The sequence below is a fragment of the Camellia sinensis genome, chromosome 6 (genome assembly GCF_055761805.1).
Source record: "Camellia sinensis isolate YWXY chromosome 6, ASM5576180v1, whole genome shotgun sequence".
In the NCBI taxonomy this organism is placed as follows: domain Eukaryota; kingdom Viridiplantae; phylum Streptophyta; class Magnoliopsida; order Ericales; family Theaceae; genus Camellia; species Camellia sinensis.
The window spans coordinates 72,224,658-72,296,746 of record NC_138966.1 but is presented as its reverse complement, the minus strand read 5'-3'; the positions used below and the strand labels follow the sequence as shown (position 1 = coordinate 72,296,746).

General features: G+C 38.8%; 1 protein-coding gene, 1 long non-coding RNA gene and 1 pseudogene across 5 annotated transcripts in view; 1 reads left to right on the top strand and 2 right to left on the bottom strand.

The window, feature by feature from the left end:
• Positions 1-961, bottom strand: part of LOC145792692 (subtilisin-like protease SBT1.7 pseudogene) — a 2,895-nt pseudogene extending 1,934 nt beyond the window's left edge. The window contains exon 1 of the transcript XR_014332440.1: positions 1-961. This exon is cut by the window's left edge and continues 1,934 nt beyond it. The product of XR_014332440.1 is annotated as a subtilisin-like protease SBT1.7 pseudogene (transcript).
• A 2,755-nt stretch (positions 962-3,716) lies between these two features.
• Positions 3,717-4,875, top strand: LOC114260310 (uncharacterized). The gene is made up of 2 exons (XR_014332439.1): positions 3,717-4,330; positions 4,484-4,875. It is a non-coding gene; the product is annotated as an uncharacterized LOC114260310 (long non-coding RNA).
• Positions 4,876-52,512: 47,637 nt separating this feature from the next.
• Positions 52,513-67,185, bottom strand: LOC114260311 (uncharacterized). 3 transcript variants are annotated; one of them, XM_028200397.2, is made up of 8 exons: positions 66,775-67,185; positions 66,547-66,580; positions 58,387-58,613; positions 58,184-58,279; positions 57,539-58,105; positions 57,158-57,424; positions 53,997-54,092; positions 52,513-53,912 (listed from the first exon to the last, which is right to left on the bottom strand). In XM_028200397.2, exons 1-8 carry the CDS (start codon positions 66,796-66,798, stop codon positions 52,728-52,730), a joined length of 2,496 nt encoding a protein of 831 aa, XP_028056198.2. In that variant the 5' UTR covers positions 66,799-67,185; the 3' UTR covers positions 52,513-52,727. The 3 variants fall into 3 exon arrangements, with proteins under 3 accessions (XP_028056198.2, XP_028056199.2, XP_028056196.2); XM_028200398.2 differs by adding an exon at positions 58,716-58,797 and having other exon boundaries at positions 57,158-58,105; positions 66,775-67,184; XM_028200395.2 differs by having other exon boundaries at positions 57,158-58,105; positions 66,775-67,184.
• Between the last annotated feature and the right edge of the window lie 4,904 nt (positions 67,186-72,089).

Below are 72,089 nucleotides of genomic sequence, written 5' to 3'. Positions count from 1 at the left end.
GGACCTTGCACCAATTAGTTTCCGGTTACAACTTGATGAGTTGAAGTTGTTGCCTACCTCACACACCCCTTTCCAGCTTCTAGGCACCGGGCTGAGTCCGGCATCATCGAAGCTTTTTATCTCGGGCCACACACCTGTGTCTAACACCCCAACAACTACGTCGCTCACTGCACTAGAATCTGGGAGGAGTGCTTCACTTGTACCGAGTCCAAGGAACTGTGGTGTACGAGTTGTATGAAGCTCATATTTCACTTCTTCTAGGACAGAAAGAATCCCAGTTTGGCCTTCAAGTGACTTGGCTTCCTCAGCTGTTAGCCTCGCAGAGAAGCCGTGGATTATGTCGTTGTAGGCATAAAGCATGTCCGCAGAAGCCGAGACTGATTTTAAAGACGAGCCATACCATTGGAAGTGATCAATGAAACTCAATGGCATAGATGACTTGTCCATGTGAACGATGTAAGTCTTCTTTACTTCGAGGTGGTTCTTTTCTGCAACCACACATGCATGATGGGTAATTGTAATAAGAAGTGTCAGTATTAACAGTGGGATGAACCTCAAAAAATTCATGTTTACACTAGCTGTGTCTCCGCTCAACCGCTAGAATATATTCAGGACCTCTAAATTTCACATAGGGCTGTATCTCACAGATTTTCTTGGTTCTTTGCTAGTTCATCTCTATGAATTCTGATTTAAGTAGTCGTTAGTGAGGTCAGTAGCATGGGCAATACAGTCCGCATTAGGCGTCCTGTCTGTCAAGATTGCGAAATGAATAGGAGCCACTGAAGTGACAATAAAATGAACATAGTAGATTTGTGATTTCAGCATTTGATTGGAGTCCAATTATGTGGACAGAAAAGAATCCTTTTGCATCTTTCAAAAATTAACTATTCAAGATGAGCTAATTTGTCTGGTAGTCATCTGAGATAAGTGTTGTTCCTTTCTTTTTTTCATATTTTGTTTTAACATAGTATCGAACAACAGCATGTGGATGAGCGGATGATATGTAGGCCATCAACGAGTTAAAAGCAGTGGAAAATTATTCACCCAAAAAAAAAAAAAAAAGCAGTGGAAAACAATAATTAATGACTATACTATGGAGCTTAACTCAGGTAATGTTTCAATGGGTGATTATTCACTATTCCGAAGTATGAATACGTGGTGCTCCATAAGGTTTTGATTGGTAGAAAGTGATAAGGCTCCACGATTTATGTTGAGGATGGGGAACAACATGAGCTAAATAATTAGTGATTGGTTTAGAATATGGCCACGTGATATTCCTGAATTATTGAATAACTTCCCTGATTGAATACTCTTATTTGCTTTGGGAGATTTGTGCTGCATTATTCTTCATTAAAATTTGTTAGACAAGTTGAGAATTCTAAGAACCCAGTTGTATATTTGGTCTTATCACTTGAAACAAGAAATACAGTTTTATAAAAAATTTCATAGAAGAGAACCTAAACATTTTCTTCCCCTCTTTTTCTTCAGTGCCGGAGGCAAATCATATACTCCTGAGCCTAGTGGAAATTTTTTGGAGAGCTTATGAATGGAGAGTTCAATCTTATCTAGAAATAGAAACATGTATCATATAACTATTGATTGATTAGGGGATTGTGTTCCCAATATAAATTTTAGTCCCCAAAGTATGCTATTTTTGGTTCCTAATGATTAAATTGTATCAATTTAGTTATTCATGTATAAAATGTATTTCAATTTGGGGCCCTAATTTAACTCCATCATTAGACACCGTTTAAGGTAAGAATAAATATAGATATTCACTTAAAAAATTACACTTTTAGTATGAAAATACGAAATGTGTCATTATTGTGTCTAAAAAATTACAGTTTTAAATATGTGATGCGGCATTTTGGTATAAAATTACACATTTTTCCCTTTCTTTAAAGGTGTTAATTGATGGAGTTTGGTTTAGTGACCAAATTGAAACACTCTTCATATGTTGAGAATTAAATTGACGTAATTTAAATATTAAAATGCAAAATTGCATAAATTTCTTAGTTTGGGGACTTAAAATGTAATTAACCCTAAAATTGTAGGATGAACTTGCCTATTACTGCTATAATTTCTAGAGAAATGATAAAAAATAACAATTTTAAACCTATAAATTCACTAAACAATATGACAAGAAAATTGAGTCTTATATAATTAAATGTGACAAATTAAAATTAAATATTTATCATGAAACATCATTATACACTACAACATATAAGAGTTTTAGAGACTAAATTTTGTAGTCTCTAAAAGTGAAAATTTTGTTGCAAAAGACATTTAGAGATCAATTTCTAGTGTGGTGAGGATAATCGCTAAAAGGTCTTCTCGAAAAGTAAAAAACAAGGCTTTTAGCGACAAAATTTTGAAAATGTCATTAATAAATAGACTTTTAGGGACAAAATAATTTACTTTTTGAGACAAAAAATTTGGTTCTAAAAAGATAATAATTCATCACTAATGTTCAATTTTCAGTTCTAAAAATATAATAACATTTTATAACAAAAATATTTGATCCCCAAAAACTAATTTTATTTCTAAATTTTTTGCAGTGATATGCCAAATTAGAGAAACTTTTTTTAGATTACTTTTTTTTAGTAGAATCAAACATGTTCTTCCTAATTTTTATGGGTTTTTCTTGTATATGGACAAAGTGATAATGTCCTTTTATGAGACAGCCCACTTAATCATGCATTAATTAGCGATAGTGGGGGAGGACCACCATGTGTCTAAGTCAAATAGGAAGCAGAAAAGGATTTGGGGTTTGGTCCCTCTCTGCTGCTACTTTTAGCTAATCATTCATTCATATTATTGTAGTGATGACATGGATTGAAATTCGGTAAACTCATGTTACATTGTAACCACTGAAAGAAAAGTGAAGTTAATGTTCATGAAGAATAGACTCTTTGATTAGATATAATCATATATGATACATAGTAATAATTGTAATATATTTAGCGACATGGGATTATCGATTTGTTTGTTTCTCCCATTTTATCATCTTCTTGTGGCAATTATCATCTTCTTGGATTTGTTTGAAGTTTAAAACAAGTAGGTGTATCTAGTTAGTTTACACTTTTTATGTTCTATATGGTTCATTGGAACGAGACAAAACAAAATGATCATTCTGTTATAATATTTATTCACGTTTGATTCATTAAAAATATTAAAAAATATATTATAAATGAAATTATTATTCACTATTATAATGAAATCGTCTGTTTGTAAAGAGGCTGAGAAAGGACCATTCCATTTCATTCTATAAATTAAAACACTGCATTAGTCTATTATGCTTTTGTGTGTACGTGTGTATAGGCATATTTGTGGAAACAGTGATGCTACTGACTTTCTCCTAAAAAATAAAAAATAAAAATTGTCTAGAATACTGTAGTGTAAAACTGCATCATTTTGAATGCAACATGCCAAACTGCATTCAAAACACTTTGGTATGGTATGTTTCTAAAATAGATGGATTTTAAAACTGGTATTATTTTTTAAGTTTGAACTCTAGTAAGAGAAACTCTAATCGGAAGGTTAAAAGACTTGCTAAAATTATTTTTAAAGGTAGACATCTTAAAAAGTTGCTAGAAGATCTTCTCCAATATTGAGTAGTTGAATGTCTTGTCAAAAATTATTAAAATTAATTGTTGCTTCAAATTTGACTTGAAGTTTTGTAAAGCAATTTTTGTCACATTAACAAAATTAAATCATGATCACAAGAAAGTATTTGAGTAGATCCAATGGTAAAAAACTGATGTAAGAATTTGTTATGTCAAAATAGCATGTGAACTGTTAGAATGATATAGTCAAAAAAATATTTTATTTGTACTATAAGTGTAATTTTGTGTTTGGATTATGAATTTGTGTAGGAATGAGAAATAAAAAGAAAAAATATGAGTGAAATATAAATAAAATATAGTTACATTTTGTCTATATTTCACTTACTAGTTTTTTTTTTTTTCCTTTCAAAATCCATACACAAATCTATAATCTAAACATAGCTTAATGGAAAAGTTATAAGGCTTGCCAAAGTTATTTTTTAGCTAGATATCTCAAAAATCCTTCTTCAATAGTGAGCCAAATGTCTTGCCAAAAAATGGCAAACCAAATCTTGTGTAAATTTTGGCTTGAAGTTTGTTAAAGTCATTTTTGTCACATCATCAAAACTAAATCATGATCACAATAAATTTGTTGAGGTGTAGATGTGATGGTCAAAAATTTATGAGAATCGGTTGTATTAAAATAGCATAAGTAATCTTATTTAGAGACCTAACAAACGCGTTGGAGAGCCTTTCTCTCTAGGAGATTTTTGGCATCTTTCCAAGTGAGTTCTAAAAACACTTCTATAGTGTGGATTTGGATTTTTTATGTCTAAGAAGAGGAGTTTGAGAGCTTCTTTTCCATTCCTGCATAGATTTTTTAATTTTTAATACTCACAATAGTCCCCTCTTCTTTCACTTCTCCCTTACTATTGTAGGTGTTTTTCTTCTTCAACTCTTGGCTTTAGGTGGTGTCGAAAGTTAAAGAAGGTAGCCAACACAGCAATGGAGATGCGCAGAGACGGCAGGGACGATAGCAACACCAACAATGTGTTTGGGCTTTATTTTGATACAGAGTACCGCAACTAATTTTTTTTGACGATTTTGTAATTTGTTATTTATAATTTGTATAAAATTTCTTATTTGGCCATTTGTAATCTCTGAGAAGTTGTTCTAACAAGTCAAAAGACACTTTAACAGTCATTTTAACTTTTACTATTATAACGTGGGAAATTCTATAATAGAGATTCAGGGGTTATTTGGGATGATCTAAATAAGTGTACTTTTTGACTTTTTATGAAATATGGATTGAGTTTGGATTGGGTTTGAAGTGATGTATTAGAGAAGTGATGTGACTTAAATAAGATGACGCGACTTAAATAGGATAGTGACTTTTTGAGTTTTTGAATTTTTAAGAATTGTCAAACTTAGCTTCAATTTTCAATCATGTATCATATACCCACTTATGATGTCGGTGGTATTTGGTTACGAACTATTATGTTATTAGTTATGATTCATTGTTTTTTAAGTTTTGACTAATTGTGATATTAGTTGTGATTTATTCTAATTATTATTTTGATTGTGATCGGAAATATATGGAAAAAAAAAAAAATAGGTTTCGTTTGTTTCGCGTGAAGTATTCATGAAAAAAAATATATATTTTAATCATTTTTCATTATTTGATTGGATATAAAGTAAGTAAAATATTTTTGTTAAAACAATCTTTTTCATGAAGAGTCCAAAAATAAATTTGATTTTAAAATTCCTTAAGTTGTTTTCTGTTAAGTTGTTCGACTCCTCTCGATAATTGAGGAGTGCCGACACGAATGATTGGTTCTCTTAGTATCAATTCAATGTCCACAACTAATTGCAAGTTAGAGAAAGTGCAATATGAATATTTGGAAAAATATTTTACAAATATCAGCCAAACACTGAAAAATAGGAAGAAAATTTATTTTTTTGCATAAAATTATTTTACATGAAAAATATTTTTTGATGTAAAATATTTTACGTTAAAATAAATGGAACCTTTAGTGTCTATACTAACAGCTAAAATCATACGTGAATACTATTGAAAAATAACCAAGTTTTGCACTTGAAATCTAAAAGAATTTGAAGATCATTTTTATTTCCATAATATTCCAATCAGTACAACTGTGTCTCTTATACAATCACTGTAACTGCCTAACTCAATACATCAACTAACTAACCATGGTTATGTTTATATAACTTCCTAACAGATTCTTGTAACCAACACAAGTGGATTGTAACCTCCTCAACTTCATACACATGCCCATCCCATGAGCATTAGCCACAGATGGCTTGACCAACTCCTTGAGCTGGAGCTGGGGCTTGGTCTACAACTAGTGTAGCTCTATTCATGACTGAGGTTGAGACTTTGCTTGTGACTCTGTCTTGGAAAAGGGGTTTTGTAAAAATATCAGCCAATTGATCAGAAGTCGAAATGTGACTAATTTGGAGCTGTTTAGTTGCTACTCTCTCGCGAAGATAATGGTAATCAACTTCTGTGTGTTTTGTTCGGGCATGGAAGATAGGATTAGAGAAAAAAGAGATAGCAGATGTATTATCACACCAAAGAGTAGGTGCAGGAACTGAAATGTGAAGATCAGATAAGAGCATGGTAAGCCAACTAAGCTCTGCTGCTGTTTGAGCTAAGGCTTGATATTCGACCTCAATAGAAGAGCTGGCCACAGAGGGCTGCTTTTTAGCAAACCAAGAGATCAAATTAGAGCGAAGGAAAATACAATAGTCGGCAGTTGATCTTTTATCATAAGAGTTGCCAACCCAATCAGAGTCAGAGTAAGCTTGAAGACTGAAAGGACCAGGACTAAATTGAAGCCCAAGGTCGAGAGTACCTTTAAGATATCTCAGAAGGTGTTTAACATGAGCAAGAGGCAAATGCATAAACTGGCAAGCATTGTCATGACCCGAACCCGCCCCTATAGATTAAGGTCATAACCGGCCAATAATCAAGAAATTACTTGCGGCCTCAAACCTGATTAAACATATATCAGTAGAAATAAGGGGCAAAACGGAAGCAAATTTAAAAAAAAAAAAATTTGTCCAATGAGCTGTACTTATATGGCATAGCAGAATTATTCCAAAAGCATTCCATAATAACTCACACATATAAATAGAATTAACATCTTGTATATCAAGGAACTTCAAACATGTAGTCAGCCAAGCAAAAGTTTATGTACATAGATGATCCAATGTATTCACCAAGATAGCAAAAGGAAGTAAACAAAAGTACAAAAAAACAAAGTGTCTTGCGTGAGACATTCGGGCTAACTCCATAAAACTGACTTCCTCTCTTATTCTTCATTGGGGCTGGGTTTGGACATCTTTTTGCTCACCTACATGCATATAAATGAGAGTGAGCGAAAGCCTAGTGAATAATATCAAATAAAGAAGTCACATGAATGAAATTCGTAACAAACATATCAAACGGCCTTAGGCCCAACATATCAAGCGGCCTCGGGCCCAATTCGTTCTTATCAAACGGCCTTTAGCCCAATCATTCATGGCAAACGACCTTTGGCCCAATCATTCGTGTCAAACGGCCTTTGGCCCAATCGTTTATGTCAAACGGCCTTTGGCCCAATCGTTTATGTCAAACGACCTTTAGCCCAATCATTCATGTCAAACGGCCTTTGGTCCAATCATTCGTGTCAAACGGCCTTTGGCCCAATCATTTATATTTATGCACTTTTCATACTTGAGATCATAAGCATGTCATAATCATAATCATATTCCATCGGTCTTATTCAGTCATTGGCATAACGAATATTCGATTCAAATTAACAAATCCATAGAACTCTTACATAAGTGAGCATTTGGAAAGTAACATACTTTAACACATTCTTACTAAGATATTACTCACAGTGTTCTGCCGATGGATTGGCCTTTACGCTCGACCCTACACATTTCACAATACATTGGATCACAAGCGATTCGATCTGTTCTTAAGTTATTCATTTCTCTTAGGCCTCTTTCATATCCTGTTAGTTCATTTACAATTCTTAATGCATGCTTAAGAGTGCTTAGAAGTGAAAGAGAACGGAAAATGAAACACAAAATAACTTTTCAAATTTCTGAAATAAGGTTCTCCGCTCGAGCGGACCCCTTTGCTCTGCAAAAGTACTGGTTACCTCAATTTTGTGCTCAAGCATGACTTTAGTCGCTCGAGCCATGGATCAAATCATACGAGTGGGCGCTCGAGCGTGAATATTCTCGCTCAAGCGGACATCAATGTCTGTGGGAGCTAGTATTTTACGCTAGAGCGGCACTTTCCCTGCTCGAGCGGACACGACGAATTCTGGAATTTCCAGAACTATATTTGAAGCTCAAACTTGATGTTCAAAGGTCCAAAGCTCGTGTTTTTGGTACAAAAACATGGGAAGACATTACATAGCATGAGAATATAGACAATTAGGGACCAATTGTCCAAAACCATGATCCAATTCTCAAGTCATTTCATATTCTTCTTGACAACCTCAAAACACATGCAACCAAGCTTCATAACTACACGGATTATGCATGCATGTGTAATATAGACTCTAATACCATTTCAAATGGTAGGAATGATGATCAAAATCATGTGGCTTAACAAAACTATGCTTGCATGTATGATTTGGTACTCAATTCTTCATGTTTCATGCTCAAATGAACATAATCATGGTGAATGCAAACATGCATGTATATACAACTCCAATTTCATTACATTCAATCCAATTCTTGTTCTTGATCACCAACTCTCTTTGAGTGCACATAATTTTTAGCTTCAACTCATGAATTAAGGGTTGGTTACTCACCTAGAGGCTCCAATCCTCCCAAATATAGTTAAATCATGTGCTAATCCACTTAGTTCTCTAATTCCCTTGCAAAATCTTCAATGTTGAACCCTTTCCCTCTCTAAATTCAGTTCACTCTCTCTCTAGAGTGCTTATTTCTGATATTTGAGCTCCAAGGAAATGAGTATAAGTGTAATTAGGCTCTTATATATGATTGCCTAATCAAATTTGATTAAGGCTAAGTAATTGTATTTAATTAATTAGTTTGATCTAATCATTCTGATCCAAATCAATTTTTAATAAATTTTACCATAGGCTCTAAAAATCACACTTAATACAATGGTGCAGACAATTTCAGTTTTTGTAACCTGTACGGTCTTCAACTTCAAATTATAGTAGTAAGTTGAACAGATTTTCCTACAGTGAGCAGATAGAAATTCAAAAACACATATAATCATATAATTAGCATTCAAAATCATATCAAACTCATAATTATAAGCATAATTAGGATTAATTAGCATAACACGAGATAGGGTTATCACAAGCATAGTTCACAGCAAAGAAAAGATCAAGACGAGTTATAGTTAAGTATTAAAGAGCACCAACAATGCTTCAATAAAGAGAAGGATTAGAAAATGGGATATCAAGAGAGGAATCAATATGTTTGAGAGCCATAGGAGAGGAATAAGATTTACAGTCAAACATGCCAGCTTCGGCAAGGATCTCAGTAGCATATTTGTGCTGAGAGAGGAAATATCCTTGAGAGGAAGAAGTGATTGGAATGCCAAGAAAATAGTTGATAAACCCAAGTTCTTTCATGGCAAAAGTGGAGTGCATTTGCTTAACAAGTTAAGCAATAGAAGAAGAGTCACTACCAATTAAAAGAACTCTGACAGTTGCCTATTTGGCCATAGGACTAAATGTCTCATGAAAATCAATGCCCTTTGTTTGGTGGAAACCCTTAGCAACCAAACTGGCCTTATCTCGTACAATAGTTCCATCTGGATTTTTCTTGATTTTGTACACCCATTTAGAACCAATAGCAGATTTGCTAGAAGGTAATGCATAAAAGACCATGTGGATTGTCTTTGTAAGGCTTGAAACTCATTCAGCATTGCAGCTTGCCATTAAGAAGATTAAACTGCTTCTTTGTAAGAAGATGGTTCTTTGGAATCAGTGGATGCTAAGAAACAAGTGGACACTAACTGGGTCTTAGACTTGGTAAGCATAGGATGGTTATTTTGGAAAGGCATGCTAAGAGGCAAATCTATAGAAATAGAGGAAATAGGGATAGAAGAAGGAGAAATAGTAAAAGAAGCTGGGAAAGAGGAAACATGCACTGTAGAAATAGGAGGGACATGTGCTATAGGAATAGGAGAGACATGTGCTACAGCAGTGGTAGAAATGGGGACTACAGAAGCTACAACTATAGGTATTGCAGATGCAGGAACTGATGGAATTACAGAAAAACCTACTCTTGTAGGTACTACAAATGTAGGAACTGTAGGGACTGCAGAAAAATCAAAAGTGGCTGATGACAGAAGGTGTAAGGAAGGACTAGTTGGAGGCCAGAAGAAAGTGTGAAGTTGAAATAAAGTATGAGCTGGAACATTAGCATAGAAAGAAGAGTCCTGAAAAGGAAAAATGGTTTCATCAAATAGAACATGCCTAGAAACACAAAGTCAACCACTGGACACATCAAGACATCTATAGCCCTTTATAGAAGGCTGATACCCAAGAAAAACACAAGGAATTGATCTTTGTTGAAGTTTGTATGTGGTATAGGGTCGAAGTCAAGGAATAGCACCTGCATCCAAAAACCTTCAAAAAATTATAATCAAGAGACTGTTTAAACAATACTTCAAAGGGAGTGAGATTGTCAAGCTTAGAAGTAGGATGCCAGTTAATGAGAAAAACATAAGCAGCAAGAGCATCAAACCAAAATTGTATGGGAAGAGAAGACTGATACATAAGAGTGATAGTTGTTTCAATTAACTGTCTATACTTCCTCTCAGCCACGCCATTTTGAGCAGCGGGTATGTGGACCGGTGAGTTGATGTTCAATACCCTTAGTTTTAAGAAAATTCTGAAATTTAGTACCCAAATATTCTCCCACATTATCACTTCTCAAAATTTTATGTTTGGTGTGAAACTTTGCTTCCATAAAAGCTTTAAATTTAACAAACTTGGAGAAAACTTCACTCTTGTAAGATAAAGAAAATAACCATATAAATTTGCTAAAGTCATCAATGAAAAGGACATAGTATTTATAGTTTGAAAGAGAAGCAGCAAATGGTCCCCATACATCATAATGGATTAGAGCTAAAGGTTTATTTACAGATGAATTAGAAAGACAAAAAGACAACCTATGACTCTTAGATGCACAACAATGTGTGCACAATTTATTTGTAACAACAGTAGTAGCAATAGTAGGTAAATGATGCTAAGAAACAAGATAATGGAACTTCTTGGATAAAGGATGTCCTAATCTAAAATGCCAAAGAGAATCAATATGAGCAGTAGCAATAGTGGAAAAATGAAGACAGATTGCAGGCCAAGAATCAAATGAAGAAATATATGACGCTGGTATATGATAAAGACCATTAGAATGGCATCCTTTATAAAGAACCTTCTTGGTAACCTTGTCCTGTATAACAAAATAATCAATATCAAAAGTAATGGTGCACTTGTTGTCAGCAATCAATTGATGAACAAAAAGAAGATTTGAAGAAACAGAAGGAACATGTAACAAATTGTTAAGTATGAAGGGCATAGTTGGGGTAGGAAGAATGCCATTACAAGTATGATGAATAGGCAATGTAGAACCATCTCCCACAGTGACTTGATCAGGACCATGATAAGGTTGATAGGTACTCAAATTATTGAGATCATTAGTGAAGTGATTTGTAGCAGCAGAATCTAAGAACCAAGCAAAACTATCTTGAGAAGCAGTAGGAGAAGTATGATCAGAATTGGTTGATGAGGATGCAACATAAGCCCTGGAATAAGACCTAAACACAAGAGAAGAAGAAGGTGAAGGTGCTTGAAAAGTTGAGTCCAATCTATGCCTCCATTCCAAAGCTGAATGATTAGGCTTTCCACAAATTTGACACAACAAAGGTCCAATAGTAGAGATACTAGAGGACTGATTTTGAGAAGATGTTCTGCCTCCACCGTTGTTCTGAGAAAATATGTTGTCATTGTCATTGTTTCGACCCCTAAATGAGCCATGGCCTCAATATCCCCGTCCCTGAGATCCTCTGAAACCACTTCTATAATTTCCTCGTGTAGCAACATAAGCAAAAGAAAGGTCAAAGGCTTGTGTTTGCTTAAGAGAGGTTTCAACATGAATGGGTTCTGAGCACAGTAGAGCAGATAATAGAGATAGGATCAGATCTGGCTCGAATAGTGGTTATTAGATAAACCATTTAAAATGAGCAATAATAAATCCTCATCTTCAATTAGTGAACCAACCAAACTCAATTGATCAGAAACAGTCTTGATTTGATTCAAATAGTCTTCCATAGTAAGATTCTTCTTTGTAATATAATTGAGTTTGTTCTTTAACTGATGTATATGAGATCAAGAAAGGGATGTAAATTGAGTGGCTAGTGTAATCTATACCACTAAACTTGTACCACAATGCAAAACAGAAGTGAAGATAGATAGTGATAACGTAGCATTAATACAACTTAACAAATGTGCATCAATGGTGATCCAATGAGTATATGCAGGATTTAGAATAGGATTACCATTTGCATCACTAACTGTGGAAGGAGGACAAAGTTTTGAACCATTAACATAGCCTACAAGCTTTGTAGCTCTTAATATATTCTGAAATTGACTCTTCCAAATGATATAATTTGTTGAATCAAGCTTGGTTGGAACAAGTGAGTTTAGATTTGAAATAAGAAGAGTGAAATTGGAAGGTATCACAAAAATGTTTGAAGAAACTGTAGAAGATGATGTAGATGCGATTGTTATAGCAGCTTATTGCAGGTTTGCCGCCATTATTGTGTCTTGTTGAAGATACAATGCTCAGAGGAGCTTTCTAGGCTCTGATACCATAAAAGAATTTGAAGAAGATCATTTTTATTTCCATAATATTCCAATCAATACAACTGTGTCTCTTTATACAATCACTGTAATTGCCTAACTCAATACATCAACTAACTAACCATGTTATGTTTATATAACTTCCTAACAGATTCTTCTAATCACCACAAGTGGATTGTAACCTCCTCAACTTCATACATGTGCTCATCCTTTGAGCATTAGCCGCAGATGGCTTGACCAACTCCTTGAGCTAGAGCTGGCGCTTGTTCTACAACTGGTGTAGCTCTGTTCTTGACTGAGGTTTAGACTTTGCTTGTGACTCTGTCTTGAGCTGTGGCTTAACAAAATCTTCAACATGAAATGCTTTACTTTGGTCTGTAGTTCCCACTTAGGCCTGTGGTTAGAAGTAACCTTGATAATACTTTCTTTTTGGATAGCATTTGCTTAGAATCATCTCTCAAAAGAGCTTGAAGTTGTCTAGATACGAGGTAATTTGGGTTCAATTAGATTGGGTTCGGCTGGGTAAAAGATATCTTGGATTATTGATTTTAGAAAAAAAACACACACACACACAAGAGGCCCAAAGAACTTTCATTCATCGTGCTCTCGAAGGAACAATAATACTAGTCATGAGATAGATATAGACTTAACTTTTTCCAAGAGGGTGGGAGATATAGTTGTCGTCATCTACATTAGAAGCTCTTGAAAATTCTATCAGGTACAAATTTATCATTGTTTTGAGCAATTTTTTTATTAACTATTTCATTTTAATTTAGTATTTTAAATTCTTCAATTTTTAAAGAGGTTTTTTTTTTTTTTTTTTTTTTGAAAATAATTCACTGGGCAATGACAAAAGCTAATTTAATTGAAAAGGTTTGGCAAAGACGAAAAATCGATTAAAAAATGCTACATTTTTGAAGTAGAGCTTAAAAACTTAAATTTTACAAAATAATATACTTATTAATATCTATCATCTATTTTCAATAGATATGCTAATTTAAACTTCTCAAATCATCAATAAAGCACAATTTTATTTTGATATAAAAAAAACATATATAGATAATATATACTGATTGGTTCTATTTTAATAACAATGAAAACTAGATTAGCATGGCCTTGAGGGTTGAAAAAATACAGAAAGGGTTTTATTTTGCCAAGGATTGTTTAAAAAAAAAAAAAAAAAAAAATCTCAAAATGTGCAATATGTTAGCAGAATTAGTACTTGAGATGATGTTATCAATTTTTCCTTACAAATCCTTTAATAACAATTAGCACAAGGTGTTCAAAAACATATAAATAAATTCAAAGGTGACAATTGATAATTCAAGGAGCCTAGAGTGTTGAAAAATATATTTTAGAGGTGACAAATGGAAAATCAAAATATGCATACATTATATATATATATATATATGAAAACAAAAAAAATAAAAAAAATAAAAACTTGAGGGTGTTACCCTCACATGAATGTTGCGTTGCCTATGGTCATCCGTTCACTTTGCTCAATTTCATTAATCTGAGAACCACTTAAAATACGGTGATGTTTTATAAAACTATGGAATAAATATTGAAAAATTATTAATATATGAAAACAATGTGATACTAGGACCATATGAATGCTGTGAAGATATATATCTTTTTCATGTTGTTATGCCATCAGTTTCAATTATTATCGGCTAAAGCTGGAATAGATAGAGAGAGTTATGCTTTTTAAAGACTTTTCAATTGTGTTTAGATCATAAATTATGAATTTTTTTTATTATCATCTCAACCTATGGAGGAGAGCTGAGGCCTCCGAAACAAAAACAAAAAAACCTGGTGTGGTGGGAGGCCACCATGTTACAACTTACAATTAATTGATTGACGCTTCATGTACGTAAGAGTTGTTTACTCTTTATTTATTTATTTATTTATTTTTAGAAAGGTTGGTGTTTACCCTTTGCCCACGGCGGAATCAGGAAATTAAATTAGGAGGGACACTCATTAATTATATTTTCTTTTCATGACTAAAAATAAGAAGGTAATAATAATTTTTGAATTAATATTAAGTACAAAAAATTAAATAAATTGTTACAAAAGTATTTCACATAAAATTTTACAATTAATTTCGAGTAAAATCGAAAAGAAAGTATTGCGTGTAACTAGTGTATCATGAATTATGTAAAAAAGTCATATATTTAAGTCGTAAAATAAATTATATAATGGTAACATAAATCAATTTTTTACAAAATTTGAGAAAAAATTGCATATAATAGTGATATCACGCCATTATTAACATATGATATCACCAACTAATAGGAAAACAACATATGAAGGATCAACTCCATATGCAAATATAACTAGCACTCTAATAATTTTTACATATATATAGTGAGATTAATTATGTTCGCATATCAATAATGATAGATATTACCCCTTGGCTTTCACCTAGCATCTCTCATGGGGTCACCAAGGCCCCTAAAACTAATTGGACCCCCTCAGCACAAGTAATTAGGCAAAGAAAACAAAAGGATTTCAAAATTTGAATTAGTTGGGTTGGTTGTGAAGACAAAATATGTTCAGTTCTAGTAAATCAAGGATTTAGTGAAAAATAAATAGCACCACCTTCTTGCTTTGTAAACAACTTAGTTTGCAATGCAAACCCTAAACCCTAAACCCTAAACCAATAGCAGCACAAGCAAACTTAGTTTGCGTTGTATCTACTTGTTTTTGTTGCTTTACAAGTGATGGCGAGCATGGAAAGAAATTTGAGTCCTAGTTTTTGTACAAGAGTCTTTACCCTATATAAATATATATAATCTCAATGATTCAATAAAATTGATATTATGAGAATTTGAGATTGTGTTTGTATGAAATTGCCTAACCCTTGTGAGAGTGAAACACCTCTTTCCCTCTCTTCTTCTCCATCTTCTCTTTTTCTTCTTTGGACACATATCCAAGTTACTATTCACAGACCTCAAAAAGTGCACTTTTCTGTCCCCAAACCCTATCCAATCACCCCCAAATCAATCATAATCCCTTCTTCTACGTCTTAGCCTTCAACTTAACAGTTAAAACCCCATTACTCACTGTTTAAACCCTTAAATAGCCTTTGTTTTGAAAATCTATCAAGTTGCCTGTCGGTTGTGCTTACACTGTCCTACATCAGTTTAGAATTAGAGCTTCAAGATCCTATTGCACCAATTTGTCGTTAAGATCATTTTCTTTACTACAATTTTGACTAAAGCTAAATTGGGTTCCAAAATTTAAAGGCTTATCAAAAGATCATAAGGCTATGAAGGAAGATATCACATCATTGAGGAAGATAATATTGAGTAAAAGGATGAAACTGATGCAGTGCTTGAAGAAACTAGAAGACCAAGATGAACATGTTGCCGACATTGAGGAACACCCAAGAGTGATCACCTCCTCTCAATCACTACAACTCAATTGAAACATAGCCTGACCTTTGGCTTGCCTATGTCTCCTCTATGCACTCACTCCCCAAGTTGGGTTCACTTTGCTCATTACTATGATGGCCATCACTTGGAAGCCTAGGCTTGGGAGCAGAGCCTGCATTCGTTGGTTGGGATCATTGCAGGATTGTGGATTGAAGGTTAGGATCACTGGTTCATCAGGGTTTCTTGGTTGTCTCCCCAGGGAAGACGGCTTCTCTTTGACCAGTCTTAGAGAGGGAACGTTGACGTACTCATGCTTGTTGCATACCATGATAATACACTTCCCAAGATATCATATTTACCTTTGTAGCTCCTATGATGTAGTCTTCCCAAGGTATGAATTGTAGGACAGAACAATAAGCTTGTTAAGGGTAACTCACTACCTGCCTTAAAGTGGCTTGGTCTCCAACACTTCGGGAGATTATAAAAGGGGTGTCCATTCACATAGTTAGCAACACAACACTAGCATAGTTTAAACAAAGCAATCTCATAACTTATGTTTTCAAGATCTATCACTGCCAACCTCTTTTTCTATATGATTGCCTTGGTCTTCTCCTTTGCAGCCCCAGCGATCCTTGGCCACTGAAGTGCTAGCCATTTTCCTTGAGATCCACATTCAACCACCTCTAATACCTAAAACCTAAGCAATATGACAACACGGACACACTAACACCAATTTTCAAAAAATACAGGACACAACATGTTGGGAACACAAACGAAATATATAATTTTATATATTTATTATATGTCATATATATGAATATATCATTCAAAGATAATAAAAAAATATAACACTTGGTTTTATAATTTACATTGTTTTTCTTTTATTATTGTATCCTAAGTTATTTAATTCAAACTTATAATTAGTTTCATGCATGTATAATTGATGGACACGTGTGTGTCCTCCGAGTGTCCAAAGAGTGTTCGGGTTTAAAAAACTTTTTAAAAAATAAGAGACATTTTGATGAGTGTCGGACACACGTTGAGAAGTGTCCAACAAGTGTAACTGTCTGACGGACACGCCACCATCTTAGAAGTGCCTATGCCTCATGGCCTAAAACCTAGGTTTGAATACCTTGGGCTTGTGGGATGTGGCTTTTGTCACAATAGGTTTACTATGCTAGGATGGGATGCTTGTTTGCTTGCGTGACTTCTGTAATTATGTGACTAAATGGGTATGAGATTAAACTTCTTGGATGTGATTTGCGCCCATGGAATTCTTAGAATTCCTTTTAGAAAAGCACTTGATCAATACTCTTTCTACTTGAAGCCTTTGAACGTTTGTGGGACAAACCAATATCCTAGAGAGGGGTAATTCGAGCATTGGCAAGGCGAAATAGATCTGAAACTGTCACGATCCGAACCCACCCCTATGGATTAAGGCCATAACCAGCCAATAATCACGAGATTACCTACGGCCTCAAACCAAATAAAACAAAACTCATCAGAGTAAAGGAGCCAAACGGAAGCAAATTTAAAACTTTGTCCATAGAGCTGTGCTTATATGCACACCATAACGTTCCAAACATTTATATGTTAATAACTCACATCAAAATATGTACTAACACAGAACACTGTACATACAGGATCATACAAGTGTAAGTTAGTCGAACCCAAGACTCATATACAAAAGTAGTCCAATGCTTCGCCAACATAACAAAACTATGAACAAAGGACAAAGGCGAAGACAGTCTCGTGCGTGAGACGTTTGGGCTGACTCCTCAAAACTTTGACTGTTTCTCACAATTTCACCGAGGCTGGTTCTGGACGTTCCTTGGCTCACCTACATGTACATGAATGAGCGTGAGCGAAAGCCTAGTAAATAATATCAAATAAGGAAGATACATAAGCAATCTTTAAAACAGTTATAACAGCCGGCCTTCGGCCTAATCACTTGTATCAATCGGCCTTCGGCCCAATCATTTATGTCAATCGGCCTTCGGCCAATCATTCATGTCAATCGTCCTTCGACCCAATCATTTATGTCAATCGGCCTTCGGCCCAATCATTCATGTCAATCGGCCTTCAGCCCAATCATTTCTGTCAATCGGTGTCCACCATTCAAATTAATGAACTTACAAAACTTTCATAGAAGCAAACAATTGGACAACAACATATTTCAAATATCTTGTTAAGATATTACTCACAGTGATCGGCTTGTGGATTTGCCCTGGAGCTTGACCCTACACATCATATAGCACGTACGGGTCACAAACGATTCAATCCGTTCTTTAATTCACATATTCCTCTTTAGGCTTCATTCTTATCTCTTTAACTCAATTACAATGCTTAATGCATGCCTAAGAGTGCTTGCAAGTGAAAGAGAACGGAAAACGAAACACAGAATACACTTTCAAAATTTCAGAAAACAGGGTCCCCGCTCGAGTGTGGGATTCTCCACTTGAGCGGACCCATTAGGTCTGCAAAAGTGCTGGTTGTATCATTTTTACGCTCGAGCAGAAGTTCATCCTACATAGCTCCCCACTCGAGCAGGCACCATGCCTGCAAGAAAATACTTGGAGCTCAAAATCCCCGCTCGAGCGGCGGTTCCCCCGCTCGAGCGGACATAAAAAATTCTAGGTTTTCCAAAATAGTTCTTGAGCTCGAATTCAACACTCTAACCAGCATTTCTTGCATGCCATGGCTCAAATTTCACATATACATATACTAACATGATACCAACACCAAATTACAACACAATGAAGCCCAATTTCTTGAATTACTTACATGCATGCCTCAAATTAACCCAAACTCATCATCAACACATCAAATTCAAACATGCAAAGCTCATATCTCCATGAACTACTCTTACATGTGAGAAATATTCATTCATATCAACTTAATTGGTGAAGAGATGACGAAATACATGGATTTCAAACAAGATTCAACATAGATTATACACATTGTGTTCAAATATGGAAATTCATAGTAATTTCCTACATGCATGCATCTATTGACTTCAAATATAATGAAATCAACCCAATTTCCTTATGATCAAACTAACTCATGTTCTTGACCATTAATCAAACTTGAATTCACAATTTACAACCAAAAATCCATGAGTCAATGGTTGGTTACTCACCTAGGAGCCTTGATTCTCACAATTATGGCCAAGTCTTGCACCTAGCCTTCCCAATTCACAAATTATAAGCCAAAATACACCAAGCTGACTCCTTTTCCTCCCAAGGTCGGCTCTCTCTCTCTTTTCTAAGACACAAATTCTGATTTTTGAGCTCAAGTGAGTGAATTGGGTGTAGTGCCTTTCCTCACATAAGTCCCACTAATTCCAATTTATTAATATAAAACAATTGGACACTTAATTCGTTAATTTAATCTAATTAATTTGATCCGAATCAATTTCCAATTAAATTTCACCCTAGGTTCTAAAAATTACGCTAATCACAATGGCGTAATCAATTTCGGGTTCTGTGGCCGATAAGGCCTTCAATTTAATTTCCAAAACAGATAATCAAACAGATAGAAATTCAAAACCACATATTTTCACATAATGGCACACACAATCATATCAAACACATAATCATATTCATATTAAGGACCAATTAACATAATAAGGGAAAGGGTTATCACAGTCTTCCCCCCTTTAGGAAGTTTGGTCCCTCAAACTTATTTTACCTTCGTCGGGAAACAAATGTGGGTAGCATAGTCGCATTTCCTCCTCTTTTTCCCATGTAGCATCTGTCCCACAGTGTTCTTTCCATTCCACTTTCATCATTGGGATGGACTTACTTCTCAACTGTTTCACTTGCCGATCGACGATTCGCTCCGGCCATTCGGCGTACTTCATATTTTCATCAATAGCTACCCGGTGATAATCAATCACATGAAACGGGTCTCGGAGGTAACCCCTCAACATCGACACATGAAACACATTATAAATCTGTTCGAATCCCGGTGGCAACGCAACTCCATAGGCAACTGGGCTAAGCCTTCCCAGAATCTGAAACGGCCCAATATAACGGGGTGACAACTTGCCCTTCTTTCCAAACCTGACTTGGCCTTTCATCGGAGATACACGGATGAATACATGGTCACCAACCTCGTACTCAAGAGGTCTTCTCCGAACATCTGCATAATTCTTTTGTTGGTCCTGAGCTGTTTTGAGCCTTTGCCGAATGATCTTGATCTTTTCAGAAGTGTTTTGCACAATTTCAGGCCCAAGCAAAGCTCTATCCCCGACCTCGGTCCAACAAATTGGTGATCTACACCGCCTACCATACAAAGCCTCATACGGCACCATACCGATGCTGGAGTGGAAGCTGTTATTGTATGCAAATTCTACAAGTGGCAAATAGTCTTCCCAACTCTCCTGAAAATCTAAAGCACACATTCGAAGCATATCTTCCAAAGTCTGTATTGTTCGTTCTGATTGCCCATCTGTCTATGGGTGGAAGGCAGTACTGAACCTTAGTTCTGTCCCCGTAGCTTCCTGTAAACTTTTCCACAATCTAGATACAAATTTCGGATCTCTATCCGACACAATAGATACCGGAACTCCGTGTAAACGGACAATCTCATCAACATATATGGTAGCTAATCTATAAGCATTAAACGTAATTCTAACAGGTAGAAAATGTGCAGATTTAGTCAGTCTATCAACTACAACCCAAATAGAAGCCATACCTCGAGGAGTCCAAGGTAGGCCAACAACAAAATCCATAGTCACATGTTCCCACTTCCATTCAGGAATAGGGAGAGGTTGCAGTAGACCGCCTGGTTTCTGATGTTCAGCTTTAACTTGCTGACACTAAAGACATTTGGACACATATTCTGCAATCTCCTTCTTCATTTTAGGCCACCAATAGGTTTGTTTCAAATCCCGATACATTTTATTATTGCCCGGATGTATAGCAAACACTGACTTGTGGGCTTCATCCAAAATTCTCTTTTTCAGTTCCGGCACATCTGGGACGCACATTCGGTTTCGGAACTTTAACATTTCACTTTCATTACTAAACTCTGCCTTCGGACTTGTCTCAAATTCGTCAATCCCTTTCTTGAGGAATTCGTCCTCTTTCTGTTTCTGTTTAATTTCTTCAATGATTGCCGGTTCGGCTGTAATAGCGGCTATCAATCCGCCCTATTCACACAATACCACTTCAATTTCAGACTTCTCAAAATCTTGCAAGATCTCTTTCTGTTCAGTAAGCAAACAAGCCATACTCCCCGTTGATTTTCTGCTCAAGGCATCAGCAACTGTGTTAGCTGTCCTGGGGTGATACTGAATCTCTAAATCATAATCCTTTATCAGTTCCAGCCATCTCCTCTGTCGCATATTCAACTCCTTCTGCGTGAAGAAGTATTTCAGACTTTTGTGATCCGTGTAGACTTCACACTTTGCCCCGTACAAATAATGCCGCCAGATTTTCAAAGCAAAAACAACTGCAGCCAATTCTAAGTCATGTGTTGGGTAGTTTTTCTCGTGCAGTCTCAACTGTCAAGAGGCATAAGCTATAACCTTTTCGTTCTGCATTAGCACACAACCCAAACCTTTATAAGACGCGTCACTAAAACTTACAAAATTTTCCGTACCTGATGGTTGTGTCAAAATCGATGCAGTGGTCAATCTTGTTTTCAATTCATGAAAGGCTGATTCTCTTTCATCATTCCACTCAAAAGGTTGCCCCTTGCGTGTTAGTCGGGTAAGAGGCACAGCTATTTTCGAAAAATCTTTCACAAACCTCCTGTAGTACCCAGCTAAACCCATAAAACTGCGGACTTCTGTTACATTGGTCGGTGTAGGCCAATTCACAATCGACTCTATTTTCTGTGGGTCCACTGAAATCTCTTCCTTGTTGATCATATGCCCTAAGAAAACAACTTCATCCAACCAAAACTCACATTTCTTTAGTTTAGCAAACAATTTCCTTTCTCTAAGTATTTGCAGGGCAGTTCTCAAGTAATGTTCATGTTCAAGTCTATTCTTGGAGTATATCAAAATATCATCAATAAAAACCACAACAAATTCGTCAAAGTAGGTTTTAAAAATTCGGTTCATTAAGTCCATAAATGTTGCCGGAGCATTAGTCACTCCAAATGGCATAACAAGAAACTCAAAATGTTCATACCTCGTTTTGAATGCGGTTTTCTCAACATCCTCTACCTTAACTTTCAGCTGATAATACCCAGATCTCAAATCAATCTTAGAAAACACCTGTGATCCCTGCAACTGGTCAAATAAGTCATCAATACGGGGTAGGGGATATTTGTTCTTTATTGTTACCTTGTTCAATTCCCGATAATCGATGCACAGGCGTAGGATTCCATCCTTCTTTTTCACAAATAATACTAGTGCACCCCAAGGCAAAGTGCTAGGTCGAATAAACCCCTTGTCAAGCAGGTCTTGCAACTGTTCTTTCAATTCTTTCATTTCAGCAATAGCCATTCTGTAGGGAGTCTTGGAAATAGGCTGGGTGCCTGGCACAGTTTCAATAGTAAACTCTATCTCCCTATCTACCAATTCCCCTAGTAATTCATTTGGAAACACATCTAGAATTCTCTAATAATAGAGATACCATTTAATTCAACATTCATGGATTGTTCAGGCAACACATAGCACAAATAACCCTGGCACCCCTTCTTGATTAGTTTACATGCTTTCATTGCAGATATCAAATAAGGTGGAGGCACTACCCCATTACCCACAAACACAATTTCCTTATGTTCTGGTGGTTTAAACACAACCCGTTTTGTCACACAATCAATGGTGGCACAATATTTGGCCAACCAATCCATGCCCAAAATTACATCAAAATGCCTAAAGTTCAAGGGCAACAAATCTACATATAGGATAGCATCCTCAATACGCATGTCACAAAACCGGTATATGGATTCACACAATACAGATTCCCCAGATGGAGCAGACACACATAACAGATATGGCAGAAATTCTAGAGGTCTATTCAGTCTAGATGCAAATGCACATGTTACAAATAAGTGTGTTGATCCAGAGTCAATTAACACAAAGGCATCCTGATTACATATAGAAATGGTACCTGAGACAACTGCGTTGGCATTCCGGGTATCGCCTGGAACAAGCGCAAAAACTCTCCCTTGTCTCACGGTATCTCCGGCAGGAGTAGATCTCGTAGCATTTCCCGGTTTTGGGACTAATGCTGTCGAACTAGCAGCAAATTTTCCACTGTTCTGTTTGCAATCTCTGGCCATATGCCCCTGTTTACCACAATTAAAACAAGCCCCTGACACACGGTAACAAACCCCACGATGCCTGTTACTACAAATAGTACACAACGGGGTTGTATCTCGGGAAGAATTAGAAGTATTCGAGGAGCCCGTATTTTGCTTCTTTTGAAAAGAAGCCCTGCCTTTTACTACCCTTCCAGTCAGTTGTCGGTTTAGTTTGTCTAGCTATATTAGCTTCTGATATTATGGCCCTGTCTAGTACCTCAAAGTAGGTTTCTAGCTTCAAGACATTGACCCTCTCTAGGATGTCGCTTCGAAGCCCGCCTTCAAAATGTCTCGCATTCTTATAGTCTGTATCAATCACGTGTGGCGCAAACCTGGCCAATTCGGTGAATTTGGCCTCATACTCAGCTACAGTCATACTGTCTTGCCTCAGTTCCATGAATTCTGCCACCTTTCTATCCCGGACACACTGCGGAAAGTACTTGTCATAGAAAATTTCTAGAAATTTTACCCAATCAGCATCTTTGTAATTCTCACGCATTAACATCCACCATCTTCTTGCTTCGTCTTCTAGCATAAAAGTGGCTAGAAGCACTTTCTGTGTCTCCGAACACGGGAACACTTCAAACAGTTTTTCGATGCCGAGGACCCAAGCTTCAGCTTTCAAAGGATCTAATCCACCATGGAACTGTGGTGGTTTCATTTTCTTAAACTCTTTGGTGAGAGCTATGGTTCGGTCATCATTCTGATTATCTGGCACAGGAGGTGCCGGAGGTGGAGGTGGAGGATGTGGCTACTGCCACTGTTGTTGCCATTCCTGTTGTTGCCTCAATGTCTCTGCCATTACTTGAATCAGTCTTTCCATTCTATCCAGTCTGGCAGTAAAAGATTCCTTTATCTCATCACCTCTTGTTCTCACCATCTGATTAAACTTGCATTATACTTTATACAAAAGATACACAGGTATGCATATACTAAAGAGCATACATAATCAAATAATTTGAAATGCAAGCAGTTCACAAACTTATAACACATAGTTGTTCATATTTAACAGTTAAGCGTATTCTTGATGCTTTCAGATTCATACTTATCGCATGAATGCATCCTAGATCTTTTCTAGATGCTTATTGCTCTTTTGGGCAAGTGTGTGAGTTATTAACTCGTGCTCTGATGCCACTCTGTCACGACCCGAACCCGTCCCTATGGGTTAAGGCCATAATCAGCCAGCAATCACGAGATTACCTACGGCCTCAAACCAAATAAAACAAAACTCATCAGAGTAAATGGGCCAAACGGAAATAAATTTAAAACTTTGTCTATAGAGCTGTGCTTATATGCACACCATAACGTTCCAAACATTTATATGTTAATAACTCACATCAAAATATGTACTAACACAGAACACCGTACATACAGGATCATATAAGTTTAAGTCAGTCGAACCCAAGACTCATATACAAAAGTAGTCCAATGTTTTCGCCAACATGACAAAACTATGAACAAAGGACAAAGGCGAAGACAGTCTCGTGCATGAGACGTTTGGGCTGACTGCTCAAAACTTTGACTGTTTCTCATAATTTCACCGAGGCTGGATCTGGACGTCCCTTGGCTCACCTACATGTACATGAATGAGTGTGAACGAAAGCCCAGCGAATAATATCAAATAAGAAAGATACATAAGCAATCTTTGAAACAGTTATAGCAAACGGCCTTCGGCCCAATCACTTATATCAGTTGGCCTTCGGCCCAATCATTTATGTCAATCGGCCTTCGGCCCATTCATTCATGTCAATCGGCCTTCGGCCCAATCATTCATGTCAATCGGCCTTCGACCCAATCATTTATGTCAATCGGCCTTCGGCCCAATCATTTATGTCAATCGATGTCCACCATTCAAATTAATGAACTTACAAAACTTTCATAGAAGCAAACAATTGGACAACAATATATTTCAAATATCTTGTTAAGATATTACTCACAGTGATCGGCTTGTGGATTTGCCCTGGAGCTTGACCCTACACATCATATAGCACATATGGGTCACAAACGATTCAATCCGTTCTTTAATTCACATATTCCTCTTTAGGCTTCATTCTTATCTCTTTAACTCAATTACAATACTTAATGCACGCCTAAGAGTACTTGCAAGTGAAAGAGAACGGAAAACGAAACACAGAATACACTTTCAAAATTTCAGAAAACAGGGTCCCCGCTCGAGCGTGGGATTCCCCGCTCGAGCGGACCCATTAGGTCTGCAAAAGTGTTGGTTGTATCATTTTTATGCTCGAGCGTGAACTCGGACGCTCGAGCGGAAGTTCATCCTACATAGCTCCCCGCTCGAGCGTGAACTTCCCCGCTCGAGCGGGCACCATGCCTGCAAGAAAATACTGGGAGCTCGAAATCCCCGCTCGAGTGGCGGTTCCCCTGCTCGAGCGGACATCAAAAATTCTGGGTTTTCCAGAATGGTTCTTGAGCTCGAATTCAACACTCTAACCATCATTTCTTGCATGCCATGGCTCAAATTTCACATATACATATACTAACATGATACCAACACCAAATTACAACACAATGAAGCCCAATTTCTTGAATTACTTACATGCATGCCTCAAATTAACCCAAACTCATCACCAACACATCAAATTTAAACATGCAAAGCTCATACCTCCATGATCTACTCTTGCATGTGAGAAATATTCATTCATATCAACTTAATTGGTGAAGAGATGATCAAATACATGGATTTCAAACAAGATTCAACATAGATTATACACATTGTGTTCAAATATGAAAATTCATAGTAATTTCCTACATGCATGCATCTATTGACTTCAAATATAACGAAATCAACCCAATTTCCTTATGATCAAACTAACTCATGTTCTTGACCATTAATCAAACTTGAATTCACAATTTACAACCAAAAATCCATGAGTCAATGGTTGGTTACTCACCTAGGAGCCTTGATTCTCACAATTGTGGTCAACTCTTGCACCTAGCCTTCCCAATTCACAAATTATAAGCCAAAATACACCAAGCTGTCTCTTTTCCCTCTCAAGGTCGGCTCTCTCTCTCTCTCTTTTCTAAGACACAAATTCTGATTTTTGAGCTCAAGTGAGTGAATTGGGTGTAGTGCCTTTCCTTACATAAGTCCCACTAATTCTAATTTATTAATATAAAACAATTGGGCACTTAATCCGTTAATTTAATCTAATTAATTTGATTCAAATCAATTTCCAATTAAATTTCACCATAGGTTCTAAAAATTACGCTAATCACAATGGCGTAATCAATTTCAGGTTCTGTGGCCGATAAGGCCTTCAATTTAATTTCCAAAACAGATAATCAAACATATATTCCTACGGTGAACAGATAGAAATTCAAAATCACATATTTTCACATAATGGCACACACAATCATATCAAACACATAATCATATTCATATTAAAGATCAATTAACATAATAAGGGACAGGGTTATCACAGAAACAGTGTTGTAGATTTGCCTGGTATGAATGAAGTGCCATGCATTTGCATAGATTCTCAACTACTAAACCACATGAAGCTAATATACAATAATATGCTACAAATAATATGCTGCTCCAACTTGGAAACAAGAATGCATATCTATAAACTATATAAAAAGTGTAGAACTTTATCCTAACGCATCCCGCATTCCAACGCACTTTCTCTAAAAAATTTCCTTATGATTGTAGAGAATTTCGAAACTACTTGCAATGATCATATTGACAAAATTGCCATCATCTTTCTACTAGAACCTTCGTCCAAGGCGGTGAGGTGTGTGGCTGCTGACAGACTCCACATGACCAAATGATGAGGCAAACCAATACCTTGTCCAAAGAGTCATTTCATTTAATTCTCTAACACATTAACATAAATATATATATATATATTAAAAAAATAAAATAAATAAATAAAGAAAAAAAAACTTCTTAAAAAAATAATAAATTTCACATTCTCATTTTTGAGGTTAAAAAATAAAGATAAGTAATTTAAAATGAAGTCTAAATATTACTTATTGTTTAAAAAATTAAGATAAACATATTTAAAGTAAAAAATTATGTCTATTTCTTTTTAAGATAAACATACATAGTACATATATAAAGTAAAAGGGTCTTTTCAATGATGATGGCTTTATAACTTATCTTGTTCGGAAATTCTATTTCCACACACCACATTGTCTCTGTGTATATCTTTTCTCATTTCACTAACTTAGTAATTTGATTTTTAGGTATTTATCTTAATCCACACACCCCACATTCCAAATATACCCATTTAATAAAAAATGTTTGCACACCCTTATTTTCTTCATCTTCCAAACTCTAACCCTAACCAACAATCACCTTGCCGGCACTAATTTACGAAATTAAGTTACATGTTTCTTTCTACTTACCTTAAGCATGCCAGTAGATCACTAAAGAAAAGTTATATCTACACTGTTTTATCAAGAAACAAGGTGCTTTTCCTTCTTCTGAACTAACAAATGTCCATGTGATTTCGTCACATAGCCAACAGTCAAATGTCCATGCTCCCTTTTTATGCTTATCAATAAACAATCCTTCCATGTGATAATCCAAAACAGTGTTTGGCAGACGGTATATAGAATTACAAAGACATATTACGTTAAATATAAAACAAACCCGATAATATTTTCTTAGACTTCTAAAATGTTTCACAAATAATTGGTTCTACAACTCCATTATTTTCTTATCTTCTTTATTTTTAATTGTTGTCAATGGCTACTGGTAGTAGATAGTGGCTAGGGTTTTGATTGAGGGTTAGGGTTTTGATTAAAGGAGAAAGGGATATTTTGGTAGTTTCATTTTAGGACAAAAATGTAATAAAAAAAATCCACTAAATGTGTTGATAGAGAGTAAATGGTGTGTGGAAATAGAATTTCCCCATCTTGTTGCTTTTGCAATGACTCTTCGACCCGGGCTAAATGTTGAGAATCCAAATGTGCCCCTGCTCAAAAGATGGAATGTTGCACACATCGCTTTCCCTCATGTCGATGCCGTATGTCCTAAAATCTATTTTTGCAAGCGGCAAAATTTGTCTTCACTTCCTATTGTGCTTCTGATTAACCAATTGATGTCTGCATTTGTAGGGTGGAGACTTTTGGCTCTTATAGAAATCAGCCATCTCGTCATAGCATGGCAGTGATTTGACGACCCGACATGTATATCAATATTGCATTTATATTACTATGTGAAATTTAAATGTTTAAATACGTGTTATGTGCTTAATTTGTATGCATTTGTCTAAATTATGGAATATCTATCAGAATGTCTGGTAAAAATCACGAATTGAAAGATTAGATGAATTCAGAAACCAAAGTTGGTGACTTTAATTAGTTTCACTTAATATTTAGCGCCTTTTGGGGAGTTTAATTAAAATTTGATTCAGATTAAAAATAATTAGAAATAATCAATTAGATATAAGTGGGATTAATTAACCTAATCTAATTTGACCTATATACATGTTATTAGAAAAGGGTTTGAACTCATTTTGTATCACTTTTGCTGGAGAAGTTTATAGATAGAGAGAGAGTTCAAGTACTGGAGAGAGGAAGCCTTGTTTTTGTTGAATTGAAAGGAGTAACTCAAGATTTTGCAGAAATTCTTCTAGTTAAAGACTCTAGGTATGAAATTGAACCCTAATTCATGTCGATTATGTATTTGGCTTTTGTATTCATGAAGAAATTGAAGTTTTATGAGTTATTAGAAAGAAAATTGACAGGGAGATGATGATAGTTGAGTTATAGGTACATTGGTTGAATATGTGATGATTCATCATTTGGAACATGAATTTTATCATCTATGTTGAATTTGGGAGTTGAAGTTTACATGCTTCAAGGAATTACAAATTTTAAAGGTTTAATTTCATGTTTTGAAAGCTTTGAAAAGAATTTGAAAACAATTCTTCACATGCATGAAGTTTTTGAGATCAGTTTTGTCAAATCCATGGTGTTTTGAGTTATTGACGTCAAATTGGTTATGTATTCATGTTTTCAAAAGTGTTTTCATGTGTTTGTACCAGCCATGCAAGCTTTTGAACTTTAAACTCATGTTTTGGAACTCAAGTTCCAGTTTTGAAAACCCAAAATTCAATCTCATTGCTCGAGCGATGAAGTTACCGCTCAAGCACACTTTGAGATCATCCAGTATTTTTGCAGAGCTTTGCTCATAGCTCGAGCGACCAAGAGTCCGCTCGAGCTAACTCAATTTTTCTTTGCATTCTGCTCTAGCGATCAAGTATTAGCTTGAGCCTACATTGAGACCATCCAGTACTTTTGTAGACCATGCAGACCGCTCAAGCTAGTCGCTCGAGCGAACACTCTATTTTCAACAACTTTTGAAAGGCATACTCATGTGCATATTTTTGCTCTCATATTCTTTTGGGCATTGTTTAAGCCTATTTAGAGAAATAAGAAGCTATAAATCCATCCAAGGAATTGGATTAAGTAATAGGCATTTGTTCGATTGGTATGTTTGAATGTATTTTTTGTTATGTGTTTTGTGTAGGTTGGACACCTGAAGTCTAGCATTCGTTCAAGCCCCACTATGAGTAATATCTCTATAAAGATATATTTGAAATGTATTTTGAAACTTGCTTAATGATGTTTATGAAGTATTATTTTATATGAATGAATGAAGTTCATTTTTGTTAAATGTATTTGTGGCATCCTTTAATGAGGCCTTGCTTGGGAGATATAATACCATGGCCCTTCGATTATTGAATTTACAAGAATCTCTAATGTTAGACCCGTGTGGTCCCTTCGTTAGACTTTATAGTCCTTTTGATAGACCTTCATGGTCCCTTTGATTTAGGCCTTTTGGCCCCTTTGTTACTCTATTGGATATTACCACGTATAATGGACTTTAATATGGCAAATGTTTTGATATGAATGTGATATATGATTCGTTTTGGAAATGTAAGTTATGCTTTGGAATATGTTGGACTTGATTCATTAACATCTTTATTTTGGTATTATTCACTAGGCTTTAGCTCACTTCCTTTCCTTATATATATATATATATATATATGTACGGGAAAGAAATAAACATTCTCGTATAATCCTGTTGATCAAGTCTGCGCTCTTCCAAACGTCGTCGCTTTACTCCCTGAAAATACAAACGTGAGCTAGCCGACGGGTGTGTGCCGGAAACCCCTCCGATGCCTAAGTCAGCAAAATAGACAAAGACAAAAAGCTCTGTGTATCAAAGTTGTGTGTTACCTCTCCATAGGTGATATTTGTGAGCTTTTATAGGTTCCGTGTGGCATAGTCCTAATAGGACTTCTACTCCTCCATACAAAGTCCTCCTAGGATTCATACTCCTGAAAGATAATGCTTATCCTTTAACACCCTCCTCACTGCTTAAACCAAGTGAGATGGTTTTACCATGGTCAGACTTCTATGGGACCGAAATACCATTGCCTTACTAGATATGCAGGTATGACAGATCTAACTTTCAGTCTGGCTCTTCTTTTCCTTGCTTCTACCTCGGCTTCGCATGCCCAGACCGAGCTATCCATAGAAGTGTCGAACCGAACTAACACAGAAGTATCTTGAAGAAGGCTTATCATACTTCGGTTTAGAAGACACGGCCAGGCTAACCGTAATATGCTGCGACCAGACTAACTCTGTGGGTGGTGACCCAGTAACCGAACTGCCGCGCTCTCCCGGACCGAGATAACAATGCACTTCTGGGACCGGTCTTAACTTTAAGTCCTGCTCGGACCGGACTGGATTTGAGGCCTTTTTACTCAGCCCATCGTACTGTGGCCCATAACGGCCCATTGTCCAGCTCGGCCCAATATTCATATAAATTACCCTCTCAATTGCCCCTTAATTCCATCTGCGTAGCATGATAGGGATTACTTGTTTTACCAGCCGAGCTAAGGTTTTTAAGCCTTTCAACCGAACTGAAAACCCTTTTAGCTTTTCCAGCCAAACTAAAACCTTTTAGCCTACCCAGCCGAGCTAATTCCACACCGGGCTCTCCTTGTCTGGTCAAGACGTCTTTTCAATCATAGCAACTGAATCGCTTCTCATTTCCATGACACGTGGCATACGCTGATTGGCCCAAGGCAGCTGTCACGCCGTCTTTATACTTCGTGAATTTTGAACAGTTCCCGCCTCTGGTTTTTGCAACAAAACAAAACAAACCTATTCATTTTGAATCTCACCATACTATTCATCTTCTCTCCTCTTGTTCTCTCTCTTGCCTGCGTCTCCATTGCTTTGCATTTTGCGAAGCTTGCGTTTGTGGCTGTTTTCTACTTCCCTTTCCTTCCTCTTACTTTGGTGAGTAACACAAATCTGTTCTATTTTTCTGGCTTTCATACTTTTTTAGCCCATAATATTTGTTTTATGTGTTTTTGCAAAACATTTTTTACTTTCATTTTCTGCCTTATCTTGCATCTTCTGCAAAAACTTAGTAATAAAGCCCCTCTGATTCAAGAAATAACATGAAAAACACTAGTTTTGATCCAAAATCACAATATAACCGAACTAGGAAGTTGTTTGTAGTGGATGTCAGTCTAGCCGGACCAACCAGCCGAGCTAACTTGCTATACTTGTAGTTCTAACAGGTCAAGCCTTGAAAATCTTAACTATGCCCGAGCTGAATCTAGGGGCTAAACTAGCCTTCCAAGTTCAGACCGAACTAAGAAAGCTGCCCCTTGAGGCTTAACCGGGCTATCAAATGCCTAGCTCAAACCGAGCTAATAGACCCCTTGCTGAAACCGAGCTAACACACGTAGTTTCACATAACCGAGATAGGACTTCATTTATTTTACCTTGATTTCTTTTTAGCACGGTCCATCGATTTGTGCATAACCCCTTTCTTTTTTCACTTTTCAAACTTAGGTTGCCAGGCACTCCTTCGCACGCTCAACCGAGCTACTCAGCGTCATTTTTTAACCGAGCTATCATAGTTAAATTATACATAACTTAAGAGTAAATGGGTAAATATAGGTTTTTAGTAGAACCACCTGGTGGCTTGGCCGAATTCCGAAGGGAGTATAACATCCCTGATGACGTCCATCTCACCTTAGCCGAACAAGATATCATACCTTGGGGGAACCCTGGTTTTGTTCCCTTCACCCTCCTTTCCATTGTAGAGACCGGCCTAAGATTCCCTGTACAGCCCTTGCTTTGTGAATTCCTTAGGCAAACTAGGATATGCCCAACTCAGTTTTCCACAAACTCATACCGCATAATAAATGGTATAGCCGAGCTAAACCGTCAAGCTGGCATTAACCTCGGCTTAGCCAAACTCTTTCATCAATATTCAATAGGATCAAAAGAAGATGGCTGGGTCTATTATCTAAGAATACGCCGTCGTCGAAAGAAAATAATAACGGACACTCTGGATAAAGACTTGAACGATGATGATTTCTTCTGGGTTTCTGGGAACTTCGAAGACCATGAAGCCCAGATTCCTGGTGACCGAATAAACTGGAATAAAGGAACCACCGGTATAATTACCTCGGCTTTATTGCATGCTTCCTTTATTTCGGTCTCCTATTTCTGAACCGGACTAACACTTGCCTTCTTTATGCAGATTCAGCCCACCTTAAGTCATTATACAGTTACCCCAACCTAGGCACACTTCGCACCGCACTACAATACCCTGAAAGAAGCTGGGCCAAACTACTGAATTTTGAGCCGACATATAGATATAGCAGCCGACGAAAAGCCAGAGTAACAGATTTTTTGCTAAAGGCCTCTCCTGAACCGGACCCGACCTTGCCACAAATCAACCTAGTCCGTACTACTGCCGAAGAAGAAATGGCGAAGAGGAATAGAATAAGGGCCCTCCTAATCGAAACCAACCGAGCCGAGGTACCACCGTCCAACCAGGCTCAAGAGACCGTGGTGGCCCTTCCATCTCAACAACCGTCCTCATCTCGCCCAAGCAAGCGCGCCCGGACTACCCAAACCGAGCAACGCCTTGTTGATGAAGATGAAACCATCCTTCCACCGAGCCCTCAGTCGGAGCGTTCTGACCGGGCTAGTTCCTCTATGTGGGCTCCAAAAATGACTTTTCAAAACCGCGCTATCCGCGATACTGACTCAGTGGTGGCTGACAAAGACCATATGCTAGCCTTCAATCTGGCTAAGAGTGTATGTCTGCCCCCTGATATGGAGCATCACAACCAGTTGACCGAGCTTAAGGTTATTCGGTCAGCAACGAAATGAATGATCCTGGTAAACAGCCCCTCTGGTCTCCTTAATTTTTCCAACTTTTTTGCTTGGTCTGGTCAATAGTTTCTTTCCATTTTTTTTCAGGCCATGCAAAAGAGTCAAATTGCACACAAGCATGTGCTGGAGCTTCGTAAAACAACAAGGCAAGCCATGGCCGAAGTTGAAGCAAAAACCACCGAGCTAAAAGACTCCCAACAGAGGACAGCCGAGCTAGAGGCCGAGGTAACCCGTTTAACCGGACTAGTTACCTCGGCTAATGCTGACAAACAAAAGGCCCTGACCGTGATGAAGGACAAGTACCTGCGTGAGCTGGCCAAGCTCGAAGGAAAGAAAAATGCAGAGATCGCTGAGCTAAAAAAGAAGGTGGATGATGCGAATGCTGCAGGTTTCAAGGAGGGGGAGGCCCTTTACATGCAACAATGTGAGGCAGCTAAGGATTTGTTCTTCAAATGCTGTTGGAGGGGGGCCGTGGTGCAGCTCGGTCATGGACCTGAAGCCGAGGTATTCAATCCTCCTTCATACTTTATACCGAGCTCACTAGCGGAGTACGTTGCTACCCTTCAGCAAAAATTCCTTGAGGGTTCAGATGATGATGAAACCGAGCCTAACGGCACCTCGGTCGTCAATGATCCTGCCGATCAGTTAGCTCGGGCGGAGCCCACGGTGGAAGACCTGACTACTGAGCAACCAACTGATACCGTGCTTCCAACAGAGACCATACTTCCGATCAAAGCCGAGCTCCCGTTTGAAACCGGTCTTCGGGTTGATGTTGATGCTGATCTTGACGCCGAAATAGATGATCTTTTTAACTGATTTTGTATTTTCTTTTCTTTTCTGCTTTTAGACAATTGTAACCCGACTGAAGTAACATTCCTCTGAACTGGTTTTGAATGAACTCCTTTCTCTGTATTTTTGAATTTTAAATGAAGAGCCTTTCAACTTTCAGTTTGGTCTGCTGCCATGCTTGCATTTATTTTGTATTCAGACTAATATTTTCTTACCGAGATACTTTATATTGGTCTTTAACATTTGCAAACATTTGCAAACATTTGCAACTATACCTGCCAATCACTCTTTAGCCGATGTCCTTACTTCGGCTGAAGAGTACCAAGAGTTGGTTTAGTCCAGCCAACCACTCTTTAGCCGATGTCCTTACTTCGGCTGAAGAGTATCAACTGTTGGTTTAATCCAGCCAATCACTCTTTAGCCGATGTCCTTACTTCGGCTGAAGAGTATCAAGTGTTGGTTTAATCCAGCCAACCACTTTTTAGCCGATGTTTTTACTTCGGCTAAAGAGTACCAAGAGTTGGTTTAATCCAGCCAACCACTTTTTAGCCGATGTTTTTACTTCGGCTAAAGAGTACCAAGAGTTGGTTTAATCCAGCCAACCACTCTTTAGCCGATGTCTTTACTTCGGCGAAAGAGTACCAAGAGTTGGTTTAATCCAGCCAACCACTCTTTAGCCGATGTTTTTACTTCGGCGAAAGAGTACCAAGAGTTGGTTTAATCCAGCCAACCACTCTTTAGCCGATATCCTTTCTTCGGCTAAAGAGTACCAAGAGTTGGTTTAATCCAGCCAACTACTCTTTAGCCGATTTCCTTTCTTCGGCTAAAGAGTACCAACAGTTGGTTTAATCCAGCCAACCACTCTTTAGCCGATATCCTTTCTTTGGCTAAAGAGTACCAAGAGTTGGTTTAGTCCAGCCAACCACTCTTTAGCCGATATCCTTTCTTCGGCTAAAGAGTTACTAAGAGTTGGTTTAATCCAGCCAACTTCTAAATTGGTTATTCCTGCTAAGTTAGAATAAAATGTTTGGTTATTCCGACCAAACGTCCTACAGCCTAAATTCTTATCCTGGGCTTAGGAGGGGTGTTGGTTTTTCCAGCCAACCTCTAGATTGGTTTTTCCAGCCAACCAAAAGTAAAGTGTTTGGTTATTCTGACCAAACGTCCTGCAGCCTGGATCCTTATCCTAGGCTTAGGAGGGGTGTTGGTTTTTCCAGCCAACCTCTAGATTGGTTTTTCCAGCCAACCTAGAGTAAAGTGTTTGGTTGTTCCGACCAAACGTCCTGCAGCCTGGATCCTTATCCTGGGCTTAGGAGGGGTGTTGGTTATTTTGGCCAACCTTGCTTTTGCTGTCCCTAACTCACTAATACAATCTCTTACAAAAAATAACTATGCTGAAAAGAATCGACTTTGTTTTATTGAGAAAAATGAAAATTACACATACTCGTAAAAAAAAATAAAAATAAAATAGTTTGAGATTGGCAGTATTCCATGGCCTAGGAATGACTTTGCCATCCTCATCTTCCAGGTGGTATGCCCCTTTGCCAGCCAATCCGACCACTTTGTAAGGTCCTTCCCAATTAGGCCCTAACTTGCCATCTCCTGGTACCAAGGTGCTTCCCATCACTTTGCGCAACACCCAATCTCCGATCTTGAATTGCCTTGGATGCACTGTTTTGTTGTATTTCCTAGATAACTCTTGTTGGTATGAGGCAATGTGAACCAGTGCTCTTTCTCTTCTTTCTTCGGCGAGGTCGAGTTCCAATGCTATGGCTTCTCCATTCAAGTCTGGATCAAAATTTTCGCTTCTAATTGTGGGGAGGCCAACTTCCAGTGGGATTACTGCTTCCATGCCGTAGGCTAAGGAGAATGGTGTTTCTCCTGTTAATCGTCGAGGTATGGTGCGGTAAGCCCATAAAACATGAGGAAGTTCATCCGCCCACTTGCCTTTTGCCTTCTCTAGCCTTTTCTTTAGTCCATCCAAGATGACCTTGTTTGACGCTTCTGCCTGGCCGTTGGCTTGGGGATATGCCGGTGTAGAATTGTAGAACTCTATTTTGTATTCTTCACAAAAGCCTCTAAAGATTCTGCCATCAAACTGGGTGCCATTGTCGGATATTAGGGCTTTAGGTATGCCGAATCGAGTAATGATATTCTGCCAGATGAACTTCTTCACATCTTTTTCCTTGATTGATGCCAATGCTTCTGCTTCCACCCACTTTGTGAAGTAGTCTGTTGCTGCGAGAAAGAACTTCCTGTTTCCGGGCGCTGTTGGAAGTGGTCCTACTATGTCCAAGCCCCACATTGCAAAGGGCTATGGGCTGGACAATGGTAGGAGTTCTTTGGCCGGCTGATGTATTTGGTGTGCGAACTTCTGACATTTCTCGCACTTCTTCACATACTTCTCTGAATCTGCCTGCATGTATGGCCACCAGTATCCTTGTGAAATGGCTCTGTAAGCTAACGATCTTCCTCCTTGGTGGCTTCTGCACACCCCTTCGTGTATTTCGAACAAGAATGCTTCTACTTTGCTGGGGTGGACACACTTTAGATAAGGTCCTGAGAATAACTTTTTGTACAATGCCATAGATGGGGAGAGCCAAAATCGTTGTGACTTTGCTCTAATTTTGTTGGCTTCTTTCTTGCCTTCTGGTAAGATGCCGTCTTTTAAGAACAATATGATGGGATCCATCCATGAGGGGCCTAATTCGGCGCAACATACCTCTTCTACTTCGGGGTCCTCAATGCTTGGTCTCGGTAGGTAGTCAATTAGTAGTGGGTGAGGGATGGACGTATCTGCCATTGATGCAAAGCCTGCTAGTTCGTCTGCTCTGCTGTTTTCCTCCCTGCCAATCTGTTCTATTCTTACTACTTCAAATTTCTTGATCTCTGTTCGGACTAATTCTTGGTACTTGGCCATCCTGTCATCGTTTGCTTCATAATCACCAGAAATTTGGTTTACCACCAGCTGTGAGTCGCTGTAGACCATTAGATCGGTGGCCTTCATGTAGAATGCTGATTTGAGTCCTGCAAGAAGTGCTTCATACTCCGCTTCGTTGTTTGATGCTGGGAAGCCAAGGTTAATTGCTTGCTCCACAACCAGGCCGTCTGGTGAGATGAGGACTATGCCAAGTCCTGCACCATGCCGGTCGGATGCTCCATCCACAAAGAGCTTCCACATCTCTCCAACGAACAACTTCCAGCAAGTGGAGGGGTCAGATGATGTCGTGGGGTCAAGAATGTTGCTGGTGTTTTCTTCAAGGTCCATGCTTGCTGTCTGCCCCTCGCTATCTGATTGTTCCAAGTCTTTATTTGTTGGTGAGTCTTGGCTCGGTGTAGCTTGGTCTGCTTCTTCCTTGCTGTCTTTACTTTGGTCTGCCATGGGGTCTGACTGAGTATACTTCACCAGGGGTTGCGCTATTCCGGCGTCAACTTTAATTCCTAGTTCGGTTATGTCATCAGGTCGACTGGGCAGACATGATGACTTCCTGGGGTAAATTTTGCGACAAAGTCCACCAAAGCTTGGGCTTTTATCGCGGTTCTAGGTTGGAACTTGACGTCGAATTGTCCCAACTCTACTGCCTACTTCAAGATTCTCCCAGAAAAGTTTGCCCTTTCAAACAGAGCTTTTAATGGAAAAGCTGTGAGGACAACTATGGTGTGGGTGTGAAAGTAGTGTGACAACTTCCTTGATGCCATCATTAAAGCTAAGGCCAGCTTTTCTAGTGGCAAATACCTCGTTTCGGCACCCAGCAATGTCTTGCTGACATAGTAGATGGGCAGATGTTGGATTCCTTCCGCACGGACCAACACTGCGCTAATTGCGTGTTAAGAGACCGCCAGGTACAGGAATAGTTCTTCTCCAGGTATTGGGGTGACCAGCAGTGGTGGAGAAGACATGTATTCTTTCAAGCTTTCCAGAGCGCGGTCGCATTCTTCGTCCCACTCGAACTTGGCTTTTAACGCTTGAAAAAATGGTCGTAGTCTGTCTGACGACCGGCTAATGAATCGGTTGAGTGCAGCTACCGTGCCGGTGAGATGTTGTACTTCTTTTACTGAGTTAGGTCTCTTCAGATCCTGAATAGCTTTGATCTGGGAGGGGTCTGCTTCTATACCCCGGTTGGTCACCAGGAAGCCCAGGAATTTGCCAGATCCTACACCGAACGCGCACTTAGATGCATTAAGGCGCAACTTGTGCCTCTTCAAAATCTGGAACATCTTACCTAGGTCCCTTAGATGGTCGTTCTCATCCTTGCTCTTGACCACCATGTCGTCGATGTAAGCCTCCATTGTTCTACCTAACAATGGCTCAAACATCTTGGTGATCATTCTCTGGAATGTTGCCCCTGCGTTCTTTAGGCCAAAGGGCATGACCTTGTAACAATACAGTCCTCTTGGAGTTGTAAAGGACGTGACCTCCTGGTCTGGTTCGTACATGGCGATCTGATGGTAGCCTCTGTACGCATCAAGAAAGCTAAGTCGGTTGTGCCCCGCCATTAGGTCTACCAGTTGATCTATCCGCGGTAGGGGGAAGCTGTCCTTTGGGCATGCTTTGTTGACTGTCTTATAATCGACGCAGACACGCCATTTGCCATTCTTTTTTGGCACCACGACTGTGTTGAAAATCCATCTGGGGTAGTGCACCTCTCTGATAGCTCCTGCTTCTAGCAGATTTCCCACTTCTTCCGCCACTATCTCGGCGTGATGGAGCGCCGACCTGCGAGTGCACTGAATGATTGGTCTGGCGGATGGGTGGACATTGAGTTAGTGACAGATGACGTTTGGATCGATGCCTGGCATGTTGTATGGTGTCCAGGCGAACACTTCGATGTTAGAGGTCAGGAATTCCAAGACCTCTAACCTCTCAGTGCTGGACAACGACGACCCAAGTAAAAAGAACTTATCCGGGTTCTTATCATCTATTCCTACCTTTATCAAGTCTTCTACCGCTTTTTGGTCAGCTGCTTTGCCGACATCTGCGAACAGTTCATTGCTCTCAAGTTCCTCCACCGAATGAACATATCCCTTGGCAGCGCGGCTGCCATTAACCGTGACAAAGCATTGCTTGGACATAATCTGGTCTCCAAAGACCTCTTCAATTACTCCAGCTCCATTGGGGAACCGCATTACTTGATGATAGGATGACGCTACTGATTTCATGGCATGGAGTCATGTTTAACACCCAAAATTTCACTTGTTTTGTCACGCTTCCTGCCCTGACTGGCAGGATAATTTTGCCGACTGGCCATTCTGGCATTGAGTTGAATCCAATCAGGGGGGATACAGCCGGTGTCAGGTCTTTGTCCTCCAATTTCAGTTGTTTGAAGGTGTCGTAGTACATTATCTCACATGAGCTACCTTGGTCTATCAAAATTCTCTTGACGTCGTAATCCTTGACGCGGAGGGTGACGACCAGTGCATCGTTGTGAGGTCAATATATTCTTTCCAATTCCTTGTCTGAAAAAGAGATGACGTTCGTAGGGTCTGTTCTCCCCTTTTTGATGGTAGGTTGAGCGCTTAGTACTTCTCTTAAGTGCTCAGCCTTCTTGATCGATCCTCTGAGCTCAGATACATGCTCAGGTTCGAATACTCCATGTATCACATTTTGATCACACCTTGAGGTGGGGCGTCAATTGGCATTCCATTGGGGTTATTGAGGTCCTGGGGGGCTGGTTACGTCCCTCCTTCAATGTGTTTATCCAGGTGACCGGCAGCCACCAACTCCTCCAGATGCTGTCTTAATGGCATGCAATTTTCAATGCGGTGCCCCTTTTCTTTGTGGAAGGTGCATCGCGATCTTTCGTCGTAGTCTTTCTGTGCTTCTCCTAGCTTAGCTGGCCATCTGACGAAAGGTTCATCGCGTATTTCGCTCAGAATCCGGTAGATCGGTTTCTTGAATACCGTGGTTATGGCAGTGCGGACTCTCAACCATCTTTTATTCTGGTCCTCTCCGTTGTCTCGCCTGCCTCGTCCGTTTTTGTTCGGACGTTCTACCGCGTTGATCTTTGCTGTGGTCTTTTTATCTGGTACTGCGGTCGTACCAGATTTTGTTTTGGCACGGGCACCATCCTCTTCCACCCTGATGTGCTGATGCACTCTTTCCATCAAGGCCTCCATCGTGAGAGGCGGTGTCATGGTGATTGAGTCCCTTAGTCTATTTCTGACTGGAAGGCCTCTTTTGTACTGTGCAATGGCGAGATTGGTGGGGCAGTCCCCATTCTGGTTGAATGTCTCCCAGTAACGACTATTGTAGGATCTTAGTGTTTCCTTTTTGCCCATGTCGATGGAGAGTAACTGGTCAATCTCCACCGGGGTTTTGGTGTTCGTTCTGAACCTCGTGACGAATGCCTCCACCAATTGTGCCTAGGAGGCTATGCTGCCTTCTAGAAGTTTTTCGAACTAAGTCAAGCCTAGGTCACCAAGGCTTGATGGGAAGAGGATGCACATCAAAGCCTCGTTTCGCCGATATACCGCCATAACCTGGCGGAAGTGGCTTAGGTGTATGTAGGGGTCCGTCTTCCCCTCGTACGTGGTGAATTTGGATTGAAGAAAACCTGAAGGAAGGGGCGCGTTTTCAATTGCCGAACAAACGGCGAGGTCTGCAGCCTTGCTAACGCTTTGTCCGTTGGTTCGTAGGCAGGGCGTGGTAACGGCATTCCGACCTCGACGCTTCCATGCGTCCGAGGAGCCAACCGCTGAAGGGCAGACACCCTGTGAGGGTTGCGCGCCCTAGTATCCTCCTTCCATCGTGCCTTTTCTTCCAGCATGATCCGCAAATCGGATGATCTTGGCAACTCCGTCTACTTGGATGATGTTTGGTGCGAGCACGAGGGTCGATAGGTACTTCCTTCAGTGTAAGACCTCAATGATCTCGTTCTCTCAGACCTGGAGTAACGAGTTCTGGAGGTTCTGGACTAAGTATCGCCTGTCCTGAGGCTTCTGCTCTCTGCTTGTAATGGTGTGGAATGCCTTCTACAGTCTTCTGAGCGGCGAGAGGGCGTCTTGTTTTTACGCCCCTCTCCTGTCGCCACTCCTTTTCCCTTCACCTGGCGTTTCATAATCTCCATGTCCGCTGCCATCCGTCGTATTAATTCGTCCTGCTCCTTTACACGGTCCTCCAAAACTTGAGGATCAATCCTTCGCCTTTGTCTGTCAGGACTTTGTGAATGAGAGTGATGGGGGCTGTTAGTCCGCCTCCTCCTCTTTGCATCCCTCCTGGGATTTTGTCGTTGTGGCTCCAAGTCCGCCATGGGAGGGATAAAAGGTAGGCCTTCGCGTCTTGCACCCCCCTTTGGTGTTTGTCCGTCGATGGCGGACAGCGAGAAATCTTCGTTGTGCGTCAATGTTTTTAAAGAGGAAAAGCTTGATCAAGAGGTCTTGTTCTAGTCTACAATTCCCACAGACGACGCCAATTGTACAGGAAAGAAATAAACCTTCTCGTATAATCCTGTTGATCAAGTCTGAGCTTTTCCAAACGTCGTCGCTTTACTCCCTGAAAACACAAACGTGAGCTAGCCGGCGGGTGTGTGCCGGAAACCCCTCCGATGCCTAAGTCAGCAAATAGACAAAGACAAAAAGCTCTGTGTATCAAAGTTGTGCGTTACCTCTCTATAGGTGATATTTGTGAGCTTTTATAGGTTCCGTGTGGCATAGTCCTAATAGGACTTCTACTCCTCCATGCAGAGTCCTCCTAGGATTCATACTCCTGAAAGATAATGCTTATCCTTTAACACCCTCCTCACTGCTTAAACCAAGTGAGATGGTTTTACCATGGTCAGACTTCTATGGGACCGAAATACCATTGCCTTACTAGATATGCAGGTATGGCAGATCTAACTTTCAGTCTGGCTCTTCTTTTCCTTGCTTCTACCTCGGCATGGCATGCCCAGACCGAGCTATCCATAGAAGTGTCGAACCGAACTAACACAGAAGTATCTTGAAGAAGGCTTATCATGCTTCGGTTTAGAAGACACGGCCAGGCTAACCGTAATATGCTGCAACCGGACTAACTCTGTGGGTGGTGACCCAGCGACCGAACTGCCACGCTCTCCCGGATCGAGATAACAATGCACTTCTGGGACCGGTCTTAACTTTAAGTCCTGCTTGGACCGGACTGGATTTGAGGCCTTCTTACTCAGCCCTTCGTACTGTGGCCCATAACGGCCCATTGTCCAGCTCGGCCCAATATTCATATAAATTACCCTCTCAATATATATGTAGGTCAGCATTTGGAAGATTAGACTTAGAGTTGCTTTGGGAGTCTACCCTTTTTCTGTGAAGCCTGCTATGAAGTCCCTCCGTGATAAGGTACTTGCTTGATATCAAGAGGAGTCAAGCTTTTGATTACCCTTTTGCTCTTTTGTTCAGTCTTTGGTTTTGTTATTTGATGGACATGTTTGTAAATGTACAAGTTAAGGTTTAAACCTTTTATATGGATGCAATGTTCTTTTATTTCTTGTTGATTGCTTCTGCTAAGCCCCGCTTATTATTAAATTATTTGATTATGTCTTTGAGGCCGAAGGTAATCTATGGTTACTGGTCGGTTATGACATAGACCTCTAAGGGTTGGTTTGGGCTGTGACAAGTAATCACCCTAGTTTCTTTTACAAAATGTTTCATAAAAATATTTTATTGTATGCCTGAGATTTGGGTTTGATGGTATGGGAACCATATATTCACGAATCTAACGCACAATCTGCCTAATGTGTCCCTCTTATGAAAGTTAAATATCAATTGAATTTACCTACTATGTTGCGTGTCGCTTTTTCCTAGCACCGTTTGCCTTTCTGTTTGAGCACTTGATATGTCTTCTCATTGTCCTTCCAAGTGGTTTGGGCAGAAGTTTATAGTGTCTAACTAGAAGCCCGCATGTTGGCCTCCCAGAAGCTTCCACCGCTTGCATAAGAATATGCAGTATTCTTTTCCAACTCATCAATGCTCACCTACATTCTCGTCCCCGTTGCCACTCTATGTTCGCTGTTCCCAACCAGAAAAGAGAAAAGGGTTGTAGGATGCATTATCTCCATCAAAACCATTCTTCCAGATGAGTTCATCGTTCCACCGCAACTTATATTTTTCTTTTTTATTTTTTGTTTTAATTTTTATTTTAAATTAGTTTTTTAAGAATCACTCCACTCATATCATATTGGTATATATGATATTTTGAATTGTAGACAGAGATCGAACCGAAGAGGATTAGTCAAAAACCCATGCATGTAGACAATAAAACCAATGGATAATTGAATGGTTTTATTCTACTGACCACTTCCAAATACAAAGCAATAAAATATTCCAAGGTTGGAATTTTCATCTTTGCTAATTGAAAGAAAAAATGTACAACTTAAATAATTATCTTTGTATACTTTTTGCCACTGTTGAGTCTATGATATGAATACTAGGAGTTGGCGTTCAATTATTAGTTGTTTCATATTCCATTTGAATCCTTACCGATTCCTATGCACTAGTCTTGCTATCTAGGCAGCGAAGTTGAAATGATTTTGTAGTTAATCTTAGTCTATTATTTCAATTATATTCCAAGCCACATATTGGATTGTTGAAGTCACATTACTAGATAAACCTCATAGTAATAAATTATTTTGTGTATTTTGTTTTAGGTAGGCATTTTTCCAGTGTGGACTGGTGGTGCTATTAAGTCATTTGAGAGTCACCACATGTCTCATTTATGATATGAATAGTTTATTTTGTTCAACTATCCACGTAGATTATTCATCAAAAAATTACATTAATTCAATAACACAGTCCATGATTTTATTAAATTTGTCTGCCAAAATATATATATATATATATATATATATATGAAGAAGAAGAAGTGAACGATCTATTTTTAAAATTAAATTATCATTCTCATTTAAGGTATTGATTATTCAATAGTTTGCAAGTGTACTAACCACGTAAGAATATCTATTTGTTGTGGGCCACTTTTCTTTTGAAATTCACGCATGATTTTACTTGCAACTTCTTTTAACAAAATTAGTAGATAATTTCATTTACATTTGTCAAGCCCCTACATCATGATATAGTTTTATGCTCAATTTTGTATACTTACATGTTTATTTACCACTTACAAATTGAGATAAGTTGTTTTGATCGTAAAGTTAGCTTGATGAATTAGAGAAGTTAATGAAAGTTAAAGTTTATGCTCTAATGGAAAATGTTCCATGTAGGTTACATTTTTTACCTCTTCTTTTCACTTTTCACTTCTAGACACAAGTGAGTCTGTCTCATATGTATTTATGAATATGAATCTCATTGCTTTGTGTTTAAATGTGAAAAAATAAGATAAAAAATAAAATTATGTATAGCATTATTTTTAAATTATATAACATTGTGGTACATTAATGTGCTAAAATGACACAATCAACAATGTCGCGACCCCCACGTGCACGCGTGGGGGGCCAATTAGTACAAAGAAACAAGTCTAAGAAAGAGAGTTATGGCATAACTACACAAGAGTGACTCATATTCAAGTTTTAATCACACCTAGCCTGCTTCTATACTGTGGGGTTACACCAAAGATCAACCTTAAGTTCTTATTTTTTTGCTTTAGTTATGGATGAGTTGATAAGAAATATTCAAGATGATGTGGCAGTGTATGCTTTTTGTAGATGATAGTGTGTTAGTGGATGAAACTGGAGAAGAAGTTAACACTAAGTTAGAGACTTGGAGAGAAGCACTTGAATAGATTATCGTGTTAGTGCGTCTTAGGTACTGTGCAATAAACGAGTACCCACTAGATTAAAGGGAAAGTTCTATAGAACGTCTAGTAGATCAATGATGCTGTTGGGAAACTAAGAAACATGAAAATAAGATGAGTGTTGCTGAGATGAGAATGCTAAGGTAGATGAGTGTTGTAAACAAGCTGAGAGAGAATAGATTGAGATAGTTTGGTCATATACAACAAAGATCAACAGAGGTAGTAGTAAAGAGATACAATACAATAATGGTAGAGTGAATTGTTAGGGGAAGGGACAGACCTAGATTGATGTGAGCTAGTGTAGTAAATAGAGATATGAAACTCCTTAATTTGACTAACCAAATGGCATTTGATGGAGTCAAGTGGAAAAAAAGGATTCATGTAGTCGAGCCCATTTGATGGGACTTAAGGCTTGGTTTGATTTGGTTTATTTTTAACTCACGTTATCTACATATTTTCAGCACTAAACATATATCTCAAGATGGATAATAGTTGAAGTATATCGCCACCTCAAAGTTGTGCGAAAATCTTGAAAGCCTTTCTTCTTTCTTCTTTCCTTCCTTTTATTCATCTCTTTCTCTCCTTGTTTAGTGTTGAATATGAGCAGCATTGGCCTAAGGTGTTCCCCTCTATGTGAACACTCGTCTACTTGGGTAACCTTGGGGTTGTTTGGTGCATCTTGTTATAAGCTAAAAGCTGATAATTGGAAAACAAAAGCCAAAAGTACCCCTCTCCTAGCTTCCAGATAATCAACTTTTTTCAGTTTATTTAAACTATTTCTACCTAATAAACTATAAGCAGAAGTTACAACAAACAATCTGACACATACTCCCGAATTAAAATAAGCTTTAATCAGCTCCTTTAAGTTGCAACAAAAAGCCCCCTTGTAGTTAAAAGGTTCGTTGCATAAGTTAAATGCAATCGAGAACCTTACGAATGTGGCCTAGGATAATTTAGTATAGTTTTCTTCTCTTTTTTTTATTTATTTATTTGCTCAATAACTAGCAAAGTGTAAGTTGGGGGTGTGACATGAGTCAAAATGTTAAGCATTTAGACCCTTCAAACTACACCTTATAATCAAGAACTCAACGTTACTTGATGATAGTACTTTTAGAAAGAACATTTAGGCCCTCCAAACCACACTTTATAGTCAACAACTCAACATTACTTGATGGTAGTACTTTTACGAAGAACATTTAGGCCCTCCAAACTGCACTTTATAGTTAAGAAATGAATATTACTTGATGGTAGTGTTTTTAGGAAGATCGATTTCATACACTGAAACGGCGTAATTGGGAAGCTTTTGCATGCTTCACTAAATACTTGGAGGACTTCAATTCAAGCCCGAGAGTAAGCTTTGAAGATTTGAAGTGAATAGAACAAAGAAATCACAATCCATAAGGTTTGGAGAAGTAAGACTGAATTTGATGCAATCTTGCTATCAGAGCCACTCATCCAATATCAGATTGATGTGATTCAAGTGGCATTGGAAAGAAAACTTAAAGGGCTACAACTTTGTGTGAAATACGGATTTTGAAATTCGGACATTTACAAGGATAAAATTTGCCCTCAAGAATCTACTGTTGTAAAAATCCACATGAGCAAAACTATTTTCCGCAAGAGTAGATTTCCCAAACTTATTCAAAAATTTTCCAGCTTTCCATTGGCCAAATCCGCACGTGCAAAAGTTGGGTTCCACACAAGCAGAAAAATATGCAAATTTAGGTTTCTAAAATCAAATTTTGATCAAAATTTGACCAAGTTTGTGTGAGTCTTATAAATATGGTTCTCCAACTTCAAAAAGGGTAACCATAAACCTAGAAAAGAGGGCTTCAACCTAGAGAGGTGTCATTTAGTTCTTTACTTTTGGTGTGCAAAATACAACCTACTAGGTGTCAACGTAATTTTCCCTCATTCAATATATTAGTGTCTGTATGACTCGGGATGTTTGTATGCTACGTTACACTTACACGAACTCGGGTGCAAGTATTGGGTGTGGATGCATATCTAAAGGTCAGACACCTCAAAACTAAAAATGAAGGATATGTGGATACGAATCCAAATTTGGATATGGATACGTCAAATAATTATTTCTTAAATATATATTTTATATAAACATGAGTTAAAAAGTTGACCCAATAATTTTTTTTATATATAATTTATGAACCAAACATATAAATTATCTACATAACAGCCCATGATATTAAAAGATTTGTTGGCCAAAATTTTAAGAGGCACAAATTTTAGTAGGCCTAAAATTTTATTTTATTTATCTAGTTCAGCCCAATTTTTTTTTTATACATATTTTTATAAAAAGAATAAAATAGAGGGATAAAATATAATAAATAAAGAATAAAAGAGAGCAAGGGGTATATCAAAAGGCAAATCAATGTCAATGGAATGGAAGAGAGAGAGAAAGAGAGAGAGAGATGTGACAGAGAAAGAGAGGGGCTAACGGTCGTGCTCGTCGAAGACGAAGACGAAGTTGAAGAAGCGTGCAAGACGAAGTTGAAGTCGAAGTCGACAAAGACAAAGTTGAAGGATGCGACCAGAGGGATCGAAGTCGGCAATAGACAGATCGACGACCAGGTTCTCTCCCTTTTTGTTTCTTCTCCCGTGTCCATTTGTAAAGATCTATATCCCGGCCGTATCCCGCACCCGCACCCGTGTCATGTCGTGTCAACATGGGTACCTCCCAAAAAATGAAGAGTCCATGTAACGTAGTTTGTATGATCAATAGACCACCATTTTATCATTACTTTTTTCTACAGGTTGGCCAATGGTCTAGCTTTAAAAACCAGCAAATACTAGATTTAATGTGACAAGAAAATCTTAGGCATGATGATTTTAAATGGACAAATAATTCACACATGCATGTGTATGTGTATGTGTACATATTCATTATCATTTACAAGAGGGTACGTGCTATGTGTTTTCTTGAAATCTGACAATCTATAATAGTTCACAACTCAAGCAATTGAGAGAGGTTGACGAGCAGTCAGCACATAATTTACAATTAAGGCAGTTAAGAAAGGTTTCCCCCAGTTGCAAAATTTTAGGAGTAACGGAAATTATTGAAACATGACCAACATGATAGCCTCAAAATAACGGGAACAACCAAAATGCCATTTCCTTTTAGAAGTCTAGATTTTTGTATTTTTTTTCTAGAATATAAATGGCGAAGAGAAATAAATTGCAAAAAATATGGAAGGGAATTCGGGAAGTCAGATAAGTGGAAAGTCTCATACATAACAAATAATGTGTAAATTATGGGGGAAATATTTTTGGAATATTAAAAAAAATATTCAAGCCAATAATAAGTATAAGAATTTCCAATCCGCTCCACCACTAAGTTCCAAGTCATAGAAGTAGAGACGACCTATCAGGCCCTCTTAGGGAGGAGAACTTGGCTCCACAGATACGCTGCGATCCCCTCCACCTACCATCAATGTGTCAAAGCAATTTACAACAATGAGATAGTAGCCATAGCTGGCTCTCAAAAACCATTTCGGATAGATGAAGCTCACATAGCGGACGCAGTGTTTTACAATCACGTTGAAAAGAACGAAACCCCTTTGTCATTTCAAGGAACTCTGATACCAAACTGGGATGACCTCTCTAAAGAAGATACATCACCAACTCGCAAAAAGACGTTCGCCAAGTTGTAGCCCTCAAAAAAGCTCCCTAAAGTGACCAAGCCTGAAATAGAGGATGGCAAAGTGGTATACCGTTGATGACGGTCCTTGGGGTTGGAAAATGGCACCAATGCCAACCCCCAGCCAGACGTAGTAGCAACCGCCTATCATGAACCAAATGAAAAAGATCACCTTTGCTGCACTCTATCTACGCCCTCCAAGGGCAAAGAATAAGAAAAGCAAGGACGAGAGAAATAGAAAGGAAAAAAAAAGGCATGGTTCCTTCAATCACAAAAAAACATTTTGACAAATCCAATGGTCCTTCAACAAGTCACTTGGATGTTGAGTCCCTCGCTAAGGCAACTTCACCCCCTGACCAAACCCCCGCCCACTCGATTGCAATCCTAAAGAAAGTTGGGTTACAAGAGGTTGGCCTGCTCCAGAGTGCTTACAAGACGACCCTCAGCTCCAAAAGCAAGAATTGGAAGAAATCAACATAGCCCCTGAAGGAAAACCCAGGCATCCTATCTTCATTTGCAAAGATTTGCTAGAAGAATAGAAAGGGCCCCTCGTCGAGCTAATCAACAAGTATTCAGACGTTTTTATGTGGACATATGAAGAAATGCCAGGCCTAGACAAAGAAGTTACCATGCACCGCTTGAACGTCATCCCCCTGGCTCGCCCAATCAAGCAAGGTGTCAGATTTTATAGGCCTGAGGTAGAGCTCAACATCAAGGACGAGGTGATAAAGCTACTTGGAGCGGGATTCATCAAACCTATCCAGCACCCCACATGGCTTTCTATCATCGTCCCAGTCATAAAAAAAGAATGGACAGATTCGAGTGTGCGTCGACTTCAGAGACCTGAACAAATCTTGCCCCAAAGATGAGTTCCCACTCCCAAACATAGACACCTTGATTGATTTAGCAGCTAGGCACCATATGTTCTCATTCATAGATGGTTTCAGTGGCTACAACCAGATTAAAATGGCCCTAGAGGACGCTTCGAAGACGGCATTTCACACTCTCATAGCTAACTTTTTCTATACCGTAATGCCTTTTGGATTACAAAACACGGGAGTAACATACTAAAGAGCTATGACAGCCATCTTCCATGATATGTTGCACAAAACCTTGGAGTGTTACATTGATGATTTGTTGGTAAAATCCAAAGAAGAAACTAGTCAACTCAAAGACCTCCAAAATTCTTTGAACATTATAAGAAATACAGACCTCGAATGAACCCACTTAAGTGTGCATTTGGAGTCACTGCCACGGAATAGACCCCGATCCAGCAAAGGTCGCCGCCATTAGAAACATGCCATGACCAACAATATAGACGAGCTGAAAACTATCCTTGGTCAGGCATTTTATCTGAGACGGTTTATCCCTGCTATGGCTGAAATAACACAATCAAGTTCATGTGGAATGAGGAGCACCAAGAAGCATTCGAAGGGGTGAAGTTAGCTTTAACTTCCCCCCTCTCCATGACTCCTCCTCAGCCGGCGAGGCCTTTACTCCTCTACATCACTTCCACACCGAAGTCAATCAAAGCTTTGCTCGCCCAGGACATCGACGGACTCGAACGACCTGTATACTACATAAACAGAGTTATCCAGGGGGCTGAACTTCGATACTCCCCCATCGAGCGGCATTGCCTTCCCCTAGTCTTCGCCGCCAAAAAGCTCCGACTTTACCTCCTTTCTTACTCCATCCATCTCATGACCACAAGTGATCCCATCTGATTCCTCCTCATTTGACCAGCTCTCTCCGGCAGGCTATCTCGTTGGCTCCTCTTATTAGTAAAATATGATATCACTTGTAAAGCTCCCAAGGCCATTAAGAGCCAAGCGCTGGCTGACCTCTTGGCTCACTTCCCCAGCGGAGAACATGAGCCGCCCTCTGATGAACTGCCAAGAGATGAGTTCCAAGTTGCTAAAGTAAATACTGAAGGAAAATGGAGCTTGAGCTTCGATAGGTCATCCACTTCCAAAAGGGGAGGAGCTGGAATAGTCCTTCCCCAAACCAAACCGAAGTCAATTTGTCATATAAACTGGAATTTAGATGCTCTAACAATGAAGCAGAGTATGAAGCCCTGATACTGGGGCTTATGGTGGCACTCCATCTGGGAGTAAGTCTCTTATGTATCAAAGGCGACTCTAATCTGGTGGTCAAGCAGACCAATAGAGACTATGCTATCAAAGAGCCCCCTCTGGCTTCATACAGAACCATCGTCCAAAGGTTGACAGACAAATTCAACACGGTAAGGATAGAACACGCTCCTCACTCCAACAATCGACACCCGGACGCCCTCACCACCTTGGCCTCTAAGGTAGAATTCTCAAAAGAATCAACCAAGATAGTCCTGAAAAGCTCTGTGCCATGCTTAGTAACAACTATCTTCCCTAAAAAAGAACCCGTTGACTAGAGAGCCCCAATCATCAATGAGCTCCGTGCCCCTTCAGGTAAATTACCTTTGAGTGAGACCAAACACTTCACAATTTACCAAGGAGTCCTCTACTACAGAGGGCCCGGTGGTTTATTGGCACGATACATCAACCTTACCGAGGCCAAGTCCAAGTTAGAAGGGGTGCACAACCGCTCTTATGGGATAGGAGATGCAAGCCTCTACAAGAGGCTACAACGACAGGGATATTATTGGCCTACCATGGCCAAGGAAGCAAATGACCTTCAAGCGAAGTGCACCAAATGTCAGGAGTTCCCTCCAAAGGCTGAAAGCAACTTCACAGAAATGACCTCTGACTAGTGTCAGGTATACATAGATTACCTCAAAGAAGAGTCATTGCCACCAGACCGCTCCGCAGCCGCAATAATTAGGAAGCGAGCTCCAAAATTCTTTTTGCAAGAAAGGCAACTTTTCATGCATGGCTTTGACGGGAAGCCATTACGTTGCTTATCAGGAGCAGAAATCCATAAGGTTTTGGAACTTGCTCATGAATCGGAGCACCAGGGTAGAGCTAAGCTATTCGGACATCTCTTATGTATAGGCTATTATTGGCCTACCATGGAGGTAAACACCATAATGTATGCCAAACGCTGCAAACCTTGCCAACTCCATGGAAATCTCATTCATGCACCGGCCACTGATCTACATAGTTCGAGCTCACCATGGCCCTTCCATACAAAGGTTTGGATCTTATTGGCCCCATCTCCCCACCATCAAGGGGACACATATGGATTGTGACGGCTATAGAGACCTATACTAAATGGGTAGAAGCCATCCCTCTAAAAAAGGCAACAGGAGCCGCTGTCTCCAATTTCATCCAAGAATTCATCATATGTCGTTTTGGTGTACCTAGAATAATCCTTTCAGATAATGGCATCCCTTTCATCAACCACCAAGTCAGACAACTCCTGGTCTTACAGAACATCCAACGCCTTACTATCCCCAAGGGAATGGGCAAGCTGAAGCAACCAACAAAACACTCCTTAGAATCCTTTCAAGGACTCTCAAAGGGATTGGGCACACATGCTCCCAATGGCACTCTGGGCTTATAGAACATCCAAAAGAAGGCCAACTCAGATGACCCCGTTCTCGTTGGTATACAGTACGGAAGCAGTTCGTTCAGTGGAAATTGCCATACCCTCAGCTTGCATGGCCCTCCAAAGTGGAGCTACTCCGGACCCTCAGAATTGGAGATCCTTGATGAAAGAATGGATAAGACCAGGCTAACCTCAAAGTTTACTAGAGTCGTGTAGCTCGGGCCTATGATATTTTGGTATGCCCTAGATAATTCTAAGAAGATGACTTGGTACTTCAAGCTGCACCTCATGTCATGAGGGGAACCTCTACCCACAAGTTCACTCCCAAATGGCAAGGATCCTACATAGTAAGAGAGGTTAACGAGAATGGTTATTATAGAATTTCTAAGCCAAACTCACAAGCTTTCTTGAGCCCTATCAATGCCAAGTGGCTAAAAGCCTATTTTCATTAATAGTGAGGAATTACCCCTAGGAAATTTCCTATTACTGATGTAATCAAAATGGCGATGTAAGGCATCGGCCCATGCTTACGATAAATAAATAAATAGAAGAAAAAAAACATTTGCTATCTACATTACTTTATGTAACTACTAACATGCATCAAAAAATAAATAAATAAACAAATAAATAACAAATAAAAAACAAAAATAAATAAATAATAATAATAATGATGTACATAGTACTTGAAGGTTTTTCATCACAAAAAATGTTAGCTCAACTCACTATCACATGAGCTCTCAACTCTCCAGCACATAATAATAATAATGTATATAGTACATAGGGTTTTTCATCACAAAAATGTTAGCTCAACTCTCCATCACATGATGAAACTCTTTGACTCGCCTAACTTGGACCTATTTGGCTATCTAAGTCAAAAACCTCCCCTTCCACACTGACAAGTTGAGCCTCTACAACGGCTCTCCTCTCCCTCAAACTCGAAATCACCAAGTCCACATCCGCCAGCACCTTAGTCGTCCGCTCTAACTCCATCATGGCCTTCTCCCTAGCTAGCGCAGTCCCCATCAAAAGCTGGTCCATTTCTGCCAACTCAACCTCGAGCCGACGATTCTTCACTTGAGCCTCCATGCGAGACAAACTTTCTCTAAGCCAGCTCACCTCAAACTCATGCCGCTGAAACTCAGCCACAGCAGCCCGAAATGACTGAAATGTGTCAATAGAAGTCTCCGAAGTAAGGCCATGAAACTCTCTAAGCATATCGCAGAATGCCTCCAATAAATAGCGTCTTAAGAACACAGCTTCCAAACGCATGAAAGTGCTTGGCCTGTGATCAAAAATAAAGTTCAGCCTAGGCAAATACTCGCCCCGCACGCCAGCAAATAGTACCTTGGGATCAAGAACCCGCTCCCTGCCATCAGGCCCTGCCAAGGATATACAGCCATCATCAAGACGAGTCACAGTAAACTCGCCATCCACAGAAGGTAAACTCGCTTGACCGCCACAGCGAATCCTAGGAACATTAGTCTCATCTTGAACACAACTGCCACTCTCATCAAGTGGCAAAATGGTAGCAACTCCAAACAAAGCAGGCAAAGTACCAGGCTGCATATCCACTAAAGGCAGGCTAACCTGCGCACCAACTAAAGGTAAACTAGGACGAGCATCAACCGATGACAAGCTACTACTCCCATTAAACAAAGAGATGGTGGGGACTCCACCAGAAGCAAGCTCAACTGAATGTGCCACCAAGTGACCTAACTGCAGCAAAGGAGTCGCAAAAGTCACTCTATTCTCAACACATGGCGCAACAACCTGAGATCTTGTCTTATCAATAGGAACGTATGCCTGCTCAAATGCAACCCTAGCAACGTCACCATCTCTCGCATTCAGATTAGCCTCTAAGTTATCCCCATCATCATTCTCACTTTCAAAATCACTAAAACCATTAGCCTTACTTTGTCCCTGCAACCGACGACGCAGAAGCAAATCATCAGCAGAGTTCTCTTCAGAAGACACACCTGCCGCCCTAGGCGCAATAGAAATATCATTAAGGATAGTTGACCTTTGTACCTGAAGAAACAAAGTGTTCAACTTAGAAGCACATAAAGAAAACATAACAAGAAAGAAAATCACGATATTGAGTAAAAAGCTAACCTTCATTCTCTGGGAAGGCTCATCGCTAGGCAAGCTCAGGTGCCGCTTAGTTGTACCCACTTCCCCTTGAAAACCATCCACAACAACCACCTTCGCCTGACTCACCACGTCAAAAAAAATAAATAAATAAAAAATAAATAAAAAATTCTCTGCACAATAGGTAAAAGGAGAAGATGGAGGAAGTAACCGGAATACACAAAGCTCCGGTCAAATTCAAAATATACAGAATACATATTTCTACAAAAAGGCGAGCTCCCTATTCGAACAGGTTCAAACTATACCCAACATTTATACAAACTTTTATAAATTCAAATAGAGTATAGGTTCTTTGCGGCAAAAATGCAATGTTCCAGCAGAACGAGGAGCTCCCAAAAAAAAAAAAAAGTATATATACATACATACTGAGGTTGTACCCTCCCAAGAAAGAATCCTTAGACCAATCAAAAACTCTCTTTGCTTGGTAGAAACATTAAAAACAAATTGCAAAAACCTTAAACTCTCAAAAAAGTCACTTTGCTAACAGCTACAAAAACTATAGCTATTAATGGTCCACTCTAAGCCAACAACTATTACTTCAATCGGTGAGTTGTCCTCTCCATGGAATTGCTCATTCCCAACATCACCATGAAGCTGCAAAAGTTAGTAAACTCATCCCCTCTTTCCCGATGCAATCCCTATATGAGAGCGCAAACACAACAAAACAAGAAATGCAAGTAAATTCATATTCAATTGCTAACATTCTCCTCTCAACTTCAACAACCCATTCTCTCTAAATGGCTTCCAGAGGAGAGGGACACCAAGACAACACCGTTTGGCGGCCAATGAATGAGGCTCTAAACCAGAGAGGTTCAAAATATAGAGCTTCAAGCTCCAACTCTAGAGCTTTGAGCTCCACTCCCACTCACTGTCGCCGCCAGATGTGAGTTCTTTCAAAGGATGCTCTCCATGCCACCACGGCAATTCTGATGTCTGCTATTCGAATCCCCTTGGATCCAGTACCCAACATCCACTTATACAGTCGTAGAGGTGTTAGAAGAATTCCGGGGTAAAATAAGAGGATGGTACAAGGCATTAACGTCTCCAAAGCTCTACACAATACCACCATCCTACACTTGGTTTTTTTCTAAACCAAGAAGGCAATCTCACTCTCCAGGGATCCACTTGCTAGGCAAATCAGGTATTGATCCCACACTTCGAGAGGATCCGAATCAACATCCTCCCACAAAGACCGACAGAAAGAGATCTAGACCACCACATTTCCATCGTATCAGCACCATTGGAAACCCCAAATAAAGATTTGGGACTTGGATGGGACATAGAGAACTTCGCAGATCTCAACATGGCAGAAGAGAGCGCTTCCCGTAACGCTTAGCCAAGCATTTCCCACAACACTCCGCTCAACATCCTTTTCTTCAACACTGAGGGCACCACTCGCCCTAACTTCCTCCAACACTACATGCACCTACACTCTTATGGATGCTTCGATCTTGTCATCATTACGAACACAAAAAATAAAGAAAGCGGAGCCAAGTTTATGAGTAAAATCATAGGCTCCTCCAACACCAAGACCATGAACCCACCACCCAGCGGCATGGAAAGAGTGACGAGCGGGATTTGGTGCCTATGGAATGAAGCTGAAATCACATGTGAAGTAATAGAGATCCCGTGGAATGAGGTCACCGCCCAACAAGCCCACATTTTCATCCGGCCGATTCGTGCCAGATGATATTAAAATGTATCTCTCTTTAATTCAAAAGAAATCAAACTTTATTAACTGAATGAGTTATATTTTCGACATCATTGTCATACATGTATAGACACTCTCATGAGAATATTTGTACAGGGGGCACTAATGTGGGTATCTATATTATGCTTGGCACGTGGCAAGCCCAACGGGCGTCACGTCAGCACCACTACACATCTACGTGGCAGACCCTAAAGGCACCACGATGAGTATGTCATCACCATCACACACCCACGTGTTAGACCCCTGAGGTACCACGATGAGTTGGGGTTGTATGCCTAGCCTAAGCGGGGGCATGTACCACTAAGTATGAAAACAAGGACACAACTCACTTTGACAGAGCTGACTCACCTAGAGCCCTCCATGAACTCAAGAAATATATTTTCTACCCACTCACCCCAACTCCATAGCAACATAGCCGGACTCTTGGCTCACCTATGTTCGGCTCACCTATGTTTACTTAACTGCTCATGATGAGCCCTTGGCTCATCCATGCACTCACTCTCTTGGTTGCCTAGGTTGGGAGCAAGACCTAGGCACTCCTGCTTGAGATCATTGGAGGATTGTGGATTGGAGGCTAAGACCTCGAGATCGTCAAGGTCGTGTAGTTGTCTCCCTGTAGTGACAGCTCCCTCTTTGACCTGGCTTAGAGAAAGGGACGTTGACTTTACACTTACATCTGATGCACATATGATACACCTCTCAAGATATCATACCTACAGCTGCAACTCCTATGATGCAACCTTCCCAAGGACCTGAATCATACGACACAAGTAGTAGGGCTGATATCACCCTCCTGTCAAGTCGAGGAGAACTTGCCACCTGTCTTGAGGTTGCTTGGGCTCTAATACTCCTACAGTCTATATAACGGCATCATAAGTGCAGCCACAATAGCACAACAAGAGCAACAAGAATTCACATAACATACGCTAAGTCTTCAAGGTCTCTCACTACCGCCCATTTTCTCTCTAAGCTTGCCCTGGTCTTCTCCTCTTCCACCTCCGGTGATCTCGGGCCACTAAAGTGCCTACCATCTTCCCAGAGATCAACGGCCGATCGCCTCTAATATCTATCACCCACAAATGCTAACAAAAGCTAAAGAGATTTTGGTTTCAACTAGCTGCTATAGACAACCAGGCATTACAAAAATATCCATATTGCTGGAAAAAAAAAGTACATTTTTATGTTAAGTATCCAAACCTATGAACCTATTTTGTTATGGAAGACTTACAACAAACAGAAAAGGGGATGGTTAATTTTCCTCCAAATTTTCTATGATGTCTTCACAGTTGCACTGGCAGAGTGATTTTAAGTGGATGGGAATTTATTATAGCTCATCCTGATTTTTTGAATTCATGCATCGGAAACTCAAACAATAAAACAAGCAGATAAGTGTAAATGATCAAAACAAGGTTACCGAGATATTAGGGTCCTGGCCCAGCTGGGCAGTGATAGACATCCTCGAGGGCTGCGCCGCAAGAGTTTCATCTTCTAAAGTTCCTGTAATTGCATTCCCACGTTCAACCTGTAAAGGAGAGAAAGACAACCCCTGAGGAGAAGACAACTGTGATTTGTGCTGTTGCTCATTCCCCTGATCAACTGGCCCTTGTTTAACGTGAGTCATTGATGACAGAGCACCATTTTTCTGCTCTTTACCGGTTGATGATTGCCATTGAACTGAATTCTGTTGCAAAGTTGAATTATTTGTCAAATGGGTTAGAGTTCCACCGTGCACTCTCTTCGGTTCACTAAAAGGATTTTGTCTCTCAAAATTAGGCACATTCAACACATTCATGACCTGAGTTGATGTTCCTAACTGAGTTGCACCAATACTTTGATGAACAGGACCCTGCCTCATTTGTGAATCATGGGGCTGTTGTTTGAGAGATGCTGCTGAAGAATTAACATTTGTTCCAGAAAATGGGTGACCATAATTACCACCTGTACTTCCATAAATGGGAAAAGATGATTGTGAGAAGTGCAAATTTTGTTGCTGCTGCTTGCTAAGTCCTTGTATGGGGATTGTGGACCGCTCCCTTTCTTGGTTTATGTTACTCAAACTGGATGAAGACATTTGGCTTGCTGGCATACCATGTGAATCTAAATGGCGTTCCATCTCTTGGGATTTTTTACCATTATTATCCGTCGCTGCATTGCTTGAATCAGTCTTCAGTTGAGCTGCAGAAGAAGGAATATGAGAGGGGTCTGTAGGAGAGGTGACACCCTTCTGGTGAAGTTGTGCAAATGACTGGGGAGCCATTCCCTGTTGGGCACCAACAGGTGGCATTTTCAGATGATGTTGTTGCGCAGACACTTGAGACTGTAATGAGAATTGGTGGGGTCCAGTCTTTGAATTTTGAGCAGCCTGTTTTCCAGTTGGATTTTAGCACTAAACCTCAACCAAAATAGACTCAATATAATTAGATAATCGGTTTATATTTACCTGGACTTGCAATTTATACACTGCCATCTTGAGCCTCAGGTCCCCTACAATAGCTCTCGTGTGCCGGACAAATCCATCTTTGGATATTTCATTTTTCTGAAAATAGCAAAATATTTTACCCATTAGGATGAGATGTAATACAAAAGAAATCATCCCATGCAAGACATTCATAACAGTTAGCGAAATGCATGTCATAGACCCACCTTTAATTTATTATAAAGAGTATGAAGTTGCATGGCTCTGTCTTTATCAAGTTGGGGTTGTAAGACCGGAAGCAGCATGGCAAATGGAACTTGTTTTCCACAGTTCATTGGGTTCATTGCCTGTTCTGTTTGATGATTTTGAAAATTGGCATTTTCATCTTGGCTGGAAGTTTGCCACTGTGGAAATAACTGACTGAAAGCGTGATTGCTTCCTTGAGATAAAGCCACTGTTAAAGTTCAGCATATCATGATTAATCAAGAAGTTACTAACCATGGTGTACAAAAACAATAGAAAAGCCAAGACGTGAAATTACAAATCCGCAGTATACCTAAGAATGCATGCAAGTTAGTCACAGGCTTTAAGTTCCAAAATCTTCAAAAGTGAAACACTGATCCTTGATGAAGGACTCGCTATATTACAAAAACAATAATAATTGAACGAAAAATATTGTGCCATTTATATTGCAGTACCCTGCAATATAAACTCACAAATGTATTCTCATTACAATGCTCTGCAATTAATCATAAATAAATAATATAAACAAAAACAGCAAGCTTTTACAAACCAAATAGTTCCCAGAATCATCAAACTCATTGCTTAGTCCTCACTAAGCTATCCCACTTGGACAACTATAACAACAACAAAAACTCATTGCAGCCTTATTGCTTAGTCCTCACTAAGCTATCATACTTGGACAACTACAACAACAAAAGGCAGGCTTCTCCTTTCCAGGCAGCAAAGTTAAATAAGTATACTTTTTCACTTTTTACAAAAAGAAGTGAAAAAAAGTATAGAGCTAATGTGACCCAAAAAAGATAAAAAGATAAAAAAGTAGACTCTTGTAGGGGATGCCAAATAGTGCCTAACAAATGTAAAATACTATGTACAAGCTGGTTTACACAAATAATTAGCCAGGCTTCCGCATGGAATTTGGCATCTGAACCCGTAGGAAAGTTATCCTAGCATGTGAAATGTGGAAAATGCTAAAATCAGAATTCATAATTCTCAACTCAGCTCCCAAACCGACCAATGATTCAGTTTCTTATTACATTAAACTAAGGATGTGTTTGGTTCATAGATTTGGGTAGAGATTTGGAAAGGAAAAGAGAAAGGGAAAATGTGTGTGAAATGTAGCTATATTTCATCCACATTTCACATACGTTTTCCGTTTTTGTTTCCGTTTCCAAATCCTTACCCTGAACCAAAAACGGCCTAAGTAAGCGCTTACAGTCAAATTTGATTCATTGCATTAATTTATATCCTTAACTTTTATATCCAAAATAGCTATAGACGAATATATAATTATAGGTGGAGATTTCAATGGTCATGTAAGGACACATGGTGGATACGGTTTTGGTGACCAAAATGAGGCCGTAGGGTGAATCTTAGATTTCACAGTAGTATTTGATTTTATAGTAATCAACAACTGTTTAAAAAAGAGAGAACATTTTAATAACTTTTAAAAGTGAGTCAAATAAGAGTCAAATAGATTATTTTCTTTTTAAAAAAATAGATTGCTTAATATGTAAATATATATATATATATATATTTATTTATTTTATTTTTTGACAAATGGGAGTAACTTTATTAGAAAAAGAGCATCAAGATGATGCTAACAAATACAATGAAACCAACAGAACTACACATCAGCCAAACAAAGAATCAACAAAATCCAGAAAAGAAAATAAATCTAGCTCAACCCTCAATAACACCCAATAACACCCAACTAGACAACACCATTAAAAATTTATTCTTCAAACAAGACACCGACACTTGAACCCCTTGAAAAGTCCGACGATTACGCTCCAACCAAGCCAACTACAGAAAACACAGGGAAGCCTAATTCCAAGCCTTCCCCCGACGCCGCTTCCCACCCGACACCCCCTCCAACTACACAACACCTCCCTCATATTCCCCTGCTGCACCTAATTCAAGCCAAACAATGGAAAAATCAACCTCCAAAGCTAAAAAGCCACATGACAATGAAACAGCAAATGCGGGACGGATTTCGCGTCCTGGCAACACAGAACACCAATTGACCAAAATCTGACAATAACGAATCAAATTGTCCAAAGTCAAAATCCTATCACACACACCCGTCCACAAAAATAATGCCACTTTAGTTGGCGCACCAACAAACCACACACTCCTCCACAAGAATGAACAATCCACAAGGCCCACGTAAGCCCAGTAAAAAGAACCCAGCTAGAAAATCCCTTTAGCACCCTTAGTAAAAAGAACCCACTGGAACCTCACATCCCAAACCACCCTTCCATTTAGTGGAGACAGATATGACGCCACCACAACATCCTTATCGGAAACCAAACTACCAAACTCTAATCCCCACACCACATATCCTTCTAGAACCACACCCGTACACCCCTTCCCACCCGAAAACTAACCCACCACCAAAACTATCACACCTAGCCAAATACCTTTTCACAAACCAAAACCATGCATAACCCTTACCGCACCCAAACCCCAACCACCTCACCCAATCTCATATTTTGCAACCACAATCCGATGCCATAGACGCTCCGTTTCACCCATAAACCGCCAAAGCCACTTCCCCAACCAAGCCCCATTGAAAACCACCAACTTCCTTAACCCCAAACCACCCCCATGTTTCAGACTACGCAACTCATTCCATCCTACCAAATGGAACTTAGATTCATCACCCAAACCACCCCAAAGGAACTCCAGTTGCAACTTCTCCAAAAGCTGAACAACTGATGCTGGAATAACATGCACTGACACAAAATACATAGGAATACTCCCTCACATACTCTTGATCAACATCACCTTCCTATATTGATGAGTCCACCCTTCCAAACGACGCCAAACCCGCTCCACCACCCCATTCCGCACAACCATTGCTTTATAAGCTAACCCTAAAGGCCAACCCAAATATGGCATTGGCAAAACAAAAACCTTACACCCCATAATCGCCGCCAATCGAGGACCACCCACCATCAAATTTACTCTCAAAACTTGCAACCACCTCAAAACATAAAAGCACAAATCAAAGAGCACCTAATTGTGCTGCCTCAACACCAAAAAAAAAAAAAAGAAAAAAAGAAAGAGGGCATCATCAGCATATAAGAGGTGAGACACAACAAACGACTTAATGCCTCCATAACCAAGATAAAAAGCAAAAGAGACAAAGGGTCACCCTAGTGCAACCCACGACTATTCTGGAAAAAACCCGCAAGGGTCCCATTCACCAACACCGACATCTGAACGGTCAAAATACAAAACCGCACCCAGCAAATCCATTACCCACCACCATAACCCATCTTCTCCAACACATAGACCAAAAATTCCCAATCCACATTATTGTAAGCCTTCTCAATATCAAGCTTACACATAACCCCTCGTCGACCTTCTCGGATACTGGAACCAACGCATTCATTTGCCACCAACACAACATCTAAAATCTAACGACTTGCCACAAACACATTGTGAGATTCTAAAACAACCTCCTTAAGGGTACCTTTAAATCTCCTTGCCAGAACCTTAGCCAAAAGCTTGTACACACTCCCCAACATATTGATAGGCCGAAAATCATGAATATCCTCCGCCCCACCTTTCTTAGGGATCAAAGCAATAAACGTCACATTGACACTCTTCTCAAAACACCCTGACTCAAAGAACTATCCAAACATGGACAACACATCTCCCTTAACCACCTCCCGACGGTGCGGGAAAAAAGCCAAAGTGAAACCATCAGAGCCCTAAACCTATATCCCCATTAAGCTCACACAACGTCCCCAACACCTCCCCAAGAAACGATCGTTCCAACCCTTCCCTATCATCATCTGAAATTTTATCAAAAACCACACCCTAAAGGCCTGGATGCCACTCTTCCCTACCCCCATGAAGAAGATGCTTATAAAACTCTATTATACCAGCACTCATCTCCCCCTTAGATTCCAACTCCACGCCATCCATACAAATCTTCTTGATCTGATCGACCCTCCTACAAGCATTAGCCATACAATGGAAAAACCTCATATTGCGATCCCCTTTCTTTAACCACAAACACCATGATTGTTGGCGAAAACTAATTTCTTCTATCTAAGCAACAGAACTAAACTCCTCCTTTGCCTTGTCCCTAAGAAAGATAGTTGATGTTGACAAACTCCCCCACACTCTCCTACTCATCTATCTCCCAAATCACTACCAAAATCGCCCACTTCTGATCCTCTACACACCCAAATACCTTTCTATTCCATTTCTTTAGATCATTCTTAAGCAACTTCAACTTCCTAGCCAACCTGCAATCTATGTTACATGGACTCTTCAAAATAAATCAAATACCTGTGTCGGACACCCAACACTCGGACAAGGATATGGGATATGTGTCGGATATTTTTCAATAAATACTTCTTATGTAATTGCATATAACACTATTATTATATATACATATTGTTGTATAATAATTATAAATGTCTTTTTAACACTATAAGTCACATATAGTACCATTTTATCTCACATACTTCATTAAAAATATAAAAATATGATATTTTTTTGCCGAGTCCACGTACCCTTAAATTTATAGTTTGATGAGTATGATATCAAGATACATACCCGCACCCGACACCCGTACCCAAGTCCATGCAACATAGCCTGCAACTAGGAGAGCCAAACACCACATAACCATTCCACTAACCCAAACCATACCCAAGAAACCTTCGAATTTCAACCATATGTTTTCAAACCAGAAAGGCAACGGACCACAACGAACTCCCCCACTATCAAGCAAAATGGGCCAATAATTCAAAACCGGACGAGACAACTTAATTTGGAGAACAATAGAAAAATGCTCCTCCCAATCCCCACTCACCAAGAAACGGTCTAAACGAGACCTAGCTTGTCCTCCAAACCAAGAATAACAACCCCCTTGCAACGGCAAGTCAATCAACTGACCCTCATCAACAAATCTAGAAAATTGCCTCATCGAACTAACAAATATATGGCGGCCTGCCTTTTTCACCTAGAACCGAACACCTTTAAAATCACCCCCCCGCACTCCACGGTAAACCCCACCTCAAAGTGACACATTCCAACTCTTCCCAAAAAGCAACACGCGGGCCATAACCCCTCGTAAAGACCCACCGAAAACCATCCTCCACACACCGAAACACACAAAAAACGAAAAAACCTCCCAACTCCCCTAGGATACGCTCATAATTAATTGAGCACTCCAGATCACGAAGCTCTTGATCCCCCTTTCTTTGCTTTGTCACCTCCACCGCACCCCCTCTAACCGGCACCTTCCTTAACCATGACGCCACAATCGTTAAAAACAATTGAAATGCTTCCTCCTCATGTCCCTCAAAGGACACCCCCAAAACATGACTCACCTCATTAATTTGACCTAACATCCATTTTGACACCTTTTCTACAAACGAGCACATCCTTACCCTGGAAACCCGTCTCCACTCCCATCTCATCCTGACCCTTAATCGCTACAATTGGTCTAGCCAACAACAAATCCACATCTTTCTTGCCATTAGCCTCCCCAGCCATAAAAATTGGCCCCCCTTCTCCATCATTAGTCAACCCATCAACACCATCATCTGCCAGATCCTCCCAACAATTAGGCACCACCACCATCGCCAATTCCCAACCACTCATTGGACTCGACACCTCGTTGAAGTCCTGACCAACCGAAGGTGTCAACACAGGCTCCAGCAATGGTGCCACATTTGCCACTTGAGAAACACCTACCTGATGGCCAACTAACACCCCATCATCTGCTATATCAAACACTTGACCCAGCTTGACCCATTGCTCCTCAACCCTTTGCGTCATAGCCACCACCACAACCACATGAGAGCCCACTACTCAATGACCATCAGCCACCACATCGATTGACCTCATGAACCCTAGATTGAACACACTCGAAGCCTATAACCCTACCTCCTGCGTTGGAAACCTTGCCAGTATCAGAAAACCAGCCTTGCAATGCCCTCCAGACACACTCTAAGCACGCCCACGCTGAGCGTAACCTCGCTGGCCCAACAACCTTTGGAGTGACCCAGAAACCTAGTGTAGAGATGAATTTGGACCCAGATTATAGCCCCATCCGTACACCCCCCCGCGAAACAAGCTTGTGTCCAAGCCCATTTTGAAAACCCAACTTTCTATGACCACTATTCTGACCCTGCCCCTTATGGCCTAACCCAAACCCTACAACACCTGGCCCAGTTGAGAGCCTAACAACACAATCCACACCAACTCCAACCCCAACAGGCCTGCCAATTTGTCCCGCCAATCAGCCCACCCCCTTGCTCCGACCCAACATTAGCCCATTACGTTACAAGCTCCAACCCATCAACCCGCATTGGGCCACTTCCAAGAAATTATAAAAGATAAGATTTTTTATCCTTACAAAGGAAACTTACCTAAAGAACCATTTAAGTTAACTGTACCTGAAAGGCGTAAACATAATAAAAATTTAAGATTTTTTTGAAATAAAATGTTAATTAGGTAGGGTCTTCTACTAATTTATAATACTTATGTGCTTATATTTTATTTTTGTAATCTTTTCAGAGACCAAATAGTTTTGAATTAAATTCTTTAGGGACTTAATAGATTCAATTGATAATTTAATTTAAGAACTAAGTAGACTTTGATTTATATACTTTAGGGACTTACTAGACTCAATCAATAGTTCAAGGACTAAGTAGATAATTTGGCAATAGTTCAGTGGTAGAAAGTGAAATTAACCCTAATAGAAAAGGACAAAAAAAAAATTATGATAAGTTGCCTAGAGATATAATATAGTGGGCGTTAGAGAAAACAGGCATGACTAAAGATTATATTAATGTGATAAAAGATATGTATGATAGTTGTAACTACAATTAGATCATCTATAGGTTGTAGAAGAAACTACTGAATTTTCAATCATTGTAAGGTTGCATCAAGGGTCACTTCAGGTCCTTACCTAGTTTCCTTAATCATAAATTAATTAGCACATTCAGGATGATGTCTCCTAGTGTATGTTGTTTGCAGATGATATTATTCTAATGGATGAAACTAAGGAAGAAATTAACGGTAAATCTTTACCTACTTTAATTCTATGGATTACATGATCTCCAACCTCGCCATTTTTACTAATATAATCAAACCTAGGTAACTTTAACAAGAATGTTCACTATTTGTATTCTTCTAGATTCCAATCTTCACTTCTCTAATATTTTTGCTTTTATTGTTACAAAAATTATATTCTATATATTCTGTTTTATTTCTATCAATTTTAAACATTTTTTTCACTTAAGTGCTTTTCTCCAAATTTCTAATTTAGTGTTAGAGAAGAAGCACTTGAGTAAAAAATATTAAAATTAAAAAAAATAAAATTGAAATCTATGAAATGTAATTTTTGTGACAATAAAAGTAGAAATAATAGAGAAGTGAAGATTGAAAATTCTCGTTACCTAGGTTCGATTATTAAAAAGGCCAGTGATGATGGAGATAATGTGATCCACATAAATAAAGTAGGTAGCTCAAGTGGAGGAGTGCATCAGACATATTACCGGATTGATGAATACCAATAAAATACGAAGAAAAATTTTATACAACAGTTATAAGACCAGCAATGTTATATGGAACAAAATGCTTGGAAACTAAGAAATAACATGTTCATAAAATGAGTGCAGCTAAGATAAGAATGCTTAGATGAATGTGTGACAAGATTATGAAAGATAAAATTAGAAATGAAAATGTCCTTGAAACGACAGGAGGAGTCACACCATTTAGGGATAAATTGAGAAAAAATAGAACATGGTTTGGACATGTACAAGGAAAACTTATAAATACAACTGTAAGGAAGAGTAATATGATCACCGTAAATAAAAATGTTTGGGGGAGAAAACCTAAACCAACATGGATGTGGTACTTAAGAAAAAACAATTTTTTAATTTAACTAATTAACCTATCCCACTTGAGCGGGATACAAAACTTAGTTTGGTTTGATTTTGTAACTTTCTATAATATCCAAAATAGAAGCAAAATAATACAAATAAAGGAAACCCATTATCTTCTTCCATACTTGAATTACATGTTGTTTATTAGCTAATAGAGGGGCTATTCATGCTTTGATTTTCAAGAAATATAGAAAAGTCAGAAGAAAGGGGTTGTAGAGAGGTACATACCACTGTCGTCCGCCCCTGAATGCATTGTTTCGTCCTACAAACATATCATCATCAGATAAATAATAAAAAGATTCAGCCTTCATTAACTTCCCAGATTGTACAGACCCCCATTCTACAAATCCAAACAATCTCTACCGTATTTGTGTTTCTGTTCTGCGGGTGTGGATGCTGTGGTGGATGTGCATATATATATATATATATATATATAGAGAGAGAGAGAGAGGGAACCTCGTCCTCTTCGAAGAGCTTCATAATGGAAGGGTCCAAGAAAGAGAGAACCTAGTCCTCTTCGAGGAGCTTCATAATGGAAGGGTCCATCACAATCTCTGATTTCGCAGGCTGGTGATTGAGAATGGTGTCCGTGTTTTGTATATGCTATGGGCAATTGATCGGTTGCGATTGCGAGGTGAATCTTTCCACTACCAAGACAAATCTGGTACCTCTTTGACGACGAATTGGAATTGGAATTGGAATTGGAATTGGGAAACTGAGGAAAACAGTGCAAACTTAGCCAAGGACAGACTGAAATCTCTGATCCGATGAGATATAAGCATTATGCTTTGGCTGCCATGGGTTTTTTTTTTGGAAATTGGCCTCTCTCTCCAGTCCACTATTTGGACTGGACGCCGTTGAATCCGAGAGATTTATTACGGATTTTATTTTGATTATTTAAAGTGTTTAATGTATAAAATTTATTGCGTATTTTATGTCTATAAAAAATCAAATGATGGAATATGGATAGTTTCTTGATCAGAATAAATTTTGTTAACAATTTATTTTTAAAATTATATTTATTATTAATAAAAATGTGTTCCAATTAAGAAGTTATTAATATTTGATTAATATAATTTTTTATAGGTATAAAATACTCGACAAGTTCTACATATTAAACGGTTTGAATTATCAAAATGAAACTCGTGGTCAGCTCTGCAAACTCAACAGTATACTCCAGTTTATTATGTGAACTGGAGAGAAGTCTCTCCCGTTTTTTAACCCACTCCAACTATTTTTTTTATTTTTTTTTAACAGATATATATCCAAGAAAGAAATATTCATAAATTTATTCTGAAATTTGTGTGATCTAAATTAAATATGAATTGCATGTTATTTGTTGGAAAGTTCTGAATATATTTTGAGGGACCTATTACTCATTCTTTCTTCCTCCACTAACCATGTGTAGTTATTATTATAGTTCAACAAATGAATATTGATAAAATGATACTCCTATAATAACTTTGTTGTTTTCTAAATTGTTAACTAAAAATGTTATGTATTTTTACATCATAAATTTTTTTTTTTTTTTTTGTAGAAATTTATCAAATTTTAGCTACAAAATCTTGTGTTGAATTTGACACCAAGTTAAGCAATCTATATAGTAAGGGTAAATTACAATTTAACCCTCTGTGATTTTCTTAAAAAAAACAGAACCCTCCTACAGTTTCATTTGCGACATTTAAACCCCTTGTACTTCATATCAAAGTGCAATTTTGGACAAAAATGTTTGTTTAAACAGCGAACATGTGTTGCATGACCATGAATGATGAGTGGAGCACTTTTTTCCGCCCAAAAACGCATGACACATGACCAAAGCACCCTTATTGCTATATATATATATATATATATATATGTATGTAGATGAAGACCCAAACAACATAGAACCTCAAACCCAAATTTGCCCAAAATTTTCGAAAGTTGCCCACATTGCCCAGATTTTTCCAAAGTTGAAGATTTTCCAGATTTTGTTGGATGGCTTCTTCATTTTCTTCTCAAAGTGGACACTCAAGGACCAATGCTCCAAGACTATGTTATTGCGGAGAGATATCTCCTGCAAAGACTTCAATGGCGTCTAGAAATATGGGTAAAAGGTTTTATGGTTATGCAAGATATGGGGTAAGCTAAAATTAAATTTTATTTTTTTGGAAATAAAGATTGAGTTTTGTTGAAAATGAATTTGTGGGTTCATATTTTTTGTTGTAGGCTGATGCAACTTGTGGCTACTTTAAATGGATTGATCCACCCATGTGCCAACGTCGGAGGGAGGTGTTGCCAAAAATGGTTGCAAAGATGAACCGGTTGGAGAATGAACTAGTAACAAGTCGTAGAAGGGAGAAAATATATTGCAAAGCTCTGCTTGGGGCATAGATTTTTTTCTTTATCATAGCAATGTTCTGGTTGAAGTCGATTGGAAGCATGAGAAATGGGTTGTTGTTGGGCCATGGAGTTTGAGATATAAGCAGCTTATGCTTTGGCTGCCCTATGGGTGTTTTTGGAAAATAGCTTCTCTCCATTCCATATAGTAGATTGAAGCGTACTATTAGACTTGTGGGGCTCATTATGGATTTCGTTTCGATGATCTGAACAATTCAATGTGTAAATCTCGTCGAGTATTTTATGCCTACAAAAAAACACGTTCATCGGATATCGGTAGCCCCTTGATCGGAATAAATTTTTATTAACAATTTATTTTAAAAATCATATATACTATTGATGAAAATGTATTCCGATCAAAGGGTTACCGATATCCGATCAACATAATGTTTTGAAGGCATAAAGTACTTGATGAACTTTACATATTAAACGGATCGAATTATCGAAACGGAACTCATGATAGGCCCTACGGGCCCAACAGTACTCTCGAGTCTACCATAATGGATTGGAGAGAAGCCTCTCCCTTTTTTTAACCCACCCTAGTTTTTTTTTTTTTCTTTTTTTTACAGATATATATCCAAGAAAGAAATACTCATAAATTATTCTGAAATTTGTGTGATCTAAATTAAATATGAATTGCATATTATTTGTTGGAAAGTTCTGAATATATTTTGGGGGACCTGTGACTTTTTTTCTTCCTCCACTAACCATGTGTAATTATTTTTTGGGTAAGTAACCATGTGTAATTATTATAGTTTAACAAATTGATAAAATGATGCTCTTATAGCAACTTTGCTATTTTCTAAATTGCTAACTAAAAATGTTATGTATTTTTACATCATAAATTTTTTTGTAGAAATTTATCAAATTTTACCTGCAAAATCTTGCGTCGAATTTGACACCAAATTAACCAATCTATATAGTAAAGCATGTGGGAGGTGTCAACAGCGGGTTTTTAAAAATACTAGTGGGTGGCACACACGATGTGTGTGCAATTTAAATAAGTAGGAATAAAAAAAAATAATAATAAAATTAATATTATAATGTGTACTTAGCTTAAGTGGTATGAGTCCTCGTACTTAAACCCATGGTCATAGGTTCAAGCCTTGCCCATCTCTTTGTTTAACTTTTTTTTAAAAAATAAAAAATACTGCCACATGGCATGAGGAGAGTAAAGCTTCAGGACACCATAAGAGGTGTTCACTTTATAATAGTATAGATAGATAGATAGATAGATGTTAAAAATGTCCTATATGTCATTGTGGATGGCGATGATTATGTCAATCTAATGGTTGAAATTGTCCTACTTGACATAGAGATTTAATTGGATTCACAGGTTGCGCACTTTTTGTTAGGCCTTTTTTTTCGTGCAAACATTTTTCAAAAGAAAGATTAGCGACACTAATAATATTTAGCACTCGTTTGGAAAGTGTATTGCCTTTTCGGCTTTTTAACTTTTTGGCTAGTTTTGCCTGGGACTAAAAAGTCTCGTTTGGAAATGACTTTTTGATTTTTTTGACTTGTTGTAAGAGAAAGAATATAATGATTATGAATTGGATGTGACTAAAAAGCCTATTTTGTTTTTCTATGACTAAAATAGCCCCAACCCAACCCAACCCAACCCAACCCAACCCAACCCTTCTTCCCAAATGAGTGCTTAGACTTTGGTTGTTGGATCTTATGGAGTCCATCACGAGCCTATTTTGATAATTTGAATAATTTATTTTGTTAAATTTTATGCATATATCATTTACACAAAAAATTAAATTGATTCGATAATCATAGCTATATAATTTTTATTACATTTTGTCTTAAAAAAATAAATGATATCTATAATTTTAAAAATAGACTATTCATTTTTTTAATTGACCTAGAGCCCCTCTAGTCCTTAATCCGGATTAGAGGATGTTGTTCGGGGCTGTGGAGTCCACCACAAGTCCCATTTCAATGATCCAAACCATTTATTTTGTTGGGCACTTCATGTATATCAATCGCACAAAAAATTATGTCGATCCTATAATCTGAACTTATTCAATTTGTTGCATTTGTCACCAAATAAATGGATGACAATTGTAGTTTTAAAAATAGACCATTCATTTTTTGGTGACAAGCACAATAAATTGAATAGACTACGATTATCGGATCAACTTAATTTTTTTTTTGTGATTGATAACACAAAGTACCTGACAAAATGAACGATTCAAATTATCGAAATGAGACCTATGGTAGACCCCACAAGCCGAAACAGCACCCGAATTAAGGACTGGAGGGAATCCCACCTCCTTTTTTAAAAACAAATTTAATAAAATTATATAGTTATAAATATGTGTATGTAATGACCTGAAATAATTACCATAAGCTATCCGCAATAAATGTTACATACAACACTTGATACGGTAATTACCCACCATTAGTCCCAATCACTTTTACAGAAGAGTAATAGATGCAGGTATGCATTTACAAAGCTTAACCCTAAATCTATAAAATATGTTACAAAATAAAGAAATAGGATGGAAGTTAAACAAATAAGAAATGTCCTAAGGGCTTGTAGCTTTCCAAGTCAATAGTTGGTTACAACAAAAATGGATTCGAATCCAATATAGTTAAAGCCCTTGGTTTGTACAAAAATAGACATAATAAATACACAAAATGAAGCTCTTGCTCCAAGTCCTCCCAAGCTATTGCCTTGGCGGAGGCATATTATCAGCACCTAAAAATGGTTTTCTTGCATAGGATGAGCCAAAGCCTAGTAGAAATAATCTAACACAATATATGAATCTTAACAAAGATATAAGGGTGAAATGCATATGTAATGCTCATGCCAAAGCATTTTAGGGAAAGTTACCTATAAATCCTAAAAGTTGAAATTGTATTCCATTTGGTCCCATAAAAATTCTATTGCCCCGTTTTGTCCTTTCCGTTTTGGAAAGACACAAATAGCACTGGTGGGAATATTTAATAGTTTTTTTGTGTAACAGGATTGCTTGGTGTAGGTGTGGGTCACGTGCCACAGTTGAAGTTTGTGGGATGGGCAAATGCTTCACAAGTGCCTTGCTTGGCGCGTGTGTTGGGTGCCACATAATAGGAAAGGACACTCAAGCTTTTTATGGGTTTTGGGTTTGGTGTGCTGATTCCACATGCCACACACCTCGATCCGACTACGTACAAACGATTGGGTTGCCATATCCAAGATATACAACATTTGAATTTGGGTTATGTTTGTTTTTTATTTTTTTTGTGTTACATAATATCCGTTACGTTGGAGTGTCACATCATACTCGCTACATTGTTACATTTGAGAAAAGTGCACTAAGAAGTTTTTATTTTTTCTGAAGTGTCACATCATATCCGCCACATTGTCACATTAGGGAAAAGTAAACTAAAGAGTTTTTATT

Bases quoted from the DNA above. Each gene is read 5' to 3' on its own strand.
- LOC114260311 (XM_028200395.2), bottom strand. From the start codon at position 66,798: ATGAAGCTCTTCGAAGAGGACGAG. The intron at 66,581-66,774 runs GTTCCCTCTCTC...ATATGTTTGTAG, and splicing joins AGCTCTTCGAAGAGGACGAG to GACGAAACAATGCATTCAGG. The intron at 58,106-58,183 runs GTAAATATAAAC...ACTGGAAAACAG, and splicing joins TGTATAAATTGCAAGTCCAG to GCTGCTCAAAATTCAAAGAC.